We start from the raw sequence: 72,089 nt of genomic DNA on the forward strand, positions 1-72,089 counted from the left end.
ATCTCCAGCTTTATTGGGAAGAATGTTGTTGGAGAAAGTCAAATTCAACAGTAAATCACTTGTCAGATTCTGAGATTGATGTAATACAAATTCTAAAGAAATATGCCATTGTTTTAAATAGGGAGCTGGGGAGAATGGAAAAGGTATCGAATTGAAAATCAAGGATGGGAATCAAGCAAAATGTTGCAGTTAGTTCAGTGCCTTATGCAACCAAACCAAAGGACAAGGCAGAATTAGACAGGCTGGTCAAGATGGAGTCCTTGATCTGTGAATGTGAATGACTGGGCCAAGCCTATTGTACTAGTGATGAAGAAAGATGGATCAGTTTGCATCTGCAGTCATTTTAAGGTCACTATTAATCTGCAACTAGGTGCTGATTCATAGCCTTTGCTTTTAATTGATGACCCATTTGCTGGAAAATTGGAGGTCAGCTTTTCAGTAAAATTGACCCTAGTCAAGTCTTATCTCCAGATGAATGTAGATCCTGAGTCACAAAAAACTTGATGAGTGTAACAAATAAAGGCATGTGTAAAGTCTATTTTGTTTTACTTTTCTGTACTTTTGTACTGAAATGGGAATAGATTTTAGAAATCAAGAATTGTTGGTGGGTGTTGCACCTTTGAAAAGCAAGTCACCTGATACTCATTGTAAGTGCTGTTTACACAGCTATTTGTTCAAGCAATCGTGGAAGTGTGGTCTGCACACAAGCTTGAGCCAAGCGGTGTGCATAAATGGAGTGTTGGCTGGCAGTAATTGGTCTGTGGATTTGTGACAAGTTACTGTTGACAAAGGCTTTCTGCTTGCCAACAATTTTGGTTGGCTCCCAGGTAGCTGAAAACTTGAGGATGTGAATATTTTGACAGAAACCACAGGACCACTGGGGGTGAAGGAGCCGTCTCTGTCATAAAAAGGATCGTAAACCTGAAGACAGTTTATTTCCCATTTCCAGATTTTTAAAATGACGTTAATGACTGAGAAGTGAGAACTAGTCATCCTGTGCCGTCTGAAAATGGAAGTAAGTATCTGGAGAGGGAAGTTTGAGAAGCAGCATTCAAACCAGTGCATGAATCATTTAGCAAAACATTTGAAAAGGATCACTGAACTGTCTTCTCAGACTTTCCCTCCACTTATAACATTTCTTTCTTGCCTAGAAATACATTTAGAGGGGGAGTTTACAAAGGGGTTTGTGTTTTAAGTATGAGAATTATATGCAGGCTGTTCATAACTGGTTATCTACAGTTAGAATTATTTGTTACAAATAGTTATTCTTGTAAGTAAAGAATCCTGGTCTGTGATTTGTCAACTTGGGTCTAAAATACAAGTAAATAAGGGAGTTTTGTGTACTTTTCAAAATCTTTTGAGATGACTCCAGGAATATTGAAGCTTGATTCCAGTGCATTACCCCACATAGGCATAATATGAGATCAAAGTTATCTGCAAATAGGAAGTTTGCTCCTTAAACAGTAGCACTAGTCCACAAACATTTACTATAAACCATACATTACAGGTTCAAAAGAATATTCAAATTGTATGGTTTTAAATATAATTCTCTACCACAGGAAAAGGTTACATCACAACAAGTGTAGCAACAAAAAATATCATCCACATCTTTTGGTGTCTCCATTTTCTCTCCACATGGGTAACAAACACAACCAGAACCAAAGCACAGAAAACAAATAACTTGAAAACTGAATAACTTGCCTGTATTTTGATGTAGCAATTCAATATTATTTGATGTGCCAAATGAGTTTTAGGTTCTGTTAGCCTTTACGTTACATAATGAATCCTATATACTTCACAAACAAAATGTATATTTTCGGTTAAACAGTGTCAACTTAGTATCTGAATTTTCATCCACACTGTGAAATACCCAAGTGTTTAAATAATCGACACAATATTACACAAGGCTGTGTGCTACTGGCTTACAGTGTATGTGTTATATTAGCATAGTAATGTTATTATCTATTTCTATTATTATCTCCACTACTGATGTTAGGACAATGTAACAGTTTTGCCCATTAAACTGCGTATCGAAAAGGAATGTTTCTTAAACTAGTGGCCAATTTCAATAAAATTGGCAAAAATGTAGATTTAGAATTTTTTTTAAAAAAAGCTCCATTTACACTGGAAGATATGATTAATTGACCTTGCTCAAAAAAGGGAATACTGTAGGTAGTTTTACTTAAAAAATTGTTGATTGGATTGTCTCAACTACAGTGATGCAATTTATACAGCCATAGAGCCATACAGCACAGAAACAGATCCTCCAGTCCACCTCATCCATACTGACCAGATATTCCAAATTAATCTAGTCACGATTGCCAGCAGTTAACCCTTATCCCTTCAAACCTTTCCTATTCATACACCCATCCAGATGCCTTTTAATGTTGTAATTGTATCAGCCTCCATCACATTATCTGGCAGCTCATTCCATACAGGCACCAAAACGTTACCCCTCGGGTACTTTTTAATTAATCCCCCGAGGGATGCCAGAACTGAGAATGCAGATGTATCCTGGTGACTGGTTCCATTTTTCAAGGGTGTGCATATTCTTCATTTCTGATCAATGTACGCTTGTCCCAGGGTTGTATGTTCCAAACAGCTGCATTTAATCATGATTACTCAGTTCTTGTTCATGCTACTTTTGTAGTTGACCGTAAGCATATGCAGGAACTCTATTGGGGGAGGGGAATGTGCATGGTCCATAGAAAATAAGCCTTAAGGCATCCCTAAGTTATAGTAGTCTTTACAGGTATCTCCAACCTATGATTTTTCATTTGCTAATAACCTCATTTAATTTTCAAACAATGTATCATTGCCATTCTCTTCCCTCCAATCCCTGGAAATCATAACTCCATAATATCTCGTAAAAGCCTGTTTATTCTTCAGATGTGCTCTTTCCATACTCTCCCATTTCCTAATTACATGCAGCAAATTTCTTGTTGCTAGGGTTGCTTCTTGAACTGGAGGCCTGTGACCAGTGGTGTGCCACAAGGATCAGTGTTGGGTCCACTGCTTTTTGTCATTTATATAAATGATTTGGATATGAACATAGGAGGTATGGTTAGTGAGTTTACAGATGACACCAAATTGATTATGTGGTGGACAGCGAAGAAGGTTACCTCAGAGTAAAACAGGATCTTCATCAGATGGGCAAATAGGCTGAGGAGTCACAGATAAAGTTTAATTTAGATAAATTTGAGATGCGGCGTTTTGGGAAAGTAGATATTAGCAGGACTTATACGCTTAATGGTAAGGTCTTAGGGAGTGTTGCTGAACAAAGAGACCTTGGAGTGCAGGTTCATTGTTCCTTGGAAGTAGAGTTGCAGGTAGATAGGGTAGTGAAGAGCGTGTTTGGTATGCTTACCTTTATTGCTCAGTGCATTGAATAAAAGAGTTTGGAGATTATGTTGCAGCTGTACAAATCATTGATTAGGCCACTTTTGGAATACTGAGTTCAGAAAAGCTTTACAAAGATTTTGCCAGGGTTGGAGGGTTTGAGTAATAGGGAGTGGCTGATTAGGGTGGGGCTATTTTCTCTGGAGTGTCAGAGTCTGAGAGGTGACCTTGTACAGGTTTATAAAACCATCAGGGGCATTGATGGGGTGAATAGGCAAGGTCTTTACCCTAGGGTAGGGGAGTCCAATACTAGACAGCTTGGTTTAAGGTGAGAGGGGAAAGATTTAAAAGTGGTCCAAGGGACAATTTTTTTTCACAGAGGGTGGTGCATGTATGGAATAAGCTGACAAAGGTGGTGGTAGAGGTGGGTACAATTACAATATTTAAAAAGCACCTGGGTGGGTATATAAATAGAAAGGGTTTAGAGGCATGTGGGCCAAATGATGGCCAATGGGACTGGATTAACTTAGAATATCTGGTTGGCACTGAAGAGGGGTCTGTTTCCGTGCTGCACATCTCTATGACTCCATCTTTGCTTTTATTTCTTTGTTACACCTTTCATTTGTGAATGTGATGCTTGCTAAATACTTGACTTGTTCTAACTGTTATAGCTTCTCTCCCTTTCCTGAATTTATGATAATTTTCATAACTTTGACATATGCATCCTTTTAGGTTTGTCAAGCTTCACTTACATTCCAAACTCCATGTCCACTGTTACTATCCTATCTCCAGATCTTGCAATCCTTCTGCTGTGCATGTTACAAGCATTATTTAATAAGCAACTCTAACTGATGTTATCACTCACCGCCAACCCACACCACCCCCGACTAAATCTTAACAGCAGAGTCTGTGTCTTCAAATGCTTCCTTGATTATCAGTTCTGCAGCAACATTGAAAAAGACTGATGATAAACAACACCCTTGTCAAACACTAATCGGGGTTAGTTCCAGGGATCAGATAATTTAGCTATATAAAAAAAATCAAAGCTGTTGGGACTCCTATCCTTGGAGAGTAGAAGGCTGAGAGAAGATATTATAGAAATCTTCAAAATCATGAGGAGTGTGAATTGGGTGAAACTGTTCTCACTCAAATGGATCAAGTTGGTACAGTTTTGAAGTGCTTTGCAAAAGAAGCAAATGTGAGTTTTTTCTCAGTGTTTAGTTAGTACATGGAATGCACTCCCTGGATGTGTGGTGGAGGCAAGTTCAGTTCAGGCTGATGATGTAAACAGTAAAAGTGACCAGTGAAACTAACATGGTCATTCTAACAGATGAGAGACATAACAAACAATCAAGGTATTTTTCAATGTATAATTTCAGTTACACCACACTGTAAACTTTTGCTATTAATTCTGTGTCTTACAATCGTGTACTCCACAACCACTTGATGAAGGAGCGTCGCTCCAAAAGCTAGCGCTTCCAATTAAACCTGTTGGACTATAACCTGGTGTTGTGTGATTTTTAACTTAGTACACCCAAATCCATAACCAGCATCTCCAAATCAGGAAAAAGTGAGAACTGCCAATGCTGGAGGTCAGAGTCGAGAATGTGTTCGGGGTGTTCGGAATGCAGGTCAGGGAGCATCCGAGGAGCAGGAAAATCGAAGTTTGGGCATAAGCCCTTCATCAGGATTGAGGTTTGTGGCCCTGGGACTGAGAGATAAATTGGAAGGGAGGTTGGAGGTAAGATAACTGAGAAAGCGTTAGGTGGATGAAAGCAAAGGAGAAGATAATAGGTCAGAGGGGGGAGTGACAGACAGGTCTGGAGACTGGTGCTCAGTTGGAGGCTTGGGACTGGGATAATGTAGGGGGAGGGGAAATGAGGAAGCTGTGATCTAGTGACCAGTTATCAATGACAGAGCCCTTTTTACTTGCTAACAACTGTGTGATTGATTCTCAAGTAATTGAACAGCTTGGAGCTGGGAACACATTATAAAGAGAGAGGTGAGTTTCATGTTTCAAGGAGTGTTAAATTTTCCCCAGGTCAAGAGTGGTCCTTTTATTCTCTGCAGTTGAAATTCACTTTAAGCCTGAAGAAAATCAGCTTATCTTCTGAGCAACAGTTTTTTACATTTTTATAAGTAAACCAGCCACTTTGTTTCATATACTGTTATGGACCAGGCCCGACCCCTCAAAACATTCTTAAGCAGGTAGCCCAGACCGTAACTTTGCTATTTGTTGCCAAGTTTTAAACAAACATAATGTATTTACACAATTACGGAATGAAACACAAAGAACAGAAAATAGAATATCGGATAACGTATCCTATCCGAAAACCTGACAAACTATCCTGGCTTAATGATGCTGTTCCAGTAATATTTGCAATAATCCCCATAAATAGACCCCTTAGCACTAAGAGTAAAAATGGCACAAAAAGCTTATAGGTTATGAAGTCAGAAGGGTAGCAGGATGGAGAGGACCAGCAGCCTTTCTTCAGACACACACACACACACACACACACACACACCTGCTGAACTGAATCAAAAACTCTAATCTAAATGAAGGCTAGTTACACAGCAAGCTGGCTCCTCCCCTTTGACTCTACCAGATTTTGTAAAGACATGAAAGCCTTAGGCCAGAGGCATTTTCTGTTAGGCATAAACAAAAAGGGCCCCAGTAAACCTTTCAAACCCAGCCTAGTTAGAGCCTGGCCAATTACCCCCACTCTGGGGAAAAACTCAAGGGCATAGTAATCTTGTAAAAAGACCAACATTGTGACAATACCAACAAGGAAGAAATCAGAGAAACACAATTGAAGCAATGTGCTGGCCAGCAGAAGAGTCATAAAAATCATCTCAACAACAGAACCTGGGGACAGAAACTACCGGTCTTTCTACTCTTTCCCCATTGTCCATAACCTATTTTAATCTGTGAGCAAGAGAGATTTTATAATGGGATTAGAATTCTAATTAGTAATATTATATGCCAATTTATTTTTTACTCACTCATGGGAAGTGGGCATCGCTGCTGGCCAGCATTTTATTTTTATTGCCCTTCACTGGTTGCCCTTGAGAAAGTGATGGTGAGTTGTCTCCTTGAAGCACTGCAGTCCATATGCTCTTGGTTGACCCAGATTGCTCTTAGGGAGGGAATTCCAGGATTTTGAACCAGTAACAATGAAGGAATGGTGATATATTTCCAAGCCAGAATGGTGAGTGACTTGGAGGGGAACTTATAGGTCATGATTTCCCATGTATCTGCTGCTTTTCCTTCTAGATGGAAGCAGTCATGGGGTTGGAAAGTGCTGTCTAAGGATCTTTGAAGAATTTCTACAGTCTATTTTGTAAATAGCATACACTGCTGCTACTGAGCATCAGTGGTGGAGGGACTGGATGCTTGTGGATGTGGTACCAATCAAGTGGGCTGCTTTATCCTGGATGATGTCAAGCTTCTTGAGTGTTGCTGGAGCTGCACACATCCAGGCAAGTGGAATTTATTCCATCACGCTTCTGACTTGTGCCATATAGATGAAGAACAGAGTTTGGTCAGTTACTTGTTGCAAGATTCCTAGTATCTGACCTACTCTTGTAGCTGCTGTGTTTGTGATGAGTCCAGTTGAATTTCTGGTCAATGTTTACCCCAATGATGTTCATATGGGGGATTCAGTGATGGTAACACAATGGAAAGTCAAGGGGTGGTGATTAGACTGTCTCTTATTGGAGGTGGCCATTACCTAGCATTTGCGTGACTTGGATATTACTTGTGACTTGTCAGCCCAAACCTGGGTATTGTCCAGATCTGGTTGCCTTTGAACATGGACTGCTTCAGTTTCAGAAGGGTTGCCAAAGGTGAACTTCGTGCAATTATTGGTGAGCATTGCGCAATTATTGGCGAACATTCCCACTTCTCACCTTATGATGCGGGAAGGCCATTTATGAAGCAGCTGAAGATGGTTAGGCCTAGTTTACTAACCTGAGGAACTCCTGCAGAAATAGCCCAGAGCTGAGATGACTGACATCTAACAACCACAATCATCCTATGTGCCAGATATGACTCCAATCAGTGGAGAGTTCGCTCTGGATACCCACTGACTCCAGTTTTGCGAGGGTTCCATGATGCCATATTCAGTAGAATGCAGTCCTGATGTTAAGGGCTATCACTCTCACCTCTGAAATTCAGCTTCTTGGTCGATGTGGGTAATGAGTTCAGGAGCTGAGCGGTCCTGGTGGAACCTAAACTGGACATCACTAAGCAGGTTATTGCCGAATTGATTGCATTGTTGATTACACCTTCCATCATTTTACTGATGATTGAGAATATACTGATGAGACAATAATTGGCTGGGTTATATTTGTCCTGCCTTTTTATATAAAATGTATCTGGGTAAATTTTGACATTCTCAGGTAGATGCCACTGTTGTAATTGTACTGGAACAGCTTGGCCATGGAGCGGCAAGTTCTGGAGCACACTGTTTTAGTACTATTGCCAGAATGTTGTCAGGGCCCATTGCCTTTGCAATATCCAGTGTTTCCAACTGTTTTTTTGATATCACATGAAGTGAATTGAATTCACTGAAGGCTGTGGTATCTGTGGTGCTGGGACCACTGGAGGAGGTGATCATCTAATCAGCCCTTCTGGCTAAAGATTGCTGTAAATGCTTCAGCCTCATCTTTTGCATTTCATGTGTCGGGCTGTTCATCTTTAAAGATGGAGATATTTGTGGAGTTACCTCTTCCAGTGACCTGTTTCATTGTCCACCACCATTCGTGACTAGATGCAGCAGAATGGAGAGCTTAGATCTGATCCCATTGGTTGTAGGATCACTTTGCTCTGTCTAGAACTTGCTGTTTTTGCTGTTTAGTATGCAAATACATCTGTTTGATAGTGTTACCAGACTGACATCTCATTTTCGGGTATTCCTGCTATGCCCTCCTGCATTAACAATTGAATCAGATTGTAATTGTTTACCTGTAGCTAGAGTCTATTTAGCACAAGAAAACACTGGTCCAGGCTTTCTATTAATCTGGGTCTGAATGTTAGGTAAATTGGGGAACTTCATAAAATCATTATCTATTTAACTCTAGAAATAGTGGGGCTCAATTATCTATTTAACTTTGGAAATAACGGGGCTCAATTTCAAGTGCGCTAATAAGCTGCAACACTTCAGGCTTTTGAGATTTTATTTGCAAAGAAATAATACTTCAGAAATTAATTAGATAAATCCTTTAAACTAAATTGGTAACTGTAGCAATAGGGAGGAAATAAAAAGGAAGACCTCAAAGGTTGTAAATTCTGGAATACTCCCACCACTGTAGTCTAGTGAAGAAAGATATGATGTGGAGGTGCCAGTGTTGGACAAGGGTGGACAAAGTTAAAAATCACACAACACCAGGTCATAGTCCAACAGGTTTAATTGGAAGTACAAGCTTTTGGAGGGCTGCTCTCTCGTCAGGTAACTAATGGTGCAGGATCATAGGACACAGAATTTATAGCAAAAGATCATAGTGTCATACACTGATGTGATATATTGAAAAAAAATAGACTGCTGTTTAGTCTTTTATCTTTTAAATTCAGTTGCAGGCTTCAATTCATTAATATGCAAATCCCTAAACTTCTTTCAAGTCACATTCCCGAGATATCAAGTGTTTATATATAAAAAAGTGACATCTCAGCTCAGACAATGCATTAAAGGTGTGAGGTTAGAGTCTATATGTATTCCAATCTTGTGTCAGACTGGTTCTATTGCGTGCTTTCTGTAGGCAGTCAATCTATGTGTCATTTTATAAATTCCTACTTTGGAAATAAAACCAGTCTGACTCTCAAACTTCAGAATTTGTTTTTAACATAATCTGTTTTTAATAGGGGTTGTTCATTTTTAATCAGTAACTCCTAGTTCTAGCTTCTCACATTAGGAACATCTCAACATTTACCCGGTCAAGACCCTTCAGGATCTTACATGCTGAAATCAAGTTAATCCTACTTTATAAATTCCAATGGCTATAAGCATGACCTGTCCAATTTTTCCTCATAAGACAACATATTCTTTTAAACCTTATCTGAAATGCTTTCAACACATTTCGATCCTTTCTTAGATAAAGGTGACCAAAACTGCACAGTACTCCAGCTGCAGGCTCACCAGTGTCCTGTCTAACTGAAGCAGTGATAACATTTTATTAGCTCTCCTAATTACTCCTTATAACTATATACTTTTCTTTTGTGACTCATGCACAAAGACTCCGTGATCTCTTGGAATCTTAGAGCTTCAGGAGAGGTGATGATCTAATTGTATTAATCGATAGGCTATTGATCCAGCAATCCAGGTTATGGCGAATGGTGGAATTTGAAATAGATAGAAAATGGAATTTTGAATCTCCAGATAACAATGAAAATTGTTGCCAATTGCCAGGAAAAATACACCTGGCTCATTAATGTCCTTTAGGAAAGGAAACTGCCATTCTTATCCAGTTTGGTCTACATGTCATTCCAGACCCACGGAAATAAAGTTAACTCTTAACTCAATTCAGAACGAACAATAAATGTTAGCCTAGCTAGCAACGTCCATCTCCTGTGAATACATTTTTAAAAGCTCTAAACTCTAAAATTTAGATAACATACTTATTTCACAATTTCTCACATTATGCCATTTGCCACATATTTTTCCACTCACCTAACGGATCTGAATCTTTGTGGCATCCTCCTCACAACTCACTTTCGTATGAGCAGCAAATATCACAACCATACCTTCTGACCTGTCTTTGATACCCATGAAGCACCCTCATTGCACCTTGCCAATCTAAAAAAGACCCATTTATACCTATGCTCTGCTGGTTAGCCAGCCGATCTATGCTCCCCACTAAGCCAGTAGATCTAATTTCCAAAATAGAGTCATAGAGAAGTACAGCACAGAAACAAACCCTTCAATCCAACATGTCCATGTTGATCAGATATCCTAACCTAATCTAGTCCCATTTGCCAGCACTTGGCCCATATCCCTCTCAACCCTTCCTATTCATATACCCATCCAGATTCCTTTTAAATGCTGCAATGGTACCAGCCTCCACCACTTCCTTTGGCAGCTTATTCCATACACGCATTGCCCTCTGTGTAAAAAAAAGTTGCCCCTTAGGTTTCTTTTATATCTTTCCCCTCTCACCCTAAGCCTATGCCCTCCAGTTCTGGACTCCCCCAGAATGTCTATTTATCCTATCCTTGCCCCTCATAATTTCATAAACCTCTATAAGGTCACCCCAGGGAAAACAGCCCCAGCCTATTCAACCTCTCCCTATTGCTCAAATCCTCCAACCCTGGCAGCATCCTTAAATCCTTTCTGAACCCTTTCAAGTTTCATAATATCCTTCCAATTAGGAGACCAGAATTGCACACAATATTCCAAGAGTGGTCTAACCAATGTCCTGTACAGCCAAACATGACCTCCCAACTCCTGTACTCAATACTCTGACCAATAAAGGAAAGCATACCAAAAACCGTCTTCAATATTCTATCTACCTGTGACTCTACTTTCAAGGAATTTTGAACCTACACTCCCTAGGACCTTACCATTAAGGCTATAAATCCTGTAAGGATTTGCTTTCCCAAAACGCAGCACCTCACATTTATCTAAATTAAACTCCATCTATCACTCCTCAACCCATTGGCCCATCTGATCAAGATCCCATTATAATCTGGGGTAACCTTCTTCACTGTCCACTACACCTCCAATTTTGGTCTCATCTGCAAACTTACTAACTATACCTCTTATGCTCACATCCAAATCATTCATGTAAATGATGAAAAATAGTGGACCCAGCATGGATCCTTGAAGCACACCACTGGTCACGGGCCTTCAGTCTGAAAAGCACCACCTTTTACAAAATACTAGAAACTAAATAATTGTGATCTAGGGAATTACATGGCAATTTAAAAAAAAACACAGGAAGACAAATGGCTAAGATTGAGAAACCATGCACAGCAGGTTTGACAGTAACAATCAGGAAAAAAAAACAAAACCAGAGAAGACCCTACAAAAACAGCACGCATCCTGAGTTAGGCTCTACTTGAGGCACAGTGACTGACCCTCTCTCCACCCTTCCCGGCTCCAACTCCCTCCCCCTACCAGAGGCCCAGTGACTGACCTCTCCCCAGCCTGAGGTCCGTTATATGATAGATTTGCAGAAGATATTTGATAATGTATGTACAGTACAATACATCCACTGGCTTCCCTGTAGCCACAGTACATTTCACTTCCTTAGAGAATTCCAATAAATTTGTAAAACATTATTTTGATTTCAGAAAACCACATTAAATACTTTAACCTAAAGTATCTTACTATGATGTCTTTTAATAGCTTCTAATATTTCCATTAAGACAAATGGTAACTGGCCTGTAGTTTCATTTTTGTTGTCCTCTCTTTCAAAAAATATAAATCCTTTATTCAATCTTCCAATCTAACGGAAACACCCTCAATTTTATTTGAGGGGAGGGGTGAGTGGGGAGTGGAGAATGTTGAACTTTAAATCCACGAGCAGCTTAAGACCATAGGATGAACTGCATCAAGATCTAGGCACTTGTCAGCCTGCAGTTCCAACTCAGTGCCACTTCTCCGATTGTAATTTGCTGAGTTTCTCTCTCCCTTCAATTTCCTGATCTATTACCATCATGGTGACTTATTTGTATCCACTATCGTGATGACTAATGTAAAATACCTACTTAATTGCTTTTTCTCATTTTCCATCAGCAATTCTACAGTCTCTCTTCCTGCAGGACTACTCTTTTCTCCTTTAACTACTTACAGGAATGCTTACTATTTGTTTTTATATTTTGGCGCTCACTCTAATTGCTACTTCCATACTTAATTTTGTTTTTAAAATATTCTGTCCAATCTTTTGATCTGCTATGTCTTTGCACTACAATTGTGCACTGTTCCTTTTGGTTTGATACTGTCTTTAAAATTTCTACTGAACTACAGTGGGTGCATCCTTTGGAACTTTTCTTTCTTGTTGGACTGTATCTATTCTGAAATAGGTCATTAAATGTCTTCCACTACATCTCTATTGATCTATTCTTTAATCAGCTTTGCTTTCATAATGCACTTTTTTCATAATCTCCAACTCACTCCTCTCTCCCTCAAACCTATGTAAAATTCGAACATATGATCATTGCTACCAAGGGGCATCTTTACTTGAAGATCATTCATTAGCCCTATTACACATGCTGCCAAAGGTGGTGACAGAAACACATACAATAGCAACATTTAAGAGGCATCTTGACAGATACAAGAATGAGCATGGGATATAGGGGTATGAACTGCATAGAGGCAAAAGGTTTTTAAGTTTAGAAAGGTGTCATGTGTCAGCACAGGCTTCAGAAGCCAAAATGCCCGTTCCTTTGTATTTTTTTGTAATAGCAGGTCTAGTACAGCCAGGTCTCTTGTTGATTCCAAGACATACTGTTCTAAAACATTATCCCATAAAACATAAAACCTTCTATGAACTCCTTATTTAGGATACATTAGCCCAACTTTTCCTGGCAATATGTTGAGTAAAATCCACCATGATAGTCAGTATTTTTCTGACAAGTACTTATTATTTATATTCCCATCTTCCAATGCTATCTTGTAACAGTTTCTCCGCAACTAATTCTAATTGAGCCTCCAGTTCTTCTGCTATGTTTTAAATGCTACCTGCATTCAGAACAAGAGTCTGCAGTTTTATCCTTTTACAGAATACTCTAAATTCTAGTCTTATCTATTGGTTGACTTTTAGATTCAAACTCTCTACCCTTTCCTGTCATGGTCCGTAGTATCATTTCCCACATCAAAACCCAAAAAGAAAGTATTTCTCTTTGAGCAAAGAGATCATGGGGTACAGGTTAATCATTCCTTGAAGGTGGAGTTGCAGATAGACACAGTAGTGGAGGCGGGGTTTGGTATGCTTGCCTTTGTTGGTCAATGCATTGTATATAGGAGCTGTGGCTGTATAGGACATTAGTGAGGCCACTTATGGAATACTGTATACAAGTCTGGTTACCTTTCTATAGGAAGGATGTTGTTAAATTTGAAAGGATGCAGAAAAGATTTACAAGGATGTTGCCAGGAGTAGAGGGTTTGAGTTTAGGGAAAGGCTGAATAGATTGGGCATTTTTTTTCCCACCTGGAGTGGAGGATCTATAAAAAAATGGTAAGAGTCAGTGTGAATACGCTAATTTCTTTAGCCTTCTGAGGAAGCAGAAACATCGGTGTGCCTTCCTGACCATAATGTCAATGTGGATGGACCAGGATAGATTGTTGGTGATATTTACTCCTAGGAATTTGAAACTCTCAACCACGTTGTTCCATGTGGTTTACTGGTTAGCAAGGTTAGATCACATGGGACAAGAAAGAGCTGGCCAATTGGATACAAAATTGGCTTGAAGATAGGAGATAGAGGGCCAGAAAGTGGATAGGTAGCAAGTGTACCCCAAGGGTTAGTGCTTGGACCATTACTTTTATGATTTGGATAAAATAGCTTGGATATTAGAATTTAAAGTCAAATTTCAAATTTGCCATTGATTTCCAAAAGTGGTGGAGTGAATAACAGTTAGGTTGATACCAATCAATTACATCATGGAAAGGTGACCAGAATGGACAGACTAGTGAAAGACATCATTTAAAGCAAAGAAGTGTGAGGTAATGCACTTGACAAAGAGAATACATCCAGAATAAATGAAATTTTTTAAAAGATCACAGGGATAGAGATACCTAGAAATTCAAGGGAAAAGGTCATGCAGAGCAAATAGTTAGGAAAATATTTAGGATCTTGGGCTTCATAAACAGAAGCATTGACTGTGAAAGCAGAAAAGATATGCTGAAGCTGTATACAGCTCTTATTAGGCCACAAGAGAACTGCATCCTGGTCTAGTCGCCACACCAATAAAGGGTGCAGTGGATATTTACTCTAATAGCTTCAGCTATGAAAGATTTTGGCTACAAGGTGCAGGCAAGCAAAGGCTGAAGACAAGGCTGAAACCTTGTTTGATGAGATTGATCTATATTGAGAGGTAGAGTAGTTTGGACCCTGTTTTGCAAGTCCAGAACTAGAAATCTCAAATCAGAAATGATGATCCATTTAGAATGAGTGGAAATGCCTTCATTCAAAAGGCTGTAGATCTTTGGAATTCTGTACCCAAATTCCTGTAGATGCTCAGTGTGTTCAAGACAGAGAGACTAAGAGAATTAAGGGCTGTGGGGATAGCATGGGAAGACAGAATTGAAGTTTTGAAAGGTGCACCAGGTTCACAAGGCCAAATGTCCTAGTGCTGTTGTTGTTGATGCTCTTTGTAAAGAACAGATAGGTTTGTAACAACAAAGGTCCACTGGGTGGTGCTGTAGAATCTCAATGAATCCAGAAGAGTACAAGAGAATGACGGTAAAAGAGCCCCTCTCTGCACTAACATTACATTTGTCACACCAATGGATAGTCCTCCATAGAAAACCACTGAAGGCCTCCCATGACAACCTCATTTTATTCCATCACCTGCTCTATCTCACCTCCGCCCCTATCCTGCCTACCCTGCCAACCCCCATCACCACTCCCCACTTCCCCAGCCACATCTCCTCGCCACCCAAACACATACAACCGAAATCTCCACTCCTAAATAAAATAAAAATGGTGAGGTATAGAGCTAGGTTTTTTTTCAAACCAGCACCAGTCCTCATTTAGGACTTCACCCAAATGGACTTCAATTGTGTTCCACCACAACTAATTCGTGGAACACTCAGAATATTATAAACTAAAGAGCCATTCCATCCACACTCACAAAAGATGCAAAACAAACAGGACACACTGGATACGTATTTAATTTCATCTTGTAAATTAATGACACTTTTCAAGATTGCTTCCAAAACTGCTGCAATGACGTATGAAAAAACATGTGACACTATAGTGCTTTACATACCAAAATACACTAGGAATTTTACTCCATCGCTGTACACAGCTCTTGCACTTAAGAACCAGAACACAAGTCAACAAACAAATTAAGGGAACAGTACAAAAATCCAGGCCTGGTTTAATAGATATGAGACCTTCAAAGTTCAACATACAATAAAAGAATAAGTATATGTTGATGTTAGCATGAGTGTAAAACATTTCATTCAAAATAAACAGACAATCCATTTTCAGCTGATTCTTTTAGTTTTTGTGGCTGGCTGGGACAGCAGGTAATGTCATTGCAGATTGAGCCAGATGCACTTGGATTGTAGACCACCCAGAGTTGACCATCATATTCTTTCCATTCACGATGATAAACAATGACACACCTTCACAATGTATTCGGATCCCTTGCATTGATATGATTAGCTACAGAATGGTACGTGCATCAGTAGTTGACACTGCTGACGTTACTGTCACACTTCCGTAACAGCTGAACCAGTCAAGCGTGCACAGTGCAGATGAAGCTTAGAACATTACACATCAATAGTTCAAGAGAAATGCAGGCAGCAGTCACTTTTCCATTACTGTATCATAATATGGCATAAAGATTGTGCAGCAGGAGTAACAGACCAGCAAAAATTGGGGACAACACACTTCCAACTAAAGTTATCAGCATTTCTTCATACAAAACTATATCTTTTGTCTGACTTAAACCATATGAATTCCATGTAATTAATATAAATTCAGTATTATATGCATATATGTAATACAATGCACTTTAAAGGTTACTTTCACAATAACATTAAAATCAGATTGAACCACAGATACACTGCACATTAGTACACTGAAACAGAGTGTCTTGATCGTAAAAGTCAACCATATGTCCCTAATTTCCCCCAGGCACCATGCTCTGTGCTCACTCCTGACACTGCTGACAGCTGCATGGTTTCAATGAGCCATTACATAGCAAACATCCCAGAATAGTGCATGGTTTAAAGTTCCTTACATCAAATTTCTAAAGATATGGTTCAAAAGATTAAAAAAAAGTATTGCACCTTCAATGAAATGAACCCTAACCGAAGATAGGGATTAATTACATTGCACTATAGCTCTGAAGATTTAGAAACTTAAGCAATAAAGTTTGAAATTGGTTTAACTTAGTTCAACTCAAAACTGAGCAACACAAAATACCACCAATTCATACTCTCTCTAAAATGTTATTTCTGAAATATAACCTAAACTCCATAAACTTCAAATTCTATAACTAAAAATGATACTGGTCACTCAAACAAAAAAAAAGTGATGATGGGAAATGCTTAGTCTGGAGACTGCTGGCTAAGCAATGTGCCTAGAAAGTGCAATTCCTGCATTACTGGCCCCAAGACTGAACAGACTAATGTAGATGTTGAGGCCTGTACATTCTCTGTTCAAGGGCAATGACCACAGCCAGCTGTCACTCTTCATTAGATCAGATGCAAGTTACTTCATAATTAAAGCGGACTCAGTCTGTAATGAAGCCTCAATTGTTTATTACTCTGATTGCATTTCATGACCATATGACTATGTCTAATCAGTTTGAACTGTCAATTAGTGGACCACCATTTGAGCTTTGGTGAATTGTGTTCAATCTCACAATATTTCTATGTCCAGTTTTGAAGGAGCAAGTTCATCAACACACTGCAACTGGACACCCATTTTTTTTTGTCTAAGCATTCTGGTATCTCGATGGCACCATGGGGAGGTTTTGCATGACCTACAATCCAAGAACCAGCCCCACTGGGCACTGCAAATGAATAACTCACTAACAAGAAAGAAACATGTGGCCCTGAAATTGCACTGTAAATATTAATGCACAAATATGTAAGAACATTCTTCTACCCAACATTTTACAGGAGTCAGTATATTGTAATCAAGCTCTGAGTGAAGAATTTCCTACAAGCACAATGTCCTTAAACAGTACACGGTCAGCTATATTTAGCTTCTAATTTGTTATAGCTGATATCTCAATTCATTTTTCTAGAATTGGCAGAAGTGGGGAATTGGAATTCTTAAAATGTAAAACAGGAAAAGCAATATTTTACATATATGTAAACTTCACTCTGAACTGGCATATTTTAAAAATCTGTAAAACTCTGAATATCTCCTTTAAGTTGAAAGAACGTATGTGCCATGAACATTATCCCATGTGCAATAAAAATTCATACCTACCTGATGGTGCAAATTACAATTCACTCCACCATGGTTAGGTACAGTAAATTTCCAAACTAACATGGATCTTTCATAGTCAAGATATGGAGCTATAGGATCAAGGAGACACTGACACTATTGTATGTAAACAAACAAGCAGCTGCTTCTGAGAATTTAGCATTAATACTGAGTATATTTTATACTTGAAAAGTTATATACTTAGAATACTGCAAAAGAAACCCTTCATTGTTATGTACACTTCTGCAATTCCACTATACATGTTGAATTTTAAAAATCAAGTTAAAAGATATGCAATGCCAGATTCCCTGAGTTAGTAGCTTGGCCACACAGGCCAGAGGTACTAGCTTCATTCTCCAGCCAGGGCAAGAACTAAACTGGGCTAGACTGATACAAAATGGATTGTCCCTTAACATGGACTCTCTACATCTTTGTAGAATTTAGAAGTTGACCAAGCAGGTGAGCATATAACTGTTGCAGAGAAGGAATTAATTCAGTTTGAAGCATGTAAAAATCTGTCAAACTGCTTGCCTCCACAGAAAGTTGACATCTGAATTGATAGTGTGAGGCTGTAAAAAGAAAAATGTGCAGTCTGTTCTACAATTTCATTTTGCTTAAAAAGAGCAACATAAATCTATATTGAACGAATGTGAAACAAACAAGACTCTCTGGAAGCTGTGCATTAGTCTGTACAAAGTGCTAAGCCAATTAGATTAAAACAAGCACTTCTTCTAACACTGTGTATTGATAAATCTTCTTTTGTCTGACACTTCCCTCTAATCAGCAGCATTATTCCAAGTATAAGAGTTGGATTTTGTCTTCACTGAAATAGACTTGAGATCATCAGTGTGTCAAAGCTGGGCGTTGTGATCTAATGGTTTGCAAAGCTGCAAGGGAACCTAATTTCCCATCATAACATGATAAACATATTAATACATTTAATTTAGAAGTATTAGAATGGCATACTAGTTTTCAAAGTTTAGCAGGACAATATAGCTTACTTTCTGAGAGATACACATGGCTGAAATATTTGCTCTAGCTAGGTGCATGATTAATGGAATTCAAGTCACAAACATACAAATGATGTAATCATGAAGATTTGGTCACTGCCTCCTCTCCAAGGGTTGTTTACTTTTGCTACTCCCAGATGGTTAAAGGTTAAAAATAATACTGTACTAACAGAAACAGGGATTCCCAACTTCAAAGGAATCTAGATCACTGGACAACAACAAAACTGACCAAAAAGAATTGGTGGAATTGAAGAGAATCTTAGAGACAGAATAATGTCCTCAATTAGGCATGATGTTCTGAAAGCTCCAAACTTCCAATACACTAATCTGGAAAGTTTCTGAACACAGAGGAAGATTGTCAAAAGTACTGGAGCGCCCTGTTGTGCCACGGTTCAGGTTTCCATCGATGTACAATGCAGGGCAGCTGCCACCACCTGTTGGAAAGGTAACAGCAACAGCTTAGTTCTGCTTTCCTGACAGGATTAACAAGGATAAACCGAACAGGCACATTACTTTGTTTTGCAAACAATTCAGTGGCTTTGGCACGAGGAGATTTAAAACAAAAGAAAAGGTTGTCATTTCATGTGCTTTTAAGACTTATCACTTCTGATTTGATATTCAATTGCTGACAATCCTTGATATAAAAATATCTTTTGAGGACAGCACAGAGTAAGAAATCACAGATTTAGTTTTCTTTTCCTCAACTCTCACCTGGTGTTAGCCTGGTTCAGTTGATAGCACACTCCTTCTCAGACACAAGGTGTGGTTTAAAAAGTTAGACCAGGGACCTAAGCACAAAACCTAATGTTGATGCTACAGTGGAGTAGATGGACAGCTGCATTATTGGAGGTGCAATTCTTTTGGATCATCTATTAAATGAAGGCTCTGTCGGATCGCAAGTGAGCATTCAAAATTCCCTGCCACTAAAACAAGTTCTCTTGCGTCCTGGTTTACCTATCTACATATTGTGTACGTTTATAATATAGAACACACACATATAGCTTACTTCTAACAGACAGGTTTGCTCACCAATTATAATGGATTCTGCACTTCCGGCCATGAACATTGAAGTAGCTTTGGATGTCAAGTTGAAATGGCGTGTGGCAAGAAAGGGTGATAATCTGTCTGATGGCTCCTCAGATGAATTAAGTAAACTCTGCTCCAGGGGGATTTCTGTATCCAAGATACCAGGCTGCTGTGGTGCCTCTGGGCAAGCCTCCCGAAGGCTTTTAGAAGCTTCTATCTCTGGATGTTTAATAATAACCCATTCATATCTTTCCATTTCAGGTTGTAGCTAGAAGTAACAAAAATCAAAACAGCATACAATTCAGACACAGGAGACAATCTCAAACAACATTCTGATATGGCTAACATATCAGTTTCTTCATAAATATACTGCTGAGATATAATTATATCTATTTCTGGTAATGCTGTAATGCAGAAGAATGCTTTTGGGTAATTCAGAAGTATTTAGAATTGGCACAAGCCTGCCACATGAACTTGAATCAAGCTTCAAAGACTGGCAATAGGAAATGGTAAGGTTTTGAATGTGTTGAAAGTGATTTAAAGTGTAATTTTTCCAGTTCTCTAATGAGGTTAATAGATGACTAGGACAGGACTCACTATGCTGATTTTTTTTAAAAAACATTCCAATGAAAGAACAAATTCTATTTAGCTTTACAAAACTTAATCTCTCAAATTGTTAACTTCGAGATGCTTTATTTTGTATTGTAGGCACTATTTCAATAAATGAAAACTGAAACAATCTTTTGTGCAAAATGCTTAGATAAAAACAGATTGCAACGTCATACTACTCTAGGTTACATAATATATTTAACCATTTCCAGACTTTCCCCAACTCTTGCAGAAATGTGTTTTTGTTGAAACTATGATGGTCCAAGCTGATGTTATTACAGGACAATCCAAATCCCAGACTGAAATCTGGCTTAACATTCTTTTTTTCAAATTAGTGACGGGTCTATCATTGAAATACATGCTCAAATGCTGCAGATCTGATTTTAAAAATGAAAAAGTTTATTAGGCAAAAAATAATAAAGTAGACTAAATCAAGCTACTTAGATTCAATATAAATTGAAAGATTTTGAAACACTGTACAACCTCATCTATCCCACCACCATTGAAATTACAGTACTCCAACACCAGGAAAAGTTCTATTCTCCATTACATCGGTGTTTAATTTAGCCTGTTTATTTCAATTCCCAGTCTTGAGAGCTTGACAGCCTCTTCCAGAGCATCCATAAACTGAGCTTAGATTCTCAGCTTCAAATAAACCCTTCAAAAGGTCCTAAACCAAATACTCATGGTCTGGAACTGTTAAACTAGAACTCCTACACTGAGGTAAGCCCTTTCCTAACATTTCTGAATCAACTTCTTTCTCCAGGAGAAACACAGTTTCATATATGTAACTTCAACCAGATTTTCTGAAAACTGAAAAAAAGCTTTCCAAGCTATGGTTTTTTCCCGAAGCCAAAAACAAAACAAACCCCAATTCTAACTGAGAGCAAGCTAATGCTCTTTATTGTTTACTCTGTTCGCTTGTGAAACTCTAACATAAATAAATTCCCATTATCAAGACAGGGACATTCACTCATACTGGTTTTTTAAAAAAATTACAGCTCCAGAAATACGGATAAGTTAATCATTAAATTCCCTCACATATACAGACCAAAACACATGCCACACGCTCATAATCCAAACTCAAAAATATTAAACTATATAACATAAATCACACATCTTACGTCACAAAAGCAGCTTAAGCAAAGAAGTTTTTTTTGACAAACCATCATTCCATTTTCTACAGATAAGATCTAAAAGAAAGGATCACTGGTAAACAAAATGCATTGTAAAAAGCTTCAGTGCTAATTACTAGATTAGGCCAGAACTTTGGAGGAGACAAATAGCTTGAAAGTTAATAGCAGCTGCTACAATTTAAAAGATGACACACTTGGGAAGGGAAGTCTTTGGAACTCATGTGTTCACGCACGAGCATGTGGAGAGGGAAGTTGGTGGTGGTAGTTTCAGTCCCAGTGTAAATTCAAGTCTCAGATAGATAACATTCTTGATCAGTAAGGGAATCAAGGGTCTTGGGGAAAAGGCATGAAAGTGGGTATGAGGAGCACCAAATCAGCCATGATTTTATTGAATGGCATAGCAGGCTCGAGGGATCGAACAGCCTATTGCTGTTCCTAATACTTATGGTTTTAAAAGCTGGTATAGCTCATGGTTATATTCATGTCAAAAAGAAATGGCATTTTGACCAAAATGAAGTTACAAGCATTAAATATGCATACCAATAATGATTAGCATTCCACAACAGAGCCATTATAGAAAGGAGATACCTCCAGGAAATTATTTTCCGCAAGGACAATCTGTTCTTTAGAAACAAGTAATTTCTACAGCACATGTACACAGACCGTGTGATAAAACTGATTTGTCTACAGTTCTCCTTCAGTGAACACTTGCTGTTGTCACAGTGCCATTAATGTGATAAAGGTAAGGCAATATAAATTTCTGGCCTTTCAGTAGTAAAATAGCCACAGACAATGCAATATTAGCCAGCAGAATCCATCAAAATACCTTAAACACAAAACATTCCCCTGTGCCAAAATAACTTAGCTTGTTTCCTCCTTGCCTCCGTTCTATCCAATCTGTTGACAGGTAAGCACCACAAACCTGTTAAAGTAAGGACAAAGTGACAGTTTCAGGCAGGATAAATTCCATGATCGGTTTTCAGATTAGGCCTTCCCTGTTATATTAATGCTAAATAGATTCTCCGAGATTCTTCTTTAGTTCAACTTCATTAAGATTCTCATATCTACTACCATTATATAGAAAATCTTTCAAGGCAATTATTAACACCTGGCATAAAATTAGAACAATCAATAATTTGTTCCTATAATGATTGACCTGATAATTCCCTCCATGTTGTGTAAAACTTTTATATCTTAAGATTTTTCACAGCCACTCCCATTGTAGCTGTTGCTCTCTTTTGCAATTCAACAAAATAAAAAATACATTTCAGTTACACAACAAAGTTTTCCCGAACTCATCTCCCAATACCTCGACACGGTCCTGTCCCCTTTAGTCCAAGAACTCCCCACCTACGTTCGGGACACCACCCACGCCCTCCACCTCCTCCAGGATTTTCGCTTCCCCGGTCCCCAACGCCTTATTTTCACTATGGACATCCAGTCCCTGTACACCTCCATCCCCCATCACGAAGGACTCAAAGCCCTCCGCTTCTTCCTTTCCCGCCGCACTAACCAGTACCCTTCCACTGACACCCTCCTTCGACTGACTGAACTGGTCCTCACCCTGAATAACTTCTCTTTTCAATCCTCCCACTTCCTCCAAACTAAAGGAGTTGCCATGGGCACCCGCATGGGCCCCAGCTATGCCTGCCTCTTTGTAGGATATGTGGAACAGTCCATCTTCCGCAACTACACTGGCACCACCCCCCACCTTTTCCTCCGCTACATCGATGACTGTATCGGCGCTGCCTCGTGCTCCCACGAGGAGGTTGAACAGTTCATCAACTTTACTAACACCTTCCATCCCGACCTGAAATTCACCTGGACTGTCTCAGACTCCTCCCTCCCCTTCCTAGACCTTTCCATTTCTATCTCGGGCGACCGACTCAACACAGACATCTATTATAAACCGACTGACTCCCACAGCTACCTGGACTACACCTCCTCCCACCCTGCCCCCTGTAAAAACGCCATCCCATATTCCCAATTCCTTCGTCTCCGCCGCATCTGCTCCCAGGAGGACCAATTCCAACACCGCACAACCCAGATGGCCTCCTTCTTCAAGGACCGCAGATTCCCCCCAGACGTGATCGACGATGCCCTCCACCGCATCTCCTCCACTTCCCGCTCCTCCGCCCTTGAGCCCCGCTCCTCCAACCGCCACCAAGACAGAACCCCACTGGTTCTCACCTACCACCCCACCAACCTGCGCATACAACGTATTATCCGCCGCCATTTCCGCCACCTCCAAACGGACCCCACCACCAAGGATATATTTCCCTCCCCTCCCCTATCAGCGTTCCGCAAGGACCACTCCCTTCGTGACTCCCTTGTCAGATCCACACCCCCCACCAACCCAACCTCCACCCCCGGCACCTTCCCCTGCAACCGCAGGAAATGTAAAACTTGCGCCCACACCTCCACACTCACTTCCCTCCAAGGCCCCAAGGGATCCTTCCATATCCGCCACAAGTTCACCTGTACCTCCACACACATCATCTATTGCATCCGCTGCACCCGATGTGGCCTCCTCTATATTGGTGAGACAGGCCGCTTACTTGCGGAACGCTTCAGAGAACACCTCTGGGCCGCCCGAACCAACCAACCCAATCACCCCGTGGCTCAACACTTTAACTCCCCCTCCCACTCCACCGAGGACATGCAGGTCCTTGGACTCCTCCACCGGCAGAACACAACTACACGACGGCTGGAGGAGGAGCGCCTCATCTTCCGCCTGGGAACCCTCCAACCACAAGGTATGAATTCAGATTTCTCCAGCTTCCTCATTTCCCCTCCCCCCACCTTGTCTCAGTCGGTTCCCTCAACTCAGCACCGCCCTCCTAACCTGCAATCCTCTTCCTGACCTCTCCGCCCCCACCCCACTCCGGCCTATCACCCTCACCTTGACCTCCTTCCACCTATCCCACCTCCATCGCCCCTCCCCCTAGTCCCTCCTCCCTACCTTTTATCTCAGCCGGCTTGGCTCTCTCTCTCTTATTCCTGATGAAGGGCTTATGCTCGAAACGTCGAATTCTCTATTCCTGAGATGCTGCCTAACCTGCTGTGCTTTGACCAGCAACACATTTGCAGCTGTGATCTCCAGCATCTGCAGACCTCATTTTTTAATTGTGTAAGATACATAACCTACCTCAGCCTCAGTTGTTTTGATGAGAATGATGGTTGGTTCATAGCCTTCACAGCGAGCATAAAATCTGAAATGATAGAAAGATGTGCAAGTTTTTCAGTTCGGACAATCATTGAATAGAAAAATTAACCTGGTTTTTCTCTCTCCACAGATACTTGCTAACTTACTGATTGTTTTCTTCTTGTATCTTACCTAGTCAGGCTATAACCATCATCTGAAGTAGTAAAAATCAACATTGGTTGGCACAGGGCAAATCGCTCTGGGATCCAGGACCAAATTTCTCTCATCTCCTTTGCACTGACAACTTCAGATTTGAAATTTTCAACATTGACTGCTAGATGAACATTATGTCTGCAAGAAATCCATTAAAAAGTCAAGAAAATACCCAAAATAAAATGGATCAGACTTCAGTTATGATAATAAAAAGCAGAGAACAATCTAGGTCCCCAGAATCATAATTATACTTTAAGTGTGGCACTCACCTCATTACATACAAATCAAACCCAAAAAAAAACAGCAACACCATAATGTACTGGCATTTGCCATAACACCCCTCCATTCACAACTTCTACTCAAAACCGATGCTGTTCGTTAGGGATTTCATGTATCAATGCAAAACACTGAAGAATCGTGTCCTTGGTCCATAGGTTGCATCCTATGACTTTTTTATTTAAAAAAAGCTCTACAAATGTACTGGCCACAGTGGTAATAATCGTCAAAGAATCCTTGGATTTGGGAGAAGTCCCAGAGGATTGGAAGACTGGAGAGAATTGGAAAACTGCTAACACAACAGCCTTAATTCAAAAAGGGAGATCAAAAAAAGATAACTATAGGCAAGTTACCTTAACATTGGTCATTGGGAAAATGTTAGAGTCTAACATAAATAATGTAATTTAGAAATACACAAAATCAAAACAGTCAGCTTGGATTCATGAAGGTGAAATCTTGCCTGGCAAGTTTATTACTGTCCTTTAAGAAGGTAACAAAAAGGCTAAATAAAAGGAGAACCAGTAGATATTATTCTTAAATTTCCAAAAGGTGATGGATAAGGTACTGCACATTAGGTTACTTAATAAGAGCCCACTGTGTTGTAGGTACTGAACTTTCATAGGTAAAAAATTTACTAACTAATGGAAGACAGACTTGAATAAGAGAGCACTTTCAGCTCAGTAGTGCAACAGGGACCAGGACTGGGACCACATTTATTTACTACATATCAATAATTTGAGTGATGGAAATGAATTTACAATTGCCAAGTTTATGGCTAACAAAAACAAACAGAAAGGCAACTTGTAAGAATGACAAAATGAGGATTTAGAGGGATTGACAGATTCAGTAAGCTAAAACTTGGCAGAATGGAATTTAATATGGGAAAATATGAGGTTATACACTTTGACAAGAAGAATTGAGGCACTAAATATTATCGAAATGGAGAAAAACTGGAGGGATTTTGGGGTCATTGTTCATGAATCACCAAAATCCAGTGTAAGTATCCAATTTCAGCAGGTAATAGGGAAGGCAAGTGGACTGCTGGCTGCCATGTCAATGAGAATAAAAATAAGGATGTCTTGCTAAACTATATAAGACATTAGTCAGGCCACAGATGGAGTACTGTAAACAGTTTTGATCCTCTTATCAAAGAAAAAGTATGCTGGCATTGATGGTTGTTCACAGAAGGTTCATTCAGTTGATTCGAGATATGGAAGGATTTTGTTGTAAGGAGGGGGAGTTGGACTTGTACTCAATGGAGTTTAGAAGAATAAGAGGTGACCTTATTGAAACATGATATTCTTAGAGGGCTTGACAGAGTAGATGCAGAGATGTTGTTTCCTCTTGTGCAAGGATATAGGAACAGATAGAAAATTTCATAGAAAGAGGTCATCCATTTAAGACAGGAGGATTTTCTTCCTCTCATAAAATTCACTGTGGTCATTGTGAATATTTTAGGCTTAGGTTGATAGATTTTGTTTTAACTCGAGGGAATCAAGGGTTATGGGGAAAAGCAAGAACATAGAATTCAGGATTATCAGATTAGTCATGACCTCACTGAATAGCGAAGCAGACTCCAAATGGCCTACTTCTACTCCTCAATCTTATTATTTTGGAAAGACTGAAATCCTTAATTTTGATTGATATACTGTTCTTGTAATGAAGGACAATCAAATGGACTTTTTAAAAATGCTGACAGAAGAAAACTTTTCTTCGAATTCCACATTTCTACAAAGATAACTAGAAACACAACCATGTTTTAACAGAGGTTTAATTAAAACAACTTCTGACAATGACATCAAGCCATATGACCTGCAACTTTATCAGGTCAAATACAAACCAGGTCCGAACATCATACTTAATTTATATACCCAGTTTCACTGCATCAAGTATAAAATTCAATGTCACATTGATATTCTCAGCTTTGCATTACACAAATCTCATTGCACCTGGAAGGGAGCTCTATAATAATGTCTGACATGCATACAGTTTTATGACCTGGTAAACGGAGGAAGAATAACCAGATTGCAAATAATACATGTTTTTTACTCTCCTGTGCAACACATGCCCCTTTCAATGGCACAAGCCTTGCACATAACATAAGATTCTCTCATCAATACTAAATATTACTACTTCCTGCATGCATTGTAACATAGTACTTGCATATTAGTAATCTCGTACAATTTATATAATTACTTATATTTTTTAAAGCTACGATTTTTATTTTCTGCCAGCATTTTGTTTCTATCTTCCCTCGCTCAAAAATCTCCACTAATCTGTAATAGTCTATGCACTGCAGCCACATCACCAATTTCCTTGCTGAAGCAGTTAACTTTTGCTTATCTATCTTTTTTATCCCCTGCTCTGTCATTTCAAGATTGGTAGATAGCGATGAGTTACGAGGAAAATGGGGATTAACAAGAAAAATGTTCAAAACATTGTGTTACCTCTGTTAAGGCTGATTTTCAATGATTTTATTGAGATGTGGCTGTCATCTATGATAATTGTGAAAATACAACTACATGAATTGCTTACTGCATGATAATCTTATGCACACTGTCCAAACACAATGGGTTGAAAACCATGGCACCTGACCAAGACATTGGGCAAATGTTGGCTTTCATAGCATTAGGTGAGGTGGGAACGAAAGAAGCAGATGGTTGAGTGAACTTATACAATGGTCACACTTGCATTTTTCTTTTAGGTGAGAGAACTGGGACAACCCTTCAGAACAGTGCCAATTAATACTTCACTGAAAATGGGTCACCGTCACAGATTCACCAGCAGAGTAAAAAATGCTTGAAATCAGTAATCCTGTGATAGGTGATAAACTGGAGATTTTGCACACTTGTAAAACAGAAGCACTTAGAAATGATTAGTTGTTTGTACCATACTGTTCTACCATCCAAATATAATTCCCCCATACTCACATTAGGAACAGAGGGTTTCGCCTATTTCACACTTATAAAAGATGCACTTTCCAGTGAAAGTCAGTACATGTGAAAAAAGTAGACACCATGACCAATCTGTGGGGGTTTGCCACCTCAGAGGCAATGCAATCAACAGTGGGCTGCACATCCTGAATTAATTATCAAGTAGACTGATCAAATCAACCAGCCAGCTGTCAAACATGAATCTTCTCAGTCTTACTGCTCACTATACTTCATGCAATGCATTTGGAATATTGTTACTAATAAGACATTAAACATTATTTTGCAAACTTTTGCTAAGAAAAACGTTATTGGATGTGTTTAGGTATGGGGAGGGCCAATGGGAGCGTAGAAAACTTCCCTCTATGTAGATTGTGCGCTTAAACCCACACAAATCTCAAATTTTGTGAAGAAAGTTCTTTCTATAGCCTACCTTCGTCTGCAAATTGAACATGGAAGGCGTAGTTTAACAGGAACAAATTTGGATGTCAAAGAGCACAGGTATAATGACGAAGGAAAAAAAAAGAAACAGCAATCAGCGTAATTCCCACAGCCCAGAGAAAAAGAGCAAGCTTCAACTGATAAAACATAAGAATTGTTACTACATGCTAAGCAACTAACAAAACCATAAGATAACTACAGAAAAAAAACCTGGAAATACTGGAATCAGAGTTAATATTTCAGGTTGATGACCTTTCATCAGAACTAGGAAAAGTTAAAGATGCAATAGACTTTGAGCAAGGTCTGGATAAGGATGAAGTAAGGCATGAAATGGGTAGGAGACAAGAACGACAATGACAGAAGAGCTAGTCCTACAGGATCCAAAGTAAATATTGATGGGATAAGAAAAGAAACAAAAAGATGTGCCTGCAAGCAATTGTACAGTTACCGAGAAAGCAAAACTAGGGGCAAAGATTATGCTAAGCAAACAAAACAGTTTATAGTCAGAAATAAAAACAAATTTCTGCGGATCTAGAATCTGAAACCAAAAAAAGAGAAAATGCTGTAAAATCTCAGCAAGTCTGGCAGCATCTATAAGGAGAGAAAAGAGCTGACGTTTCGAGTCTAACTGACCGTTTGTCGAAGTTTTGACGAAGGGTCAGTTAGAATCAAAATGTGAGCTCTTTTCTCTCCTTACAGATGCTGCCAGACTTGCTGAGATTTTCCAGCATTTTCTCTCTTTTGGTTATAGTCGGAAATTGTTGAACTCAACATCGAATCTGGATGACTATAAAATGCCTAATCCAAAAAATGAGGTGTTGTTCCTCAATCTTGCATTAAGTGTCACTGTAATATTACAATAGGCCAAGGACAGATATCTGAGTGACAGCACAAGATGAAGAACTAAAATGACCAAGTACTGAAAGATTGGTGTCAAACTCACACTTAAAACAGAAGTGCTCTGTGAAAGTCACCTAATCTGCAATTGGTCTCCTTAACCTAGGTGAACACATTTCCTATTCTAATGGTAGGTCATTAACACTGTTTTTCTCACCATTAACACAGTCTGATCTGAACATTTCCGATATTTTGTGTTTTTACCTTAAATTTCCAGCATCCATAGTATATTGTTTGCCGATTAAACAAAATCGTAATTTGGAGTAGCATCTACCCTGGCTCTGTGCACAAGGGTTTCTATGGAACTATTCAAATAATTCTCAAAAGGCAAGATCAGTAACAATGAGAAGGACATTGTCTTTATTTTTGGCATTGCTCAATTTCAGTTTAACACTTTAGCAATAATAAGCAATTTCTGCTTTTGTGTTGAGAACCAATCAATAATGTGGAAACCATCATAATCCCACTGGCTTTCAGAACGTGACAATCTGAAGAAAAAAAGCCATTTAAAAAAGGGAGAAATTTTAGGTTTGTTATGTTATAAATGTCTACTGCTACAGCGCACTTTCAACTTTAACATTCAACATAGTGCATTGATACAAAGTCAGCTTTGCAAAGTAATTGACTGAGCAAGTTAAGCCTCCTTCACAAATCCCTTCTTGAAAAGAAAATGGAGCATAAATGTTACGCAAGATCTCAAAAACCTCACCCTCACTCCGGCTTTTTTAAAAACTAACCAAAGAACAGCATATGTTTAACAGACTGCTTAGAAGAAAAGGAATACTCTTATGAATTGTCATCACTTTTCAAAATTAATGCTGAAAACTTTTCAAAGCATGCTGGGAAGCAACAAAGAACAAATCCCGTAAGGTAATCTCTTCTGCTAATAGAAGAAATCCATTGGCTGTCAAATGGCAGAGCAGGAGGTCTCCCAACAACTTAGCAGGCTCCAATCAGTTCATCAAGAGCAGGAGAAAGGAAGGGTGCATTGAAGTCAAACATTTGCATTTACGAATCTTCTAAGGTGCTACCTCAGCTAACAGGATGGCAGAAATCAAAATCAGAGAGCAATTTCCAGCATATTGCAGACCATGAGAAGGATAAGTCATAATGTGCTGAGCTACAGACAGTTCTTTGATTTAGTACCTGTTTCTTATTTTGCGAACTGCCCAAACAATACAAAGCATCAAAACCAAAGTCTGAACCCATGAGCAAAATACAAGCTAGTTGGCAACAGGTTTAAGATGGGGAGAAAGTGAGGTCTGCAGATGCTGGAGATCAGAGCTGAAAATGTGTTGCTGGAAAAGCGCAGCAGGTCAGGCAGCATCCAAGGAACAGGAGATTCGACGTTTCGGGCATAAGCCTTCTTCAGGAAACGTCGAATCTCCTGTTCCTTGGATGCTGCCTGACCTGCTGCGCTTTTCCAGCAACACATTTTCAACAGGTTTAAGACAACTGGATAAACCTGCACATTCAGGGTATTTGGCGGAGTGCAGTTCACATATCCAAAGGGACTTAAACTAAACAAGATAAAACAAATTGAGATTGTGACTAATTCTCGGCAACATCTGAATCTGGATTTGAATTATATGTGACACATTACTGGTAGCCCCACACTATATTGTCTTTATTAGCTTGCTCAGTCAATTGCTATTCCATAAAGATGATGTGTTTCTGCAGCATCTTTCACACACTCAGGACATATAAACTACTTTACAGCCAGTGAGGAGCGCCTTGAAGCATATTCACTGTTGTAACGCAAGAAACACAGCAACCAATTTGGGCATAGCAAGCTGCCACATAAATATGATGATGATCAGATTTTATGTTAAGTTGATTGAGTGATAAATATTGGCTACGAATTCCACAGAATTCCTCTTCTATTCTTCAAAATAGTGCCATGGAATCTTTTAGGCCCACCTGAGAGAACAGACAGTTTCAAAATTCTACTTCCAATCTGAATACTATTTCGAAGGAAAGCAAGTTCAGAATTTAATTTGCTTTAAATTGTTTAATTAATTAATAACCTAATTAACATTACCATATTCTTGAAACAGCTTCAAACTGCTGTATTTCATTAACTGTGCACAGAGCTAGTGTACATGGACCAGAGGGAAAAGACATAAGATTTCTGGAAGCAACAGTTAATTCTCATGCATATCAAAGTTGCTAAACTGAAATTTTAAGACGTGTCCAGCAAAGTGATTTATAATGTGATTGGCATTATCTTGTACCATTCTGTGATAAAAACTTAGTGGGCCAGATGCAAGTCTCAATGCACTGTTTCATCATCAAAAACTTGTAACCGACCTATGCCAGACTGGAGGTAATAGTTACTACTTTGCTGGCTGATAGCGTAATATTCAGAGTTATTATTTGTTTCAAGTCATCTTTATTGTGTACAGCTTGGCTTAAAATGGTTTGCATTTAGACAACCATCATACTAACATTGGTGAGACTCACAGAAATGTCATCCTTACAGTACAAAATGTTTCTACAAGCTTGAGACAAAACATAAGGGAAGTTTGTCATATCCATTATTTGGGATTTTTAATCTAGGTTCTGACCTGGAACTGCTTCCTTCCCGAGATAGATATCACTTAGTTTTGTGGATGTAAGTTTGCCCGATGAACTGGAAGATTCGTTTTCAGACGTTTCGTCACCATACTAAGTAACATCAGTGAGCCACCGGTGAAAGTAAACTGAATAGAGAACCTTGCCCTTTTTTTTTAAAATTCATTCACGGGATTGTGATCATTACTGGCTAGACCAGCACTTATTGCCCACCCCCAACTGCCCAGTGGATAGGTAAGAGTCAACAACCTGCTGTGGGTCTAGAGTCACGTGGTCTATGTAAAGATAGCAGTTCCTTTCCCTAAAAGGACATTAGTGAACCAGATAGGTTTTTTCTACCAACAATAGCTTCATGGTCATTACTAAGCTCTTAACTCCAGATTTTTACTGATTTAAAATTTCACCATCTGCCATGGCGGGATTTGAACCCTGGTGTCTGGATTATTAATCCAAGCGGTAATACCACTAGGCCACTGCTTTTTTTTGTAAGCAAAAAGCAGCTTTAGCCAAAAATAAAATGATCACAGGTAAGCAAAAAGTGCAATTCCTTTGTACACAACATATGAAAATGAAAGTTAAAAATCATAACACCAGATTATAGTCCAAAAGGTTTATTTGGAAGCACTAGCTTTTGGAGCACTGCTCCTTCATCAGGACAACCACCTGATGAAGGAGCAACACTCCGAAAGCTAGTGCTTCCAAATAAACCTTTTGGACTATAACCTGATGTTGTGTGATTTTTAACTTTGTCCACCCCAGTCCAACACCAGCACCTCCACCTCTACCTCCACCTCCACATCATGAAAATGAATGGGAATTCAGTACTAACTGCTTCAGACAGGGCTAGTATTCTCAAAAATCACAAATAGGAAAGTGGGACGATTTAAAAACAAATAGTTGGGGCAAGGGATCAAATAATGAATGTGATATATCAAAGAGCACAGTCAAGACAAGAAAGGAAAAAAAAACAAAGAATGCACCAATCAAGATCAGATGCTACAAAGATAACAAAAAGACGAAAAATACTCTGCACCTAGATGTATGGAGCAGTCAAAGTAAACACATTGTGTGCTTTATTAACAAAATTTATCTACTAGTCATTATGGAAATGTTAATGCCAGAGAAGTATTGGGTCCTGATTATTAAGATGTATATGACATCCAAGAAAAGTAGGATGCCAGGTTAAAAATGGAGGGGCATTGCTCATCAAGATTGGAGTTGGTGTAATAGGTACAGATGACCTTGGTTGAAGAGATCAGGATGTAGAATTAGTTTGGTTGGAGATGATCAATTGTAGTGAAAAAAATTACTAGTGGCCCCCTAACAGTAACCACAATGTAGGGGCAAGTACAGAAGAAAAAATATTGGGTGTGTGGGGCAAGGGACAATAATCATAGGTGTCTTTAATCTATGCACAAACTGAAAAATCATATTGGTGGTAACAGCCTGGATGCAAAGTTCATAGAATGCTTTTGAGATAGCTTCTCAGTGGAGATATCTTACTATAAAGAAAAAACTCAAAATAAAGAAATCATCATCCATGGTTAACTAAGTAGGGAAAGGGAAAAAAAAGAGATGTAAAGGTGACTGCAGGTCAGATGACTGATCAGAATTATAAAGCAGAGAATAATAAAGATTAATCAGGGTAGAAATTAGGAGTGCAAGAGGAAGTTAACTAGAAACGTAAAAAGCAAAAACAAGTATTTAAAAAAATAAGAGAGTAATTAAAGTGATTGTTGGTGCTCTAGAAAGTGGAGCTAGGGAATTTATAGCAGATAAAGAGGAACAGTGGATTAAATTAACCAACATTTTGCATCTGTTTTCACTAGAAGATGCAAATATCTTTGCTGTGGTACAGAAAGTACCAGAAAAAAATTCGAGGGACTGAATTATCTTCACTTGGAGGGACAAAGATTAACTCAGGATTATCAGCATGGCTTTGTAAGGGGGAGATCACATCTGACAAATATGATTGAATTTTTTGAGCAATTTACTGGTGTGATGCAGTCTATGTGGACCTCTTGACAAAGTCTTACATAGCATACAGATTAAGCAGCTAAGAGCCCATGGGATCCTGGGAAATTTGTCAAATTGAATCCAAAATTGCCTTAGTTACAGGAATCAGAAGTTGGATGATCAAAAGATGTATTTGTGACTAGAAGCCTCGGTCCTTTGCTAATTTGTAGTGCACATGAATGATCAGACAAGAATGCAGGAAGCATGATCAGCAAGTTAGCAAATGACATGAAAATTGCGAAGTGGTAAATAGCATGGAGGAAAGCCTTAGACTACATGACAATACAGGTGGCTCAGTGGTTAGCACTGCTGCCTCACAGTGCCAGAGATGCAGGTTCAGTTCCAGCCTCGGACGACTGTATGGAGTTTGCATATTCTCCCAGTATCTGCGTGCTTTTGCTCCCACAATCCAAAGATGTGCAGGTTAGCTGGATTGGCCATGCTAAAGTGTCCAGGGCTGTGCAGTTTAGGTGAATTAGCCATAGGATATGCAGGATTACAGAGAGTACAGTAGAGGAATGAGTCTGGGTGGGATGCTCTTCAGAGAGTCGGTGTGGACCTAATGGGCCGAATGGCCTGTTTCCACACTGTAGGGATTCTATGATTTTACACAGTTAGGCTGAACAATGGCACATGAAATTTAATCCTGACAAAAAAGTGAGGTAATGCCGTTTGGGAGGCCTATTAAGGCAATGGAGTACACATTGAACGGTAGGACCCTGGAAAGTACAGTGGGTCAGAAGAACCTTGGGTATGCATATCAATAGATGTTTAAAGACAAGAAGATTGGTAGATGAGGTGGCTAAGGCTGCATAACAGATACTTGCCTTTATTAATCAAGGCTCTGAATACAAGAGCAAGTAGATTATAAAGCAGCTGCACATAATATTAATTAGGCCACAGCTGGAGACCAGCATCTGGACACCACATCACAGGAAGGATGCAAATGAACTAGACAGAAGCAATTTCCAACAATTTACCTGGGTTGGAGCAATTCAGCTATACAGAGAGATTAGGTAAGCAGAGAAGGCTGGAGTGGTGAGGAATTGAGATCTTCAAATTTCAGACAGGAACTGTATAGAAACTTTTCCTTTTAGTACAGAATAACCAAAGACACAGGTTTATGGAAAGGAGCAGGAGGTTTACAGGTGATGCAAGGAAAACATATTTCACAGTGTGTTCTGGGATTCTGAAACTCACTGACTGGAAGAACTGAGGAGGCAGGAACCCTGAAGACATTTAAGAATGGTTCAGATGAGCACTTGAGATACCATAACATAAAAGGTTACACGCTAAGGGCTGGAAAAATGAGATTAGAATAGAGGGAAGTCAGATGGCCCATCGTGCTGGGGATGGTCAAAGGGCATTTTCCTATGCTGCACGAATACTAACTCCATTCCAGTAACAGCTATAAATCTGGAGATGCAAGGGAAAGAGGAACTTGCGGATAGTACTCCTTCCCTTGTGACTGTAATAAGCAATATGTAAGCTTCTGGGTCTGGGCATTCTTCATCTTAGGGCCTTAGAAAAAGGTGGTAGGTGTGTTGGCATTAATTTTCCAAATTCCCTAGATTCGGCAAAGATTTCATCAGAATGTAGCAAATGTAACTCCTCTATTCAAGCAGCAGAGAAGCACACAGGAAATTGTAGGCAAGTTAGTTTGACATCTGTCATGGAGACGGTGTTAGAATCAATTGTTAAAAGTTTAATGGGCACTTAAAGTTATATTGAGAAAAGTCAACGTGGTTTTGTGAAAGGGAAATCACGTTTTAATAATATCAGTTCTTCTAAAGATCAGCATATGCTGGAGATAAATGGAAGCCCTGTAGACAGAGTACTTGGATTTCCAGATGGCAGTTTAAGAAAATAAATGGTGTAGGGGTTAACATATCAGTGTTGCTTGCTTTCTATCAATCAGTCAATCTGAATGTGTGCACAAGTGGTGTTTTGTTATCAGCAAGTTATAATGAGTGGAGCCACAAAGGGGTTTGTGTGGGGCCTAAAATCTTGTATATCAATTACTTGGATGATGGGAGCAAAGGAATGTAACTAAAGCGGAGGACTCAAAGATGAGTCGGTAGGTATGTTGCAGAGATGAGTTTGCAGGTTTAAAGGGCAGAAGGTTTACAGGTGATATGAGGGAAACCTTTTTCACAGAGTGTTCTGGGATTCTGAAACTCACTGAAAGAATCGAACAAGCAGGAACATCTGACTTAGAGAATAATGTGGAAGTGTAAAGTTGTTCGTTTTGGCAGGAAGTATGAACTGCAGAATATTATTTATATGAATAACAATGTGGAATGCTAATGTGCAGAGGGATCTAGGTACTCTAGTACACAAATCAAAATGTTAACGCACAAGGGCATAATCAAGGCCAGTAATGAAATGCTCTTTTATTAAAAGAGCAATTTGATGGAATCATCTAATCATACAGCAGCAAGGTGGTGTGGGGGAGGAGGAGATCGGTGACAGGGAGTTTTTTTATAATTAAGGGTGCATATTAGTTGCAACTATTCCTCTGCAGCTTTATGAAAAGACTTAAGATTGACAATTTATGCGAAGACAATCTTCAATATCAATGAAGGACAAAGGATTGAATTTCATTCCAGTTCCCATTAATTCAAAATCAACTGATTAAAAAGTTGTTTAAAAGATGAGAAAACATTTAAGCAGCAAGTTATGCATAAGAACACATTTTTTCCCTAAGATCTCAGATTGATTCCAGCCCTAAAATATGTTCAATCACCTCTTTTGATTTACTGTGATGCCTTTTTGCTTCAGTGCTTTTTCATTGGCATCACGAAGCAAACGGATCTCCTTCCTTGAGAACAGGCGAATAGAGAATGCTTTGTCCAACAGCTTCTCAATTGGGACATGGTCAGCAATTCCTTGAATGAAGTTCTGGATATCAGTTCGAATGTCAGCAGATTTTTCAGACTGCCTGATTCTGACTTTTCGGAAAAATTTGAGCACAGCCAATGCTACCCTGTAAAGTACTTTAAATCCTTCGACAAAGAAGATATCTAACACACGGACTGCATAGTTAAATGGCAGGTCTCCAAAAATCCATCGTAGCCAATTAGAGTAAACCTCCAGGACATCCTCTGAAGCACTCACTATTAGCTTGTGGGCACCTTGGCAGTATTTGTTGGCTAGATCTCCAAAGGTCATACAAGAGGACTCATAGGCCAGGAAGGTTTGATCTATGAAATGTTTTGTACGGTCGTTACAAGCCAAGAGCCGGCACACCTTCTCAAAACAGTCTGCTTCATCAGTGCTGTAATGTAGGAGCAGTGCTACAATGGCTGGCAGCACAGGACAGAAAGAGATGTCTGGAAACTGGTTGGAAATACAAACCACAATCTTCCTAACTGCAACAATTCCATCGGTGTTCAGACAATAGTTTGGTACTGCACTACCATTGACAAATTCTGGCATTGGCAGAGTTGAGGCATTTTTTATTCCTGTGATTTTTCCAACAATATCCTTGTATACCTCAGCATCAGGTGTCACTGTCCTGCATGAGACAGCTTTGATGATTTGTTCATAGATTTTTGTTCTTAAAGAGTGGCTCTTTGACCAGTAACCTTGTCGTGCGTACTGCTTTAACAAGTTGCTATCTATGCGGGATGGGACCACAGGACTATCCTTCTCCAGGTCAATCATTTTGTCCCAATCCACAAACTGTCCACTCTCCATGTAAGACATAGCTGGAGCTCACTGATCCTTTTGTTTCAATATTTGAGAATTGAAGGCGAGGGGACAGAATTTGATCCTCAAGGTGCACCTGTTTTTCACTGTTAGACAAAAGACATCACAAATTAGTATTTTACAACCATTACAGCTTTAAGCATCCAAAAGGACATACTCAAAGATTGAAAAGTGAACTAATTTGAAGATTTTGTCAAGACAATTTTCAAGAATTCCAATTTAAAGGAAAAACTAGCATTTATGCTGCACAAGTGGGCAATGCTGATTAGTTGGTAAGCAAACTCTGATTGCCAAAGGCATTACCATGTAGAATGCCCTAATAAATGGTAATTGACAGTTAATTGCAAAGCTGTGTTTAACTTTGACAGATTAACTCTGATTAATTTCTCAGGGAAATATTTGGACCAGTCAATAGTTGTCAATCTTGTTGAAACTACACCTGTTTTAACTCATACAGTTAATGGAATTTTGAGAGCAGCAAATTGGCTGCAATGTTTTTCCAAGTAAAATGAGGTGCAATACACTTCGCAACATCTTAAAGTGAAATACAATCCCACAGGCATTTCACCTTAGAGCCACCTGAGTGTAATATGAAATACAAAGAAGTGCCTATATTCATACACAAACATACAAATCAGGTGTAAGCCATTCAACTGCACTAGCCTGGGAGACCACTTTAAAAAATCATGGCTGATCTGATTGTACATTTAAATCCATTTCCCACCTACCCTCGATTACATTTCATCAGCAGTATGAATGGCAACTAAATGAACATGCAGATAAACTTATGCTGCAAACTCTAATTTCACCTGATGTATTTTGCCTTCAATACCTGCATTCACCAAAAGAGTAATTCTCAGAATTACTGGCGGCAGTTTGATCAGTCAATAAATTAACATACAATAAATCCTCTATGTCAGCAACATCATGACTTCACCTATCTATGCCAAAAAATAAGTATCAAAGATCAACAACCACAGACAAACATTGGATATCCATGATATTTTTAGCCATTTTAAGCCTATTTTTAACTAACTTCACACACGTAAATTTCATCATTTATAAATTTTCTCAAGAAAGGAATCCTCATGAATATGGAAGAATGACTGTAGTGTTTTTAGATAACTGGTTACTGTCCAGCTTAAATCAGGTAAATGTTTGACAAGATTCCAATTGTATTCCATTTTAACCAAACTGTCTGTGTGTATTTTAAGAATTGACAAAATAAACACAACTAATGGTGTTGCTGCTTTGGAGAGCCGAGTTCCAAATTACAAGCATTCATGAGGTTACATCATTCTAGAAGTGTTTAAGGGTCAATACACTCTGTGTACAGATCACACAGGATGGAACAACCGTCATTATCCAGAGATCTTTATTTTAGGTAATTACCTTCCATGCAGTATAAATAAACTGGTGTTAAACATTAAGCGCATTAACTTCATAGTCACACCAAAGATGACCATAACCCACCTCCAAGTAGAAAGTTATTACAGTTCAGAATATATTTAGGAAAAAACTCAATCATGTGAACCTGATTCTTTTGTACTTCTGTAGTTCCATTGAGTTTAATCTCCATGGTCATACATTTCAAGTTTGGATTTTGGGTCACAAGGTCACCAACAATTGTGTTCAAAACTGCTCATGCTACATGCCCTGGGTTGCTTCTGCAATGTGTTTACTCTTACATTTCTAGCAGCAGGTACAATCTTTCACTGTATCAATCTGTTTTCTAAACATAAGCAATGACCTTGGAAAAAGATTTGGTGAAATTATGCTTTCAAACTGCAAATGTGTTTTGGCTTCTGTTCTCTCTCAATCTGAATGAAATATGCAGTCCAGTACAGAATTCAAGATAAAAACACTCACCAGTATCCAATCCAATTACCCAATTTTCCCATGCAGGACATTTAATGGTTTGCAGTTAACCTTCATCCAATGCAAGCACCTGCATCAAAAAGCTGAGAAACCTGGAGTTCTTTTCTGCTGAATGAATTACCTATGTGTAAGAAATATTATTTTGAGTAAAATTAATAGGAATCCCTTGAGATTACTTAAAGATAGACTTTATATTTCATTAAATACTTGGAGATCCAGGATTACAATAATTCAGTATTATTTTAACCTGAAAACACAAAATCTGCAGTACAAGGAAAGTGTACTCATCGTTTGTGCAATATACATTCGAGTAGCACAGGAGAGATCTTGACTGCAACCAATCCAATTATGTTCACAAGTCCTAAACTCTGCCCTCTGTAAGCTTCAGTTCATTCAAAACCGTGCACCCTACCCCACATCAAATTCTTCATGCTTATCACCACTATTCTTTAGCCAATTCTCAAACTCAAATTTTAAGCTCTATTTAAATCCTAACAGAGTCTTAGAGATGTACAGCACGGAAACAGACCCTTCGGTTCAACTCGTCCATGCCGACCAGATATCCCAACCCAATGTAGTACCACCTGCCAGCACCTGGCCCATATTCCTCCAAACCCTTCCTGTTCATGTACCCATCCAGATGCCTTTTAAATGTTGCAATGGCACCAGCCTCCACCACTTCCTCTGGCAGCTGACTGCATACATGCATCACCCTCTGCGTAAAACAGTTGCCCTTAGGTTTAGAGTGAGAGGGAAAAGTTATAAGAGAGACCTATCTCTGGACTCCCCACCCCAGGGAAAAGACTTTGTCTATTTATCCTATCCATGCCCTTCATGATTTTGTAAACCTCTATAAGGTCACCCCTCAGCCTCTGACGCTTCAGGGAAAACAGCCCCAGCCTATTCAACCTCTCCCTGTAGCTCAAATCCTCCAACCCGGGCAACATCCTTGTAAATCTTTTCTGAACCCTTTCAAGTTTCACAACATGACCTTAACTATCCCATCTCAAGCTTCCTCAGCTCCACAATTACCTCCTGAACCTTCCTTCCATATCTGTTGTGCTTATGTTTATAAAAAAAACTTTAAATGATAGAATATCTACAGTGCATAAAATGGTCCAAGAAATGAATTGATGGTGACTAAGATGGCAGACCACAATTGCTAATCAAAAATCAGTTATTTATGGGCAGCACGGTGGCACAGTGGTTAGCACTGATGCCTCACAGCCCCAGAGATCTGGGTTTAATTCCCACCTCAGGCAACTGTGTGTGGAATTTGCACATTCTCCCAGTGTCTGTTTTGGTTTCCTCCCACAGTCCAAAAATATGCAGGTTAGGTGAATTGGCCATGCTAAACTGCCCGTAGTATTAGGTGAAGGGGTAAATGTAGGGGAATGGGTCTGGGTGGGTCGCTCTTCAGAGAATCGGTGTGGACTTGTTGGCCCAAAGGGCCTGTTTCTACACTAAGTAATCTAATTTAAAACCACGTGAAAGCAGCTACCAAATGGAAGAAAATAAGTTTGATTTTCATGAAGTGAATTGGAGAGAAGAGAAAGAAATATACAAAATAAAAATCAGTAAAGCAAATAATAAGAGCTGGCACTTTAGCACAGTTTATGGTGTCTGGAACAATCCATATGGGAGCTTGATGAGTACATGTTGTACATTTGGCACATCATACACCATAACAGATACTCTGCAGCTCTAAGATCAATGAATTATGACCCTATTCAATAGGACAAGCTGTACCTCTTCTAGAGAGCCAAGGTGGGTCAACACTGCTGACACAAAGAATGTTAAAGTCGTATTTTGCAAGTTATACAATGGAATATATATATCTAATCTGGGATTAGATGTGTGTATGGGCATGCCAACTCTCAATGCTGTAGGAGCTGCTGCTCACAAAGAAGGCTCAAGCAATTGTCTAAATGTAAGAAACTGCACGGCTGGCTTCGCCTGGTGTAGTACAGGGAAATCTTCTCCTGATCTAGCCAGAAGAGCCTGTTGTTCTTAACAGGGTATAGTTTATTGCACATTAGCAACTAATTACAAAGTACACTTAAAGACAGATATTGCTGTAGCTACTTGGAAGAGGACCAATTGTTAGGTCTCACCTCTTCAGGATCCTAAATTGTTCTACCCACAAACCTACAAGATATTACCATAGTGGTCAGTGCTTATGGCGCAATTCAGTATTAACCCTTTCAGATCCACTTACAACAATCTGTGTGCACTACAAAATAAAAACACAATTACATCAAAGCACAATTTAAATCAGTTGCTTAAAAGAATTGCGCTGTGGACGCCACCTGCAAGGCCTGTATTACTGTATTCCCCTAACTGTTCAAGGTTGATGGTGCATTCCATGTAATGAAGTCCTCCCCATGGTGTTGTTTGGGAGTGAGCCACAGGATTGTGACCAAGCAACACATAAGGAACAGGAATGTTACATTCAAGTCAGAAAAATGTGAGACAAGGAGGTGGAAGTGTTTCTGTGCACCTGCTTCCATCGTATGGTGGAAGTTGCATATTTGAGGTACTGTCAACAATGACTTGATTACTTCACACACAATATACAGAGAAACAGGCCATGCAGCCCAATCAGTTTGTTCTGATCTCTATACTCTCTACAGCTTCCCCCCCAAGCCATCTAAATCAATTTTAACCTTAGAGCAAATCTTTCAAGTCCTCTTCTTTCATGTACATATTAGGTTTCTTTTTTAGAAGCAAATCTATTTGCTTTAACCCTTTTCTGAGGCAACTAAGTTCATATTCTAACCATCGAATCAAAAAAAGTACAATTTTCCTATTGAGTTCATTCGTAAATCTCTCGTAGATGAGTCTAAAACTAGGAACTATAAATACAAGTTGAATCAGTCATCACTAATGAATTAATAATTTTACACATCTTGCGCAGGAAATTTGTTTTTGAAAATAAATAAATGGTCCACTAAATCACTGGTGCTGTGGGGGGAGCTATTCTTTTATCTGTAGATTAAAATTTAGAAATTAAAATTAATTTAACCCCTAAAATGCTGTTAACTCATGTCAACAGTTGCATTTTCCCTTGTGTATACACACTACAGCAACAATGTGCTGTGGTGAATGATGGTGCTGCAATCAATGACCTGAACTAAATTGAGCGCAGCTTCTAACAAAGCCATGACAAAGCACTCACCAGTTTAAATTGTATTTTCTTGATGTGACAGTTTAAAGTATTAACTTTTAAGCAGTCACTGTACTTTTTAAAACATGGGGCTGCACTTAACACCAACTATTTCATGCCCATCAAATGCTCTCTGAATTCCTGACCAACACAAGATGAAAATTCTACAATCTGATCTGACAACTGTGGTTTAGTGTTGGATGAAGGTTCCACTACTAAGTTATTCTAGATGCAAAAGCACAAATTCTGTAACCAAAAAGGTGTGCACATGTTGGTTGGAATTTTAGTACCATTACTTTCTGAGACAAGTGAAATAATTTTAGATAATAATGGTTCGAATACTCTTAATTGCCAAAAGGTTTAGGTGGATTGATCCAACTGTTAAGTTGGAAATACAGGAGGATGATAGCTACAAAGATACAGGATGATTTAGCGGCCATTTTAGTTAGTATAAGCAGTTCAACTGCAGCTTAGTCTTGACATCAGGATAAAGGCAAGTAAGCTGTTGTAGAACTTTGATAGCTGAAAGCTAGTGTGCAAAAACAGCCCAATTTCCTCAGCCTCCAAATTCAATTGTCCTGATGCATAATGTAACATGTTTTTCCTTGTCTGCTCAACATTCATAGTACTCTCTACCTGGGGCGTACATTGGAATTTGTGAACACGAGATCAAGTTCAATCTGTCCTGAAGAAAGGTCACTGGACTCAATACTGTTAATTCTGTTTCTTTCTTCACAGATGCTGCCAGACTTGCTGAGGTTCTATATGAATTTCTGTTTTTGTTTCAAATTTCCAGTGTCTGCACTTTGTTTTATTCAAGTTCAATCTAGTTCACCAACCATTGTTGTGATAATTGCATGATACTATTATAACAGTTGTTGATGAACCACAGCAATCAGGAGAAGTGGTGGTGGAATCCATTGTGAAGGATGAGATTTCAGAATACAAGGAAGAATATGATAAAACCTTGCTGACTTTGCCATATTTTATCAAGGGGAGGTCATGCCTGACAAATCTGCCAGAAGTCTTTGAGGAAGTAACAAGCATGTTGGACTAAGGAGAGCCAATGGATGTTGAGATGAATCGAGATGAAGGAACTGAGGGCATTCTGGCCAAGTTTGCAGACAATACAAAGATAGGTAGAGGGACAGGTAGCACTAAGAAAGCACGGGGACTGCAGAAAGATTAGGATAGGTTAGGAGAGTGGGCAAAGTAGTGGCAGATGCAGTATAATGTGGCAATGTAGGAGGGCATGCACTTTGGTAGGAAGTAGAGAGGCATGGACTATTTTCTAAAAAGGGGAGAAAATACAGAAGTCTCAAGTACAAAGAGACTTGAGAGAGTCCTGGACTAGAACTCCCAAGGTAAACTTGCAGGTTAGGTCAGTAGTTAGGAAGATAAATGAAATGGCATTTGTTTTAACAGAAGCAGGGATTTACTTCTGGAGGTTCTATAAGACTCTAGTCAGACCACATTTGGAATGTTGTGCGCAGTTTTGGGACCCATATTTCAGGAAGGACGTACTGGCTCTGGAGTGTGTTCAGAGGAGGTTCACGAGAATGGTCTCAGGAATGAAAAGCTTAACATATGAAGAACAGTTGAGGACTCTGGGTCTACACTTGGAGTTTGGAAGGATGGGGGGGGGGGTGATCTAATTGAAAACTTACAGAACACTGAATTCCCTAGACAGAGTGGATGTTGGGAAGATGTTTTCATTGGTATGAGAGACTAGACTAAAGGGAATACTTTTTAGAATGGAGATGAGGAGAAATGTCTTCAGCCAGGGAGTGGTGAATCTATGGAATTCATTGTCCTGGCTGTTGAGGCCAGGTCATTGAGTATACTTAAGACTAAGATAGACAGATTCTTGGTCATGTGTTACAAGGAGAAAGCAGGAGACTGGGGTTGAGAAACTTAATGATTGAAAGGCCATTCAGCCCATCAAGGCTGCTCTGCCAAATTTCTGCTCCTATGTCTTATGGTCCTATGGTTGTGTAATGTCACTGCACAAGTAATCCAGAGGCTACAGGATTTCAATTCCAACCATGGCAGGTGGCTAGCTTTATGGTCCAGTATAGTGAACTGAATTAAAACATAATTAGTAAAATATCTGGTTTACTAATACCCATCAAGGAAGCAAATCTATGGCCCTCACTTTGTCTAGCCTACCAGTGACTCTTGACTCACAGCAATGAGATGGACTGTTAATCACCATTGAAATGGCCAGCCAACAAAGTTCAAGGGTAATGACAACCACGCACCATGAAAGAATAAAAATATTAACCTAGCCCAGAACAAACCCAAAAATGAACCAAGGAAACCCTTAGGGCTTTGGAAGTTTACGACCAAGCTATCATGCAAATATGCAGTCTGCGTTACGTCAATTTTAACAAATATATTTTGCATAAACATTTGTATACCTCATCCTAAAACGGTAACAAGTTGATCTATTATGAGTTTTCATGCATTATAAATGTATGATCTACAAAACCTTTAACTGGCTGATAATTTCAGTGCCTCAGTTTATAGAAATTGTACATTAATATAAGAAGCAAACGCTGCTCACTCCTCAAATTCTAGATAGTTTTGCTATTCTCAATCATTGTTCAACTTTGACTGAAGGGAATTACTTCTCTATGCAGGACAAAATCAGCTAATTAAGTTGGCAAATAAACTGCCTATTCAGATCAGAATGATGGACTCAAAATCTTAGATGTTATGTAGGAGGAAAGGAACTCCAATTAATTTGAGAGATTTATTTGAAACTTCCAAGGCTTTCCTCACTAATGTTTGGTAGGAGTAGCTCATAGCTGGTCCAGAGCATCAGTTTGTAAGGTTTGTACACAATAAACACAGCTAACAGTAGAAAAGACTGACATTTTGCACAACCACTAAATGTCTCAAAGCTCGTTATAGCCAATTAAGAGTTGGGAATAGATATTTACATTTAAGGAATATGTGAAAAAGCTGCAAGGGATGGAACTATTTGGGGATTTTCTGGATTTGAAAGGGTTTTACTTTATTTTAAACACAAAGTCAACAAGTCAATGTGTGTTTTGGCTTGCCTGCTGTACAAGTAAAGTATTTATAGGGAAAAAGGCAAGAAAGTTTTCAGGGAAATAATAGATAGAGTTAACACTTCTTAAATGTTGAAAATCCTGGATTTGAGTGTGTGGAAGCCTCTGTGTAAATGGTTTTCTTGTATCCCTTCCTGGACTTTGGTCTGTAAAATAGAAAAGTAAACTGTGTAATCTCTGCAGACAGCATTGTCTTTTATGGATTGGGTCTTTGTTTTTGTAATTAAAGGTATATTGTTCTTATTCTGCATTATAATTAAAATGTTAACCAATGTCTGTCACTTATTTTAGAATCAGATGCATTATAATAAATGGATTATTTTGAGTTCACTTTTTGAAACAAATCTGGTGAAAGTTTCATTTATTTTTGGATAGTAGTACAAAAGGGAATCAATTGGTTATTTTGGTTATTGAATCATGGTGCAACTGGCAGAGCAGTGTGGCTCCCATGCCAACACAGGCTTTCCACTACAATTGTAAGCCAGTACTTTTGAACAATTATTGTTCTATTGTAGTAAATGCAGCAGCTAACTTGAATTCAGCAAACTCCCGCAAAACTGTGATAACAATCAGATACTATAATAATGTTCTTTGTAATGTTGACCAAGGGATAAACAGTGACCCAGATAGAGGATAATTTGCCTGTTATTCTTTAAAATGGTTCCATGGGATCCCGACAAGAAGATGGGGCCTTGCTTTAACAGCTCATTCAAAAAGGATCTTCAACAGTCAAATGCTCTCTTTATACTGAACTAGGATGTTAGCCTTGTTTGTTTTTGTGTACTCCTGTCCTGAAGTAGGAATCAATAACTCCAAGGTAAGCATGCTATTAAGTGAGCTGTGAATAGGTGATGATACACAAGGAGATTGGTAAATGAGGGGTGACAGGGATTTGGAGGTGTAACTGGCTATGATGCATTTCAGAGGGATGGTGCAGACCTGAACGGCCTCTTTCTGTACTGTAGGAATATTAGGATCTCTGAGAATAAGTGAAATGATCTAACAGATCACAGCCAAGAAATAGAGAAGGACATCACAATACAAAGGTAATAAAAAGGTATGTAAACAACAAAGAATGGGAGGCTTAGAAAAATGTCAATGATGGCGTCAGCTACAAACTGCAGCTTAGAAAATATTCCATCCTGAATTTTACTGACTAATATTACAAGCAGCTGTCTTAATACTTTTCCCATGATACTCCACCAGCAGCTTACACCCACTGACTCATCATCCATTGCTGTCAGCCAGCCACACTTAACTGAGAAAGTTATTTTATTCACGCTTCCTCTGCACGTTTTTCCTTCCTACTTTTGACCACAATACATCCACTTCATTCTGAAATTCTGAAAGTTAACTTAAAATATTTCCATCAGAAACATTAACAGAAGTACTGAATGCTTTCAGTGCTTTTGTTTCTTTCCTCATATTTTTAAGCCAGGATCATGGCCGAATAGGTTTCCAATTATAATCTTGCTGTCAAACATTATTTCACTTAGCTGGAAAACCTAGATTAAGAAGGGTACATCACATTTCCTGGCTTGTGCTTTGGTACCAATCAACAACACAGCATTGAAACAATATCTTAAAAACTTAACTGCACATTTCCACGCTCACCTCCAGTATCAAACTCAAACAAATCATTATTTTAAAAAGCTGCAAAAAAAATAAAATTAGGTTACTGCAACACAGCATTATTTGTTCATTGGGTCATGGTGCAAATACCTTACTGCATCATACGGAGGTTCTGACCTTGGATAAATTTGTTGTATTACAACCTCGCATGTAACTGATCTAGCCCATAAAACCAATTACAATGCAATATAGTGCTTTTAACACAAAAGTTAACAGTGTATTCTCTCTGGTTAATTCAGGATGGAATATTAAATAAAGATATCATATATAAATAACTGCACAGGAACTCATGTACAAGCATAAAATGGAAGCTTAGCCAAGGGTATCTAGGCTCAATTAAGTTACTCAGCAAGCTCACTGGCTGATCAATTTCTGGCAGTACACCAGGGAGGTATGCAGAACAAATTCTGTGCTGATTGTTGTAAAGGAGAACGTGATTACACTGCGAGAATGGCAGCTGTTTTTAAGAACTATTTAACATATCTTAAACTCGCTTATCACAGTATACTGCAGTACAAGTAGAAAACAGCAAAAGCATTTTCTTGAATTTATATTCACAAAACAATCTTTTTTGCACAGATTGGCAGGGACTGAGTGTGGTATTTTTATCTAAACATTATATTTACACTATAAAGGCATTTGTTAGTAATGTTAAAATTATATTTGGTTACAGCCTAAGAATTCATCACTGGCAATTTTAATCAAAGGCAAAACTGAAGTGAAAGAAAAGCCAGAATGACGTTCTGAAGCTATGGAACCAAGAGCAAGAGAGTGCACATGCGAGAACCAATGGCTAAGAGATGCAGGAGCCCTGGAAGTAGTGAGGAGGCTGGAGTAGCAGCACAAGCGATGAAAACAGAATGAAGTATCACATTTACATGATGTTGAAGATGACGTAAGATGGTTTGAAGAGGAGTGGAATGGGTTGCAAGAGGATTATGACAGCATAAGGAGACTACAAAGGCAACCAAAAAAGTTTTAAATTGGTCAGCAAAAGAATATTCAGCTAACTGTGATCCAAGAAAACCTCAAATCACTATGATAGGTAATCCTTGCAAATGAATGTGAAATATCTAGTATGGGCCTGCTTGCATTGAGGACTTACTATATTTGGTAAAAATGAACACTACCAATTGTTAAACTTAAGTCTCAGATTGAGATCCAAAATGCAGGAAATAGGGTTTGAATGGCCTTGCTAAAATATTTCAACGTCACACATGTACAATGGAGACTCATCAGCTGTGTCCTCTTCATTCTGCTGAAGGTGTTTATGGTGATGGCTTACGTGTAAAAGCATGCCAATTATTTTGAAAATTTCTTCTATTAACTCAGGTCTGTTACCTTGTACACATTTAACATTGTTGTGTCCAGGAAATTAATGCTCTCCTGATAGGTTGTGGCTTTAAATTAAATGGAGGTTGATATTGGGAATATTGATTTTTTTAAGCTTTCTTATAAGCATGTCCAAATCCTTCATGTCAACACAAAGAAGGCACTGTTACTACAAAACAGCATTATTTAATGAATGTGTTGGAGCAAATGAAAAAGTTGCCCCAGAAAATCAACTGGAGCCCTCAAGACAAAAAGCTTATTTTGATCCTTGGTTTGTACCTAAGTCTTGTCAAATGTTAGCTTCTTCCCACATGTTCAGTGAATATGAATTTTAAGTATAAAATTGCTACAGCAATTACCAAATAGAAACAGGTGATTAGACACAACCATCGTGTTGATGGCTGTTCTGCACAGAATATCCATAAAGCATGTAACTGTTCCTCCACCATTTATTGCACTTTGCTTCAATCAACCTTATAATTTAAATCTTAAATATCTTTACTTCCTGGTTTCTGCCAATCACTGACTTCAGTGGTGTATTCAACAGTCTCACTATCATTTACAGGGGAAAAATGTTTCTTCTGTTTTCAGTCAATGATCTTACAGCTATATTTTATCTCTTTCATGGATCTAGAATCAGTCTTCTATTCACTGCATTCTTATCTATTCCAAATTTTGAAAGACGAATCACTTGTTAATCTCCTCAACTCCAACAAACCTAAATGGAGACATTTGGAGTATTCCATGTGTGTAAGAAATGCCCGAAGAACTATTCACAGGCAAATTGATTGGAGTGTGCTACGTTGGGAATTGCACAGGTGTCCATGCATAGCTTCTATCTAGGATGCCATAATAACACTGTCCAGTGGAAAATCAAGGCCATGGTTGTCAGGCTTTACATAAAACATTTACAAGGACATTGCTGAGTATGGACGATTTGACTTATAGGCAGAGGTTGGTTAGGTTGGGGCTTTTCTTCCCTGTTGCAAAGGCTGAGGGGTGATCTTATTGAGGTTTGTAAAATTATGAGGGGCATGGGTAGGGTGAATCAGTAAAGTCTTTTTCCTAAGGTGGGAGAGTCCAGAAGTAGAAGGCATAGGTTTAAGTTGAGAGGGGAAAGATTTAAAAGGGGCCCAAGGGACAACGTTTTCATGAAGAGGGTGGTGTGTGCATGGAATGAGCTGCCAGAAGAAATGGTGGAGGCAGGCACAACTACAACATGTAAAAGACATCTGGATGGATATATGAATAGGAAGGGTTTGGAGGGATATGGGCCAAATGCTGTCAAATGGGACCAAGTCAGATTGGAATGTCTGGTTAGCGTAGACAGGTTGGACTGAAAAATCTGTTTCTGCTCTGTATGACCATGACTATTTTTAACATGATTAACTGGATGATGACCAATGAAGACGACTACATGCTTTTTCAATATTCTTACTAACAGAATTTAAAAGACTGTTCCTGGAATGAGCTCAAAGTTGTTTGATAAGATCTATAATACTGAATGTGTTCAGAGTCACAGAGAAGTCCTAAGTGATTGTTCTTCAATATGAATAAATACAAGGGATTGCATTTTGGTAAGGCAAACAAGGGCAGCGCGTATACAACTTATGGTAGGTCTCTGGATAGTGCTACTGAACAGAGAGATCTAGGGGTCAGGTGCATAGTCCTTTCAAACTTGCTTCACAGGTAGACACGGTACTCCAAATGGTGTTTAGCACACTTGACTTCATTGTATAGCAGGTAAAAACACAGTGGTCTAACCAATGACTGCAGATGCTGGAAACCAGATTCTGGATTAGTGGTGCTGGAAGAGCACAGCAGTTCAGGCAGCATCCAAGGAGCAGCGAAATTGCGTTTCGGGCAAAAGCCCTTCATCAGGAATAAAGGCAGTGAGCCTGAAGCGTGGAGAGATGAGCTAGGAGGAGGGTGGGGAGAAAGTAGCATAGAGTACAATGGGAGAGTGGGGGAGGGGATGAAGGTGATAGGTCAGGGAGGAGAGGGTGGAGTGGATAGGTGAAAAAGGAGATAGGCAGTTGGGACATCATGTTGAAACTGTACAGAGGTTAGTGAGGCCACTTTCAGAGTACAGTCAGTTCTGCTATAATAGGTGTTTCGTCAATGTGAATTGACTTTAATGCAATTAAAGAATTTACACATTTGTAGAACACAAACTTTCCTTATCTGTATTGTCTATAATACGATCCTGGCCATATTTCTTATGCTGTGAGAATGGCATGAGAACAGAACTACCGCATTATATCAGAACAGACTGTATTGTGTCTAGTTCTAGTTGCTCTGCTATAGGAATTATATTATTTAATTTGAGAGGATTCAGAAAAGATTTACAAGACTTTTGCTGCAACTGGAGAACTTGAATTATACGGAGAGGCTAGATAGGCTGAGACTTTTCCCTGGAGCGAAAGAAGTTGAGCGGTGACCTTAGAGGTTTATAAAATCATGAGGGGGCAGAGATCTGTTTAAAGCAAAGATCTTTTTCCTAGGGAAATTTAAAACAAGGGGGCATTTTTTAAGATGAGAGGAGAAAGATTTAAAAGGGACCCGAGAGGCAACCTTTTCATTCAGAGAATGATTTGTATATGGAATGAACTGCCAAGTGAAGTGGTAAATGCAGGCACAGTTACAACATTTAAAAAGACATTTAGAGAAGTACAAGAATAGGAAAGGTTGAGAGGGATACAGACTAAACGCAGGCAAGGTGGGACTAGTTTATATTGGGAAACTTGGTTGGCATGGACGAATTGGATCGAAGGGTCTGTTCCTGTTCTGTATGACTGACTCTAAAACAGCACAATGTTTCAAAATTTCCTTTAAATATTTATGCTTTCCTGCACTAGCAACATACTTGTGATCTACACTGTAATTTCTGATGTCTCAATATGGTCCCAAATAGAAACTGCTTGAATTGAACTTGAAAAAGATAAACCCTGATGTGTTGGGTGGGTTCCTGCTTTGAAAACCTGCATGCAGCTCTTGGGAAGTAATTCACCATTACGAGTGAACTGTGAAATCCACACTCCTCTTTAAAAATTGTGGACTGGCCTGCTGTGCAATACTGCCACCACTTTTATTTGTGTGGTCCAAGTGCTAATGGCACAATAGAACATCAAGTAGAATATTATGTAGTCTGTCCTTACATCATAGCCTATTAACTCATCCTCTCCCCAAATCCAGCCTCAAAGAGAACATGTTTTGCTATCTGTATGCTACACTGCACAGTGATATAACAAGCTCAGTCAGGAACAATGTAACAGGACAATGGCATTCAGCATCCCAACTCCACCCAACCGCTTTGAATCCCTCTCCCTTAATAGCATCAATTAGGAAGAAAGGTTCAGATTTAAAATTAATTGTGTTGACAATTATCTCTTGCTGTGGTTCCACACATCCAGTAACCTTTGTATGCAGAGATGCTTCCAAACTTCTTGCCTAAATCATCTGGCTCTGACTTCAAGGTTATGCCCTCTTGTCTGGGACTTCATTCCCTAGAAACATCGGACTTAACGGCAGGAGTAGGCTAGTCTGTCCTTCAAATTTGTTCCATGTGTACTTGAATGCCTAAATCTCTGGAATTCCATAGCTGCCAGCTTTACACCACTTAAAATATACTTTACTCTGTCCTTTTTAATGTTCCAAGATGGATTGCTCAACAAAACCCTGGACCGAAACCAGTTTTGCCCACTTAAGTGTATCAAAGTCTCTTTGTGAATAGTGCAAATAGAAGCATAAAATGACAATGTTATTAATCTGTTGTAAGAATACTTGAATATCCGTCTTCTTAAACTTTAGATCATCCCACCCCCTCTCCGGCCTATCACCCTCACCTTAACCTCCTTCCACCTATCACATTCCCAACGCCCCTCCCCCAAGTCCCTCCTCCCTAAGTTTTATCTTAGCGTGCTTGGCACATCTTCCTCATTCCTGAAGGGCTTATGCCTGAAACGTCGATTCTCCTGTTCCTTGGATGCTGCCTGACCTGCTGTGCTTTTCCAGCAACACAATTTTCAGTGCGGTCTTCAGAAATGGCCTAGTAGTCAAAAAAAGTCACATCATTTCTTAAAGGCAGTTAGAGACAAGCGCTGTTCATGATCTGTGAATAATTTTAAAAATCAAATATTTCATAGAGGGTTTGCCAACAGTTCACTTTTCAATTCTATTCTTCTAGAAAGAAAACTTCAGAAGGAATGTAGACTTGTGACTTAATTAGAATAAAAACAAATGTTCCGATTGGGTGACCAACCCTTCTGGAGTTGAATATTAATTTCCAGGATGTTGTTGCAAACAACTAAGAACCAATAATGACAATAATTTTTCTTCAAAACACTAACTGACAAGCCTGGCTCAGTTGATAGCACTATCCATTTGATCAGATGTTTCCTAATTCAAGTCCCATTCCAGGGCACAAAACAAAGGCTGATACTGTAATGCTGCACTGTCAGAAGAGCTGTCTTTTTAAAGAGGAGACATTAAGCTCATCTGCCTCTTCAAGTAGATATAAATGATCCTACGGCACAATGTGAAGTTCTCTCTGTGCTGTGGTCAATATTTATTGCACAATTAACATCTCAAAAACAATTACCTGATTAGTATCTCATTTTTGTTGTGGAAGCAACCTTCCACAAACTGGTTGCCACATTTCCTAAATTACAGTGATTACACTTCAAAAGTACTTTGTTGGCTTTAAATCACTCAGATGTCTGCTGGTCATGGAAAATGCTATAAGAGATTCAATTTTTTTAAAAAAAGATTTTCAAAATGGGAAATTATACCGTTTAACTGGAAGTACATGGGGAAGTTGGATGTTAGGGCAGTTATATGGTAAAAGTTTAGGAAAATGCTCAGTGTTCCTTATTTAATAAGATTTCTTTTGCTACAGGCATTCTATGTCTCTGTTTAATAAGAAAGGAGTGCACTGCATTACAAATCAGACTTACAGTCATAGAGATGTACAGCATGGAAACAGACCCTTCGGTCCAACCCGTCCATGCCGATCAGATATCCCAACCCAATCTAGTCCCACCTGCCAGCACCCTGCCCATATCCCTCCAAACCTTTCCTATTCATATACCCATCAAAATGCCTCTTAAAATGTTGCAATTGTACCAGCCTCCACCACTTCCTCTGGCAGCTCATTACATACACATACTACTCTGTGTGAAAAAGTTACCCCTTAGGTCTCTTTTATATCTTTCCCCGCTCATCCTAAATCTATGCCCTCTCGTTCTGGACTCCCCAACCCCAGGGAAAATATTTTGTCTACTTATCCTATCCATGCCCCTCATAATTTTGTAAACCTCTATAAGGTCACCCCTCAGCCTGCGACACTCCAGGGAAAACAGCCTCAGCCTGTTCAGCCTCTCCCCGTAGCTCAGATCCTCCAACCCTAGCAACATCCTTGTTAATCTTTTCTGAACCTTTTCAAGTTTCACAACATTGCTCTGATAGGAAGGAGACCAGAACTGCATGCAATATTCCAACAGTGGCCTAACCAATGTCCTGCACAGCTGCAACATGACCCCCCAACTCCTGTACTCTGACCAATAAAGAAAAGCATACCAAACGCCTTCTTCACTATCCTATCTACCTGCGATTCCACTTTCAAGGAACTATGAACTTGCACTCCAAGGTCTCTTTGTTCAGCAACACTCCCTAGGACCTTACCATTAAGTCCTGCTAAGATTTGCTTTCCCAAAATGCAGCACCACACATTTATCTGAATTAAACTCCATCTGCCACTTCTCAGCCCATTGGTCCATCTGGTCCAGATGCTGTTGTAATCTGAGGTAACCCTCTTCACTGTCCACTTCCCTCCAATTTTGGTGTCATCTGCAAACTTACTAACTGTACCTCTTATGCTCGCATCCAAATCATTCATGTAAATGATAAAAAGTAGAGGACGCAGCACCGATCCTTGTGGCACTCCACTGGTCACAGGCCTCCAGTCTGAAAAACAACCCTCCACCACGACCCGCTGTCTTCTACCTTTGAGCCAGTTCTGTATCCAAATGGCTAGTTCTCCCTGTATTCCATGAGATCTAACCTTGCTAATCAGTCTCCCATGGAGAACCTGGTCGAATGCCTTACTGAAGTAATTCTGCACAGCAAATTGAGTTTAGTGCTTCTGACACAAAAAGATATGTCATTTGACAAGATGGAGGGAGGGAATTGGAATATACTTTGCAAAACAGCCAAAAACCTTTGCAACAGAGATGCGTCTGGGTAGAAAACAAGGAAAACCAAAAACAATTCATATTTTAATATCCAGTCTTAGATTGAACAAAATAGGGCACTAAATATACTTTGTATATTTTGTATATAGTCAGAGTATATTTAGAGATAGATAGGCATCTGATTATAAAAGGGATCAAGGGTTCCAGGGATAAAGTGGGAGAATGGAGTTGAGAAACTTAGATTCAAAAAGTGTGGTACTGGAAAAGCACAGCAGGTCTGACAGCATCCAAGAAGGAGAGTCTATGTTTTGGGCATAAGCCTTTCATCAGGAATTCCTGTGATTTTCCAGTGCCACATCTTTTGACTCTAATCTCCAGCATCCGCAGTCCTTACTTTCTCCTTGAGAAACTTACCATCCATGATTGAATGGCAGGAGACAAAAAAGAAACTGCTGATGCTGGAATCCAAGGTAGACAGGCATTAGGCTGGAAGAACACAGCAAGCCAGGCACATTAGGAGGTGAAGAAGTCGACATTCCAGGTGTGACCCCTCTTTGGGACTGGGGCTGGGTGCAGAACTGCAACTCTCCTGACATCCAACCGCAGTCCTGAAGGGTTTCACTCGCAACGTCAACTGCTCCATTTCCTGATGCTGCCTGGCTTGCTGTGACCTTCCAGCCTCCTGCCTGTCAATGGTTGAATGGCAGGGCAGATTCAATGGGCTGAATGACCTAACTTGTGGTCCCATTTCTTATGGTATGAAACATGCAAATTTTAAAAATAACCACAAATGTAAATTGTACTGGTTTCTGAATTTTCAGGGGGACTGGAATTGAAATAAGATATTGACAAAAGAAAAGTTGGTGTCAGCACTAGTAAATCAAGTAGAGGTGATATTGAATTTGGGTCATCACACCTCACTCTACACAACGTGGTTTTGTTGTTTCTGAATCACCACTGAAATTTAACACCAAGAAGAATGTGATACTTAGATCACTTGCATTTCACTCAACAACATTAAGGAGGGAACATCAATGAACTGTACTATTATAATGTAATGTACTGAGGTGAGGATATAAAAGGGCACCCTAAACAGATGACATCAAATGAAATAGTTCACTCAGCTTCTGAGTTAGAATAATTTGGGGTTAGAAAATGATTTTAAAAACGTTGTAAGTTTTTAAAAAAAGCAAACAAGAAGAAGCTGGGGGAATTTTTTTTAAAAATAAGGGCTGGAAGGCCTACTCCTGCTCCAATGTATGAATGTCAGAACTAATGTTACATGCAACATCCTCAAGCAGGACAACTCAGTAACAACAAAAAAAGACCAAATAAAAACAATAACATATTGGCCATGTAGTGTATATAATGTCACATTGGAGAAACCAGAGAATAAGTTCCATCATTACTAGCTTAACTTCCAATTGGATTTTGAGAAATTAGATACAAGAACCAAAATTTTTTACAAACAGTTATTTTATACTAGTAACAGACAGCATTTGTTTTTTGGAAAACCAGGATTTTTTTTATAACCACAAACAGTCAATCCTCTCCAATCCAAAAGACTAAAGCTGAATAATATGGTGGAGAAACTAAATTTGGGGATGGTCAGGGAACCCAGAATTTGAGGAGCACAGATCTCAGATGCTTACAGAACTGGAACAACAACAGAATTGGAAAGGATTGAAGTCTTGGAAGGATCTGAAAATAAATTTGAGAATTTTAATGTGTTATATTTTATTGTTTATCAAGAAGCCACTGCAGTAAGCAAGGGCATGGATGATGGACAAAGGGGATTAAGTGAGTTTTGACAAGAATTCAAGATGATCATTATATAGAGTCATAGAGATGCACAGCACAGAAACAGACCCTTCGGTCCAACTCGTCCATGCTGACTAGATAACCCAACATAATCTAGTCCCACCTGCCAGCACCAGGCCCATATCCCTCCAAACCTTTCCTATTCATATACCCATCCAGATGCCTCTTAAATGTTGCGATTATAACTGCCTCCAACACTTCCTCTGGCAGCTCATTACACACACACACACACACACCACCCTCCGTGAAAAACTTGCCCCTTAGGTCTCTCATATCTTTCCCCTCTCACGCTAAACCTATGCCCTCTAGCTCTGGACGACTCCAACCCAGGGAAAATTCTTTTCCTATATAGGTAAACGGACAAAGTAACAGTCTGCATTGTGCACATTTTGCAGGATTGCCCTTTGACATTCAGTGACACGGGTGCCACTACCCAACGGCTTGATCGTAATTGTTTTGTCAGTGTTACATTATAACAATGCAAAGCTTCCACAGCTCTGATGAATTCTACAATGAATAGCATAATCTAGAATTAGACAAGCATGGATTCAAGCTTGTACCAACTATAAATCGGACTTAAATTTAAAGATTTATGAAATATAATACCATTATATTGTTTACTGGATCATGTAGACAATACCTGCATAACTTTGGATTAGTGGTGCTGGAAGAGCACAGCAGTTCAGGCAGCATCCGAGGAGCAGCAAAATCGATGTTTCAAGCAAAAGCCCTTCATCAGGAATAAAGGCAGAGAGCCTGAAGCGTGGAGAGATAAGCTAGAGGAGGGTGGCGTGGTGGGGAGAAAGTAGCATAGAGTACAATAGGTGAGTGGGAGAGGGGATGAAGGTAATAGGTCAGGGAGGAGGATGGAGTGGATAGGTGGAAAAGAAGATAGACAGGTAGGACAAGTCATGGGGACAGTGCTGAACTGGAAGTTTGGAACTATGGCGAGATGGGAGAAGGGGAAATGAGGAAACTGTTGAAGTCCACAATGATGTCCTGGGGTTGTAGTGTTCCGAGGCGGATGATAAGGCGTTCTTCCTCCAGGCGTCTGGTGGTGAGGGAGCGGTGGTGAAGGAGGACCAGGACCTCCATGTCCTCGGCAGAGTGGGAGGGGGAGTTGAAATGTTGGGTCACAGGGTGATTGGTGCGGGTGTCCCGGAGATATTCTCTAAAGTGCTCTGCTAGGAGGCGTCCAGTCTCCCCAATGTAGAGGAGACCACATCGGGAGTTAAAGATGCCCTCCAACGCATCTCGTCCATATCCTGCACCTCTGCCCTCAGACCCCACCCTTCCCACCGTAACAAGGACAGAACAGCCCTGGTGCTCACCTTCCACCTTACCAACCTTTGCATAAATCAAATCATCCGCCGACATTTCCACCACCTCCAGGGATATATTTTCCTCCCCACCCCTTTCCACCTTCCACAAAGACCGTTACCTCCATGACTACCTGGTCAGGTTCACGCCCCCCTACAACCCACCCTCCCACTGCAGGAACTGCAAAACTTGCACCCACACCTCCTCCTTCACCTCTATCCAAGGCCCTGAAGAAGCCTTCCACATCCAAAGTTTTACCTGCACATCCACTAATAACATTTATTGCATCCATTGCTCCCAATGCGGTCTCCTCTACATTGGGGAAACTGGACACCTCCTAGCAGAGTGCTTTAGGGAACATCGCCAGGACACCCACAACAATCAACCACACTGCCCTGTGGCCCAACATTTCAACTCCCCCTTCCCACTCTGCCGAGGACATGGAGGTCCTGGGCCTCCTTCACCGCCGTTCCCTCACCAGACGCCTGGAGGAAGAATGCCTCATCTCCCGCCTCGGAACACCAACTCCAGGGCATCAATGTGGACTTCAACAGTTTCCTCATTTCCCCTTCCCCCACCTCACCCTAGTTCCAAACTTCCAGCTCAGCACTGTCCCCATGACTTGTCCTACCTGCCTATCTTATTTTCCATCTATCCACTCCACCCTCATTCCCCCCCCACTCCCCTATTGTACTCCATGCTACTTTCTCCCCACCCCCACCATCCTCTAACTTATCTCTCCACGCTTCAGGCTCTCTGCATTTATTCATGATGAAGGGCTTTTGTCCGAAACATCGATTTTGCCGCTTCTCGGATGCTGCCTGAACTGCTGTGCTCTTCCAGCACCACTCATCCAAAATCTGGTTTCCAGCATCTACAGTCATTGTTTTTACCTAATACCTGCATAATTGCCTTTTCTCCTTGTACTAGAGGACGATTACAGCACTGAAGGACAGCTGCTAAATACTCAAATCCAAGTCACAATTAAATTTGTTCCTTAGCAAAAAGTTTGAACTGCTTAGACTGCCTTAGCTATAAAAAGGTAAACTTTTAAAAGAAGTCACTTTGGTCAGCATTTTGAGTTTAGCAATGATGGTTGTGAATAACGAAGAAATGGAGCCTCAATCTTTAGCACTTTGGGTGTGGAAGGAGAGATTAGTTGATCTAACTGAACCAACAAGAGCTGTTAGTTTTATGCTTCAACAGGCAGTCAATTCTCTCAGAAAGATTGGCATTTCTCAGCAATAACATCCTGGGCTTAATTTATTAAGTGACACTTAACAGGGGAAATCAAACTTTTGTGCTAATTTAACAGCAATTTCCTGTTCTTCTTCCTCTAAGGTGTTACATAACAAACGATACCTAAAGTAACAGGAATGTTGTAGCACAGGTTCGGGCAACAACCAATTTTTAATGTCTTTAAGTTACACTGATAATGTGAACATAAAATCTCCACAAACGTAATGTTATTGATTACAGTATTTACTTGAATAAGACCAGCCGTCTTACATTTCAAAATACCCTCAAACTGTAGCAACAGTTTCAAACGTTGAAGGCTTCACTTTGCGATTTGTTGCAACACGCAGAACATCAACGAAAATCCAACATCCAAAATACAAAATCGAACATGCAACGCAATGAGAATATGCACATTTTCCAACACAAAAATGAAGTCTAATTCCAAGCAACTGACAACAGAGCGAGCAAAACCCAGGCTGCTACAAAGCAGCAATTATCAGTGTGCACTTATCAATTTACAACACAGTCTTAATGCAACAAAAAAAAATCCGATAAGGTCCTTGCTCAAACTCCACATCTTGCACCAAGACGGGTGGCGCGGCTCCAACTGTCCTGGGGGCTCGAGCTCCGGGTCCCTGGAGGGCACAGGGTTACAGCGCATCCCCTCATCAACCGAAAAAGAAGATACTCACATTTAAACGTATCACTAGCAAACCGACAGTATAATTGCGGACTGAGAATTCCGGTGTCCGGTACTCACCGTCCGTCTGTCTGTCTGTCTGTCACTCACCGCCACCAACGCCGCTTGTCCCCTCAATGTCCCACCGACGGCGCAGCCAACACGCATGCGTCCGTGGTGTCCCCTTTCGCCAGTGCGCAGGCGCAAGATAGCTGTTGACATTATAACTGAATTAATTTTTTTTCAAGTGCTGCTCATTTCCAAATTTCAACCTATGGCTAAAAGGATAACACCAACTCCTACAACGACAGTTCTTTTAAAATTAAAAAATGGACCAAATCCATGGTATACTCTTTCGGAAAAAAGAATCCTGGACAATTCTGAATAGGAATTCTGAAGGGGAAATGTGGAGAGAATATAACATGGGGTAATATAAAAATTTGATACTACTAATAATTCCAATGGAAATTGAGGAGTTTTTTTTAACTAGAGTGGTTAGAATGTGGAACTTGGCATGGCAGCCAGTGATTGAGGCAAATTGAGCACTTTCAAAAGGAGACCAGACAACTACATTAAAGAATAGAATAATATACCAAAAGGCTGAAGTAAGGTAGATTAAATGACTAGAGATTGCGAGAACCATAAACATCATATAGACTTCTTGTGCCATACAACCTGTTTCTCAGCTGTCTTTTCTATGTTAGACATGGCACAACTTTGCACCACCATCACCTAGTAATAAATGTTTTAAAAAGCAGTGAGTTGACAATCTCATTTTTTATTCTAATTTTTTAGACCTGTTGTTCCTGCTTCACCTGCTGCTCCAAGTTAAATTGTCCTTAAACAACATACATTCACTGGGTAAAGTCTTATCGAAAGTTGCTATACACCAGCTATTAATTTTTAATTAAAGAAGTAGTGCTTAATGAGCCATTGGAATCCTATCATTCACTGCTAGGCTTTAAAGAGGAACTAGGCCAGTTTCTGGTAGGCTTTAGTGATTATGTCATATAGAAGGAATGCATTAACTCTTCTGGTTCCCATAAGTTATGAATAATGTCACTTCACATTAAAAATTCCAGAGCTTTATAAGTCTTACATCTTTCCATATACATTGTTCTTCGAAGTAACTACTATGAGATAGTGAATGTGGCATTGCAGCATATTTATTCCTTTAATAATCAGTTTCTAACTCATTACAAATCATATAAAATAAAAATACTTTTCTTCTAAAAAAACTATTTAAATTATCTTTTTCTGAACTAAAGGATAACAAGTAGTTTGAATAAATAATCAGAATGCTTTAGAGTTTGATAAAGCTTGTTTTCTTTACTCAAAATATGACTCAGGGAATTGCTCAGGCAGTGGGCCTCTATTTTGTCATTTTGGCATTCATCAGTTTCCATGATGAGGTGACACGCTGCACAAGTGATGTTGCCTCTGTTGCTCCTAATGTCGTAATGTGCTTAATGTTGCTAACGCTGTGTCTCTTGCTGGTAGCACTCTTGATGTTCCTCTGCTTGGTAGCGATACCATTGGTGTAGTCTCAATAGGTGGTGATGTTGCAGACATTGTTGATGATCTTTTCTTGAACAGGATTAGGTTGAATATGGATTTAGTTTGTAATAATACTGTGGCTTTAAGAGGGGTATTTTGTCCTGGTCTTTTTATGAGGAAAGGTTGAGAGAGAGGTGGTGAGCAGTCTACTCAGAGGCAATAAAGTAAACCGTTTGTGAGACCTTTTTTAAAAACAGTTGGAACAACAGAAGCAGCTTGAATGGGGGGAGTCAAGGTCCCAAAGAACCAGGATTTTCAATTTTGGTTTTTCAGTAGCAATTGCTGCTGGGGTCTTTCAACTGGATGTTGAAGCTGTTTTTCCTCTCTCTGTTACAGCTAAAAGCTGGGGTTCTCTTTCTGCTGCTAGAATTACGTAATACAATCTATTGTTGTGAATTTGCCTTTGCTAAGTATGTATTTATAGGGTGTTACTAGACTGGAATAATTACTGTTTAGTAATTAAATAATCTGTTATTTAAATTTTCCAATGGGTTGTTATTCCAATCCTATATCTTGATGTATTTTAATTATAGTGGATAAATAAAATGTGTTTTGCTACAAGACGTAGTTTGACAAATTGAATTGGAATGCAATGCCCGGCATTCACCTTTAAAATAAGAAAATGTTACGGTCCAGACTATCATCTTAATATATTTTGAGGGGGTTTGGTCTGATCCATAACAAACTGGGGGCTCTTGTCAGGATCAAAATCTCTAATTCGAGGTTGGATTTAGGATTAGTGGAATGGACGATGGAAGAGGACTTGCCATCTGAGGTAGTTTGGGCTGAGGTTAGAAATAGGAAAGGTGAGGTCACCCTGTTAGGTGTTTCCTACAGGCCTCCTAATAGTCCTAGAGAAGTAGAGGATAATATTGCGAGGATGATTCAGGAAAAGAGTGAAGGTAGCAGGGTGGTTGTTATGGGGGACTTTAACTTCCCAGATATTGACTGGGAGAGCTATAGCTCGAGTTCATTAGATGGGTCGGTGTTTGTACAATGTGTGCAGGAGGGTTTCCTGACACAATATGTCGACAGGCCAACAAGAGGGGAGGCTATATTGGATTTGGTTCTAGGTAATGAACCAGGCCAGGTGTTAGACTTGGAGGTAGGTGAGCACTTCGGGGACAGTGACCACAACTCGGTGACTTTTACTTTAGTGATGGAGAGGGATAATCGTGCGCCGCAGGGCAAGAGTTATAGCTGGGGGCAGGGAAATTATGATGCAGTGAGGCATGACTTAGGATGTGTGGATTGGAAAAACAGGCTTCAAGAGAAGAACACTAATGAGATGTGGGGATTGTTCAAGGAGCAGCTACTGCGTGTCCTCGATAGGTATGTACCAGTCAGGCATGGTGTAAAGGGCCTTGTGAGGCAGCCGTGGTTTAGTAAGGAATTGGAGTCCCTTGTGAAAGGGAAGAAGGCGGCATATGTAAAGATGAGGCGTGAAGGTTCAGTAGGGGCGATTGAGAGTTATAAGGTAGCCAGGAAGGAGCTAAAGAGGGAGCTAAGAGAAGCGAGAAGGGGACATGAAAAGTCTTTAGCTGGTAGGATTAGGGAAAACCCAAAGGCTTTCTATAGGTATGTCAAGAATAAAAGGATGACTAGGGTAGGTATCGGTCCAGTCAAGGATAGTAGTGGGAAGTTGTGTGTGGAGGCGGAGGAGATTGGAGAGACATTAAATCAGTACTTTTCATCAGTATTCACTCAGGAACAGGACACTGTTGCTGATGTGAATATGGAATCACAAATAATTAGAATGGATGCCCTGGAAATATGCAGGGAAGAGGTTTTGGGAATATTGGAAAGGATGAATATAGATAAGTCTCCTGGGCCTGATGGCATTTACCCCAGGATCCTATGGGAAGCTAGGGAGGAGATAGCAGAGCCATTGGCCTGGATTTTTATGTCGTCATTGTCAACGGGAATAGTACCAGAGGACTGGAGGATAGCGAATGTGGTCCCATTGTTCAAGAAAGGGAGTAGGGATAGCCCTAGTAACTATAGGCCAGTGAGTCTGACTTCAGTGGTGGGCAAAGTCTTAGAGAGAATGGTAAGGGATAAGATTTATGAACATCTGGGTAGGAATAATGTGATCAGGGATAGCCAGCATGGTTTTGTGAAGGGCAGGTCGTGCCTCACAAACCTTATTGAGTTCTTTGAGAAGGTGACTAAGGAAGTGGACGAGGGTAAAGCAGTAGATGTTGTGTATATGGATTTTAGTAAGGCGTTCGATAAGGTTCCCCATGGTAGGCTAATGCTAAAACTACGGAGGTATGGCATTGAGGATACATTAGAGGTTTGGATTAGGAATTGGCTGGCTGGAAGGAGACAGAGGGTAGTAGTTGATGGATTATGTTCATCTTGGAGCGCAGTTACTAGCGGTGTACCACAAGGATCTGTTTTGGGACCATTGCTTTTTGTTATCTTTATAAATGATCTAGAGGAAGGACTTGAAAGCTGGGTAAGCAAGTTTGCGGATGACACAAAAGTCGGTGGAGTTGTGGATAGTGAGGAAGGAAGTGATAGGTTACAGCGGGATATAGATAAGTTGCAGAGCTGGGCGGAAATGTGGCAAATGGAATTCAATGTAGCTAAGTGCGAAGTCGTTCACTTTGGTAGGAATAACAAGATGATGGATTACTGGGCTAATGGTAGGCTACTTGGTAGTGTGGATGAGCAGAGGGATCTTGGTGTCCATGTACACAGATCTCTGAAAGTTGCCACCCAGGTAAATAGTGCTGTGAGGAAGGCATATGGTGTACTGGGCTTTATTGGCAGAGGAATTGAGTTCCGGAGTCCTGAGGTCATGTTGCAGTTGTATAAGACTCTGGTGAGGCCTCATCTGGAGTATTGTGTGCAGTTTTGGTCGCCATACTATAGGAAGGATGTGGAAGCTTTAGAACGAGTGCAGAGGAGGTTTACCAGGATGTTGCCTGGAATGGTAGGAAAATCTTATGAGGAAAGGCTGAGGCACTTGGGGCTGTTCTCATTGGAGAAGAGAAGGTTTAGGGGAGATCTGATAGAAGTGTATAAGATGATTAGGGGTTTAGATAGGGTAGATACTAAGAACCTTTTACCGCTAATGGAGTCAGGTGTTACTAGGGGACATAGCTTTAAATTAAGGGGTGGTAGGTATAGGACAGATGTTAGGGGTAGATTCTTCACACAGCGGGTTGTGAGTTCATGGAATGCCCTGCCCGTATCAGTGGTGAACTCTCCTTCTTTATGGTCATTTAAGCGGGCATTGGATAGGCATTTGGAAGTTATTGGGCTAGTATAGGTTAGGTAGGATTCGGTCGGCGCAACATCGAGGGCCGAAGAGCCTGTACTGCGCTGTATCCTTCTATGTTCTATGTTCTATTATTGAAGTCAAAGGCAATGAATGGTGAGTATTGGTGTATTTTTATTTCAGGTATTGAAGTTGATTGATTTAAATAGAATATGTCAGACAATCATAGAGATGTACAGCATGGAAACAGACTCTTCAGTCCAATTCCTCCATGCCGAACAGATATCCTAACCTCATCTAGTCCCAGTTGCCAGCACTTAGCCTATATCCCTCTATACCCTCCCTATTCATATATCCGTCCAGATGCCTTTTAAATGTTGTAATTGGACCAGCCTCCACCACTTCCACTGGCAGCTCATTCCATACACAGACCACCCTTTGCATGGAAACATTGTCCCTTAGGTGCCTTTTATATCTTTCCCCTCTCAGCATAAACCTATGCCCTCTACTTCTGGAATTCCCCATCATAGGGAAAATATCTTGTCTAGTCAACCTATCCATGCCCCTCATGATTTTATAAACCTCTATAAGGTCACCCCTCAGCTTCCGATGGTCCAGAGAAAACAGCCCCAACCTTCTTCACTATCCTATCTACCTGAGACTCCACTTGCAAGGATCTATGAACCTGCAGTCCAAAGTGTCTTTGTTCAGCAACACTCCCCAGGACCTTACAAGTAAGTGTATAAGTCCTGCCCTAATTTGTCTTTCCAAAATGCAGCACCTCACATTTATCTAAGTTAAACTCCATCTGCCTCTGCTTGGCTCATTAGCCCATCTGATCAAGATCATGTTGTAATCTGAGGTAACCTCCTTCACTGTTCACTACACCTCCAATTTTGGTGTCATCTGCATACTTACTAACATCCAAATCATTTATACAAATGACAAAAAGTAGTGGACCCAGCACCGAACCTTGTAGCACACCACTGGTCACAGCCCTCCAGTCGGACAAACAACCCTCTGCCACCACCCTCTGTTTTTACTTTGAGCCAGTTCTGTATCCAAATGGCTAGTTCTCCCTGTATTCCATGTGATCTAACATTGTCAACTGGTCTACCATGAGGAAGCTAGTTAAATGCTTACTGAAGTCCATATAGATCAAGTCCGCCGCTCTGCCCTCATTGATCCTCTTCACTACTTCTTCATAAAACTGAATCAAGTTAGTGAGAACATGATTTCCTATGCACAAAGCTATGTTGACTCTCCATAATTAGTCCCTGAATTTTCAAATACATGTAAATCCTGTCTCTCAGGAGTCCCTCCAACAACCTGCCCACCACCAATGTCAGGCTTACCAGTCTATAGTTCCCTGACTTCACAGGTGAGGTGCCAGAAGACTGGAGGATGGCTAACGTGTATGTCACAGAGTCAGAGAGATGTACAGCATGGAAACAGACCCTTCAGTCCAACCTGTCCATGCCGACCGGATATCCCAACCCAATCTAGTCCCACCTCCAGCACCTGGCCCATATCCCTCCAAATCCTTCCTATTCATATACCCATCCAAATGCCTCTTAAATGTTGCAATTGTACCAGCCTCCACCATATCCTCTGGCAGCTCATTCCATACACGTACCACCCTCTGCATGAAAAAGTTGCCCCTTAGGTCTCTTTTATATCTTTCCCCTCTCACCCTAAACCTATGCCCTCTAGTTCTGGACTCCCCGACCCCAGGGAAAAGATTTTGACTATTTATCCTATCCTTGCCCCTCATGATTTTGTAAACCTCTACAAGGTCACCCCTCAGCCTCTGACGCTCCAGGGAAAACAGCCTCAGCCTATTCAGCCTCTCCCTATAGCTCAAATCCTCCAACCCTGGCAACATCCTTGTAAATCTTTTCTGAACCCTTTCAAGTTTCACAACATCTTTCCAATAGGAAGGAGACCAGAATTGCATGCAATATTCCAACAGTGGCCTAACCAATGTCCTGTACAGCCACAACATGACCTCCCAACTCCTGTACTCCATACTCTGACCAATAAAGAAAAGCATACCAAACGCCTTCCTCACTATCCTATCTACCTGCAACTCCACTTTCAAGGAGCAATGAACCTGCACTCCAAGGTCTCTTTGCTCAGCAACACTCCCAATGGCTCTTTCAGTCACTAAGAGTTTCCTGGGGGTGGAAGAAGTCAAAGGAGGAGAAAGTGAGGTCTGCAGATGCTGGAGATCAGGGCTGAAAATGTGTTGCTGGAAAAGCGCAGCAGGTCAGGCAGCATCCAAGGAGCAGGAGATTCGACGTTTCGGGCATAAGCCCTTCTTCAGGAATGAGGAGAGTGTGCCAGGCAGGCTAAGATAAAAGGTAGGGAGGAGAGACTTGGGGGAGGGGCGATGGGGATGTGATAGGTGGAAGGAGGTCAAGGTGAGGGTGATCGGCCGGAGTGGGGTGGGGGCGGAGAGGTCAGGAAGAAGATTGCAGATTAGGAAGGCGGTGCTGAGTTCAAGGGATTTGACTGCGACAAGGTGGGGGGAGGGGAAATGAGGAAACTGGAGAAATCGGAGTTCATCCCTTGTGGTTGGAGGGTTCCTAGGCGGAAGATGAGGCGCTCTTCCTCCAACCATCATGTTGTTATGGTCTGGCGATGGAGGAGTCCAAGGACCTGCATGTCCTTGGTGGAGTGGGAGGGGGAGTTAAAGTGTTGAGCCACTGGGTGGTGGGGTTGGTTGGTCCGGGTGCCCCAGAGGTGTTCTCTGAAACGTTCCGCCAGTAGACGGCCTGTCTCCCCAATATAGATGAGGCCACATCGGGTGCAGCAGATGCAATAGATGATGTGTGTGGAGGTGCAGGTGAATTTGTGGTGGATATGGAAGGATCCCTTGGGGCCTTGGAGAGAAGTAAGGGAGGAGGTGTGGGCGCAAGTTTTGCATTTCTTGCGGTTGCAGGGGAAGGTGCCGGGAGTGGAGGTTGGGTTGGTGGGGGGTGTGGACCTGACGAGGGCGTCACGGAGGGAGTGGTCTTTTCGGAACGCTGATAGAGGAGGGGAGGGAAATATATCTCTGGTGGTGGGGTCCATTTGGAGGTGGCAGAAATGACGGCGGATGATACGCTGTATATGGAGGTTGGTGGGGTGGCAGGTGAGAACCAGTGGGGTTCTGTCCTGGTGGCGGTTGGAGGGGTGGGGCTCAAGGGCAGAGGAGCGGGAAGTGGAGGAGATGCGGTGGAGGGCATCGTCGATCACGTCTGGGGAGAATCTGCGGTCCTTGAAGAAGGAGGCCATCTGGGCTGTACGGGATTGGAACTGGTCCTCCTGGTGGAAGAAGTCACACTGGGAGCTTTACAGAAGGGCAAAGCTTTTGGAATTGGCAAACAAGCTAGAGTTAGGGTTGACTGTGTCTATGAGGAAAGGGGAAATAAGTGTGGCAATCGCACAGAATTTACAATTGACAGGAATGCCATTTTAATCTTTGGAAATGCCGAAAATTGAATTGAAAATAAAACAGCTCAAGTTAGAGGCAAAAGAAAATGAAATGAAACAAGTTGAATTATGATTAAAAGAAAACCAAGAAGGAAAGGAAAGAAAGGCCCTGCCAAAAGAAAGGGAGAGAGTATTTTTTTTAACTTCAGAGGTTGGAAATGTAATCTCAGTAAAATGGCCAAACTAAAGTTGAAAAGTAGTAGTAGTAGTGATGAGAACAGCAATGAAGAGCAATACCATCATAGGCAATGGCCTGATGGGGGATTTGTTTAAATATGTCCAAGTGTTGCCTTAGTTCAATGAGAAGGACATGGGAGCCTTTTGCATTTCATTTGAGAAAGTTGCTAAACAAATGAAGTGGCTGGCAACCATGTGGGTTTTGTTGATCCAAACAAAGTTGGTTGTTAGATTAGTGAGGTATTTGCATCATCATCATCATTATCAGAGGAGGTATCTGCAGAGTATAATGAGGTGAAAAATGCCATCTTAGGTGCATGTGAGCTAGAACCAGAAGCTGACTGACAATGTTTTAGAAATCTAAGAAAAGAACCTGGTCAAATGTACATAGAGTTTGAAAAGATCAAACAAAGTAATTTTAATAGATGCACAAGGGCATTGAAAGTAGATTAAACATATAATGCTCTTAGAGAGACAATTGTTTTGGAGGAGTACAAAAATTAATTTCCTGAAGTAGTGAGAATGCATGTGGAATAGCAGAATACTAACACTGCAAGATTAACAGCAGAAATGGCTGATGATTGATTGGTTCATAAATTTGAGGGAAAGAAACTGGGGAAAAGAGAAATCCTCAGGTGGTGATGGAAAAGGAGATTTCATTGAAGATAGCAAAGATAGTTTACCACAGGGTAAACAGGAAACCCATGAAGGAGAAAGAAAAGTAAATAAGCTCTGGTGTTAAGTATGTAAGTTAGCTCACTGAGCTTGAAGGTTTTTTTTCAGATGTTTTGTCACCATACTAGGTATCATCATCAGTGAGAGTCTCCGGTGAAGTGCTGGTGGTATGTCCCATCTCTCTATTTATAGGTCTTGGTTTCTTAAGGTGGGTGATATCATTTCCGGTTCTTTTTTTCAAGGGAAGGTGGATGGGGTCTAAATCAATGTGTTTATTGATGGAGGTCTGGTTAGAATGCCATGCCTCTAAGAATTCTTATGCATATCTTTGTTTCACCTGTCCGAGGATGTGTGTGTTGTCCCAGTCAAAATGGTGTCTTTCTTTATCTGTATATATAGAAACTAGTGATAGTGGATCGTGTCTTTTGGTGGCAAGTTGGTGTTCATGTATCCTGGTGGCAAGATTAGATTAGATTAGATTACTTACAGTGTGGAAACAAGCCCTTCGGCCCAACAAGTCCACACCGACCCGCCGAAGCGCAACCCACCCATACCCCTACATTTACCCCTTACCTAACACTATGGACAATTTAGCATGGCCAATTCACCTGACCCGCACATCTTTGGACTGTGGGAGGAAACCGGAGCACCCGGAGGAAACCCACGCAGACACGGGGAGAACGTGCAAACTCCACACAGTCAGTCGCCTGAGTCGGGAAATGAACCTGGGTCTCAGGCGCTGTGAGGCAGCAGTGCTAACCACTGTGCCACCGTGCTGCCCACAAAAGTTCTCTGCTAGTTTGTCCGATGTGGTGTTTTTACAGTTCTTGCATGGTATCTTGTAAATTATGTTAGTTTTGCTGGTGGCATCTAATGGACCCTTTAGGTTCATTAGTCGCTGTTTAAGTGTGTTGGTAGGTTTGTGAGCTACCGTGATACCAAGGGGTCTGAGTAGTCTGGAAGTCATTTCTGAACTGGAAGTGACATCACCCACCTTAAGAAACTAAGACCTATAAATAGAGAGGCGGGATATATCACCAACACTTCACCAGAGATTCTCACTGATGATGTTACTTAGTATTGTGATGAAACGTCTGCAAATAAACCTTCAAGCTCAGCTAGCTAACTTACATCCTTATCATCAACCTGATCTACAAATCTTCTCAAAAATTGCTAAGCTCTAATGTTTTACTGTAATAAAATAGGCCACATGAAGTTGTAATGTTGGTGCTTTAGAAAAAGCACTGGGAAGTCTGATAGGGAAAACAGGATAAACCAGTGAGTTTTATTGAACTGGTAATTAAAAACACAGTGGAAGCTAAAAAGCTGTAAAAGAATGTACAACCAGTTCAGGGATTCAAGGTTTGTGCGAAGATTTGTAGCTCGGGTGCTTGTTATAGTGGTTCTGTTCGCCGAGCTGGAAGTTTTTGTTGCAAACGTTTCGTCCCCTGGCTAGGAGACATCATCAGTGCTCTGGAGCCTCCTGCGAAGCGCTTCTTTGATGTTTCTTCCGGTATTTATAGTGGTCTGTCCTTGCCGCTTCCGGGTGTCAGTTTCAGCTGTCCGCTGTAGTGGTTGGTATATTGGGTCCAGGTCGATGTGTTTGTTGATGGAGTTTGTGGATGAATGCCATGCCTCTAGGAATTCCCTGGCTGTTCTCTGTCTGGCTTGCCCTATGATAGTAGTGTTTTCCCAGTCGAATTCATGTTGCTTGTTGTCTGAGTGTGTGGCTACTGGGGATAGCTGGTCGTGTTGTTTCGTGGCTAGTTGGTGTTCATGTATGCGGATTGTTAGCTGTCTTCCTGTTTGTCCTATATAGTGTTTTGTGCAGTCCTTGCATGGTATTTTATAAACTACATTAGTTTTGCTCATGTTGGGTATTGGCTCCTTTGTTCTAGTAAGTTGTTGTCTGAGCGTGGCTGTTGGTTTGTGTGCCGTTATGAGTCCTAAGGGTCGCAGTAGTCTGGCTGTCAGTTCTGAAATGCTCCTGATGTATGGTAGTGTGGCTAGTCCTTTTGGTTGTGGCATGTCCTCGTTCCGTGGTCTATCTCTTAGGCATCTGTTGATAAAGTTGCGCGGGTATCCGTTTTTGGCGAATACCTTGTATAGGTGTTCCTCTTCCTCTTTTCGCAGTTCTGGTGTACTGCAGTGTGTTGTAGCTCTTTTGAATAGTGTCCTGATGCAGCTTCGTTTGTGTGTTTTGGGGTGGTTACTTTCATAGTTTAGGACTTGGTCTGTGTGTGTTGTTTTCCTGTGTCATCCAGAATCACATTGAACATTAGCATAAAACTTTAAAGACCATGTTGAGGATTATAGTCAAGACTATCCAGAGGATTGGGATGAAGGAATTCCAGGTGTACGTTTTGCATTTAGGGATGCACCTAATGATTCTACCAAATTTGGTCTATTCAAATTAGTTTTTTGGCATGACGTGAGAGGATCACTGAGTCAGAGTTCAAGACCACAAATTTGAACTATGTGTAAAATTTTAGGAATAGATGTAATAGAGATTGACTAGACAGCATTTGAAAGTAGCACAGCATGTGATGAAACAGGAATCATACAAAAAAAAATCAAACTTCGTAATTTTGCAACTGTAGATGAAGTGTTATTGTTACTCCCAGTGGTAGGTGGACCTTTAAAGGCAAGGTTTAGTGGGCCTTATCAAATTGAAAGGAAATTAAGTGAGGTGAATTATTACTAAGAACACCAGAAAGGAAGAAATCTGCACATCATGTGAATATGCTCAAAAGGTATTTCTGATAGGAAAGGAAAACAAAAGGACAATGGGTTCTCCTGGTTATAACCCAGAGTGAAGAACTAAGTTCAAATGATTCTGCATTAGATATTCCTCAAATTAAGGTGGACAATGAGGAAACCCTCAAAAATTGAGGAATTGAGTTGACTTCCAAAGGAAAATTGAAATGACCTGAAAGAGTTAATATAATCACATGTGGAGATATGTGGAAATAAGCTGGGAAGTTCTAATCTAATAATGCATAATATAGATATAGGAAATGCTGTTCCAAATAAGCAACATACTTATAGACTTAACCTTTTAAAGTTGGCACAGGTTCAAAAGAGATTGAACGCATGCTCATAGATAATATAATAGAAGTGAGTTGTAGCAAATAGAACTCACGCATAGTCATGGTACCAAAACCAGATGGTACCCAACGATTATGTGCGGACTATCGCAAGGTCAAT

The 72,089-nt window shown here is 40.2% G+C and overlaps 1 protein-coding gene across 1 annotated transcript; it reads right to left on the reverse strand.

Moving 5' to 3' along the window:
• Nucleotides 1–15,354: 15,354 nt before the first annotated feature.
• On the reverse strand, nucleotides 15,355–59,918 carry tbc1d24 (TBC1 domain family, member 24). The gene is made up of 8 exons (XM_060840657.1): nucleotides 59,849–59,918; nucleotides 39,302–39,431; nucleotides 36,468–37,518; nucleotides 24,567–24,725; nucleotides 24,378–24,441; nucleotides 22,056–22,151; nucleotides 19,488–19,752; nucleotides 15,355–18,892 (listed from the first exon to the last, which is right to left on the reverse strand). The coding sequence occupies exons 3-8, from the start codon at nucleotides 37,427–37,429 to the stop codon at nucleotides 18,738–18,740; spliced, it is 1,701 nt and encodes a 566-aa protein (XP_060696640.1). The 5' UTR covers nucleotides 37,430–37,518; nucleotides 39,302–39,431; nucleotides 59,849–59,918; the 3' UTR covers nucleotides 15,355–18,737.
• Nucleotides 59,919–72,089: the final 12,171 nt, after the last annotated feature.

Source organism: Hemiscyllium ocellatum, chromosome 20, assembly GCF_020745735.1.
Source record: "Hemiscyllium ocellatum isolate sHemOce1 chromosome 20, sHemOce1.pat.X.cur, whole genome shotgun sequence".
Lineage (NCBI taxonomy): Eukaryota > Metazoa > Chordata > Chondrichthyes > Orectolobiformes > Hemiscylliidae > Hemiscyllium > Hemiscyllium ocellatum.

Bases quoted from the DNA above. Each gene is read 5' to 3' on its own strand.
- tbc1d24 (XM_060840657.1), bottom strand. From the start codon at position 37,429: ATGTCTTACATGGAGAGTGGACAGTTTGTGGATTGGGACAAAATGATT. The intron at 24,726-36,467 runs GTGATTGAACAT...GATTTCTTGCAG, and splicing joins ATCACAGTAAATCAAAAGAG to ACATAATGTTCATCTAGCAG. The intron at 22,152-24,377 runs GTAGGTTATGTA...TTACTTTAACAG, and splicing joins TCAAAACAACTGAGGCTGAG to GTTTGTGGTGCTTACCTGTC.